This window comes from Polypterus senegalus, chromosome 1 (assembly GCF_016835505.1).
Source record: "Polypterus senegalus isolate Bchr_013 chromosome 1, ASM1683550v1, whole genome shotgun sequence".
In the NCBI taxonomy this organism is placed as follows: domain Eukaryota; kingdom Metazoa; phylum Chordata; class Cladistia; order Polypteriformes; family Polypteridae; genus Polypterus; species Polypterus senegalus.
Genome location: NC_053154.1, coordinates 192,389,431 through 192,461,519, shown reverse-complemented (window position 1 = coordinate 192,461,519; position 72,089 = coordinate 192,389,431). Strand labels below are relative to the sequence as shown.

Genomic DNA, 72,089 nt, shown 5'->3' with positions numbered 1-72,089 from the left:
TGTGGGACTGCAACTGTGCATTCATCCATTTTCTCATTTGCTTATTCCAGAATGGAGCTGGGGGTGTAGGTGCCTTTTGTGGGCAGCACTGGTTACAAGACACTAACTAACCCTGGACAGCAGGGCCCACTTAGATGCTTCTTCACACTCATTTACATCAATTCAGTGGCTCCATTTATCCATTACCTGCACATCTCTAGGATGCAGGAAGAAAACTGGAGGCACTGGAGTAACACACAAACATGCACATACACACGCACACACACCCACACAGTATCAAAGATTCAAGTCAAAGCTGCCTAAATTGTGTGGCAGCCTCACTAAGCACTGCACCACCATGCTGCCAGGGTTTTGTAAAAATGTCAAGAATTGCTAGGCAGCACAACAGAGCTAACGTCAAACTGTCAGGTAGAGAAGAGTCAGTTATAAAAATAAAACATGCAGACATCAAGAGAGGAAAGGAAGGTAGGAGGTAGGAGTTTATTTGGATCATCTTACACTGAAAACAGCATTGCCTTGTTTCTATGACAAAGCAAATTACAGATAGTAGCCTGATGTTACAGTGCAGGATGACAGTGGGAATGAAATTCTAGCAGAGTTATCTATACCTGGATTCTCCATCAGAGTCAAGACAGCCATCTTTGACTAAATGGACATTAATCTAGAGCTTATGGTGTCCGTGCCCATTTGGACCCTCAATAACACTTAAAAGGCTGAGTCTTTCATTATTATTTTTGAAAACAGTAGGTTACTGCTCATCTAGGTGGGCACAATTATTAATAAACTCTTGAAAGCTCTCCATATTGGAACTGCACCGCTTTATTTGTTCAAAGGGTAGTTTTTTTACCTTCAGCCAATTAGGTTTAAATTATTCTTTGACGTCATAAAGATGTAGAAACATAAAAGCCATGCAAAATGAAGTAAATGAAAAAAAAAAAACCCTTCATTTGTCATTCAAGAAATTGTGTTCAAAATCCTCTGAAGTTAGAGAAAAAAAATCAGCCATCATTTAAATTCCAAAGCCGATTTTTTTTTAAACCAAGAGTCTTCATGTATACAGTCCTTGCTTTATGACGTCAGAGACTCATTTTAAAGCTGATTAGTTGAAAATGAATGTCCTGTACCAATAATATCTGATTGACCTGCTCGCCACCATGACCTAATTCTCTCTTGAGAGATCAGGCAACATTGACAAGTGCTACGTTACTGGCATGTTATTGGCAGCAATACATCACCCACTCTGGATGTGCCCACTGGTCCACAGCATCTTGGGGAAACTGCAAGAGCACCATACATCCTCTCATTTGCGGGTTTACTTCTTGAAACCACTCATAGCAACTATCCCATGGTGTTAGTTTAGATAGGCCAACTGCTTGAGGCTGTTCTCCCATAGTCTGCTCAGACTGGAGCGTGCCCACTGAATGCTTTTTTGTTTTTGGAGAGTTATGTGTTCATGGCCTGCCACCTCCCTACCTTGTTGGTTTTTGTCTTTCCCCGTACAGTAACTCAAGGGCCTTGGAATGACATTAGCCTTTGATACTATTTATTTTTGAAAGACAATAGACAATACATTTCACTTCTGACTGATTTTTTTTCTAGGTGTTGCTTGACTTCTTCTATGTGAGGAAGCGCTTCCTGTTTTCTATCATGGACTTTATTGGGGCATGGGCTAATCTGATTGTAATCAAACACTTCCTTTTAAAAGCCTTTCGTGGAAATCACAATCTTAAATACATGCATTTTATTGTTTACTAAGAAATTTGTAACTAAACAGACAAAGTTCAGAAAATGAGAGGTGTAGGTAGCACATAGGCACAGGAGAGACAGATGACAAATGTGCAGTAACTTTTTACTGGAGTCTTGTTCTGTTTTCTTCTAGAAACTGGGTAACCATTCAGAGCTGTCTATAGGTGTGCTTGTGTGCCCTTACGAGCAGGGCCCCTGCCACCATTAAGACAAATTAGGCATTCGTCTTGGGCACAGATCAAAAGGTGGGGTTGGACTCAGCCACATGGTTTAGCTACTGAGCAGTTGGTTGGCTCACTGAATCTCTCAAAAGCTTGGTCTAGGGCACAAGATAACTTACAAGATCTACATTCCATCCACTGCACTTTACAGTGTTGAATTCATTGCCTACTAAGATTACACTATTTAAAAATTTAATTTGAATTAAATATAGCACACAAAGTGTAAATGATTTGCTCAGGGATATACAGTGAGCAGGTAAGTACAAAACCTGCTGTCCTTTGGTTTAAAGTACATCATCTCATCCGCTGGTCGGATTTACTGAAATTAAAGAGGCAAGAATTGCCTTAAAATGTCTGAGAAGTTTAATGAACATTACTTCTATGTAAAGAGACTAAGTCACAGTTATAGCTTTTCAAGCAGAATTGCATGGCCAACTCCAAATTCTGGCTGAAATGTGAATTAACAAACCGTACGTCCTCACTCTATTAGTAAACGTTAGCACCTTGAAAACTGAAATCTGTTAGGAGTCTTCTTAATAATTTAATTTGAAAATAAGATCACTGTTAATGGCATCTGGGTGCTGGTCCTTCATGCCCAAGGGTAACAATAGCAGGTAGGGTAAGATGGAAGTTCTCTAAGAAGTGATATGAAGGGTACGCCATGAGTCTCTTCTTCCCTCCGTAGTGTGACAAGTTCCTAAATGACATGTTTAAGGAAATTACAGTGCAGTATGTGCAGATGAACTGGCTGCATTAAGCTGGGAATTGGTGTTGCCATTAATGTCATGTAAATCTGAGGCTGGAGATATTTTCCCACCCTCAGTAAATTTTTGTCATATGTTTTGTTAACTATTTTCCATTTGTTGGATTATATAGATTTCAATTATTCGCTTACTTTTGTTTTAGATTTGCATCATAGCATAATGTGAATTAATTATTGTTTATTTTTATTATACTGTGAAGCCATCATGTTTCTGTTACAGAACAGTGCAAGGGAGTGACTGCGAGTTGCTAGATAACAGGAGCCAGAGGTCACGTTGAGTGACGTTATTGGAGTAATGAATTTTAAGCCTGCGACTCAATGCGTTCAATGTCCATGCTTGACTACTCCTGATGCTATTTGTAGTGTTTCAGGTTTCAAATTTGTCGGCCACGAATATACAAATGTTTCTCAACACTGATATCTGTCTGTGTTTAGACGTTTCTTGGGCTTGTTCTCCTGGTTTTGACAATATTAGTTTTATCTTCTGAGCCATTTTCAATTTCTCCCCTTGGTCTGCCATTTTTCAACTCTTAGCGGAATACAATGTGAACTTAGGGCAAGAAAATTGTAACTAAACAACTGTCACTTTACAATTAAATCAGGCAAAGATTTGAAGGAAGGAGCCAGGAATTATGTGGAACAGGAGAATTTTGAATCCAGAAATGCTATTTTAGGCTGGTTTGCTTTGGTAAGTGGAACTGTTCTTCAGTTATGGACAATCAGATAAGTTAGTTTTATCATTTTCTTGAGCATTTTGATATTTATTTCCTTCTCCTACCTTCATCAAAAGCTTTGCTTACCCAAGCTCAACAAAAGTTCAAAAAGAGAACTTTCATGTTAACTTTAATTTCTAACAGGTTTAGTGCCTGTTCCCATGGAAGCTGTTAGAAAGGGTCTAATACATGGTGTGATCACACTCTTAATCACTTCTGAGTGCTAGAGTGTAAAAAATGTGAAACAATGCAAACATGAGAACTGATAAATGCAGAGCATTGGGCATCCTAAGCAGATAAAGTACAAAAAAAAAATCTTGTGAAAGCTGGCACAGGCTCTGTTCCATTATGCCCAAACAAGATCATGACAGCATCTCATTGGTTGTCTTCACACTCTGAGGTGGCTGAGGTCACAATAAGGCTGACTAGAATAACTCCACTAATGCGCTTTGAAAAGGTTGACAGCTCTCTGTGCCATTTTTTGACCCATCAAAACTGCTTACATCAACCTTAAGTCGAATGTCACCCTAGAATGAAGAGCTTGTCAGTCACCATTAACACTTTTGACCTTTAAAGGACTGTGGCATATAAGCAAGTCCCAATTTCACTTGGATTTGACAGGAAAGGCTAGTGATCCACATAAAGTGGCCAAAGGATTCTCTTAGTTGCATCATCAACTGTCCCCTCCATGTTCAGCCCCTTTTATATTCTAATTTTACTTTCTCAGTTGCTATCTTGAGAGATGAAAGGTGAGTCACTCTGACCTCTGAATTTATTTTAATCATGCGTACAGTGCATGTGGATGTACCAAAAATCAACAAGAACCCCCCCCCAAAATTATAAATTACTTTTTTTTTTCTTTCAGAAAGAAGAATACTTCTCTTGCAAGCTTCTGAAAAACAGATTATGCTGGCATCTAGAACATCATGCTTTAGCAGCGATTTTGAAGAATCTACATTTTGACTTTGAAACGAGTGCATTGATAAAACTGTGCTTTTCATTATCTCAGTGGTTAACAATATTGTTGTCTGGCAAACATTCATAGTATTGGCATGCAATGTAATGCATGTGTTGGAATGCAATAAAAAACTGATAGCTAGTATTAAACATTTGCTGAGCCTCTGCATGTAATGCACTTTTGCCCATTTGATGCACCCACCAAATGATTTGTGGCAAAAAAGAGGAATTCAAAAACTCCATCTCAGTTTCAGGAAAAGAGTAAAATGACACTTCTTGTAAAAGCATAACATCTAATAGATAAAAGTCAACTGACTGTGCAACCTGTTCCTTTTTGGGCTCGCAATACACAAATACACAAGAATGTCCAGGCAAGTCCCCGATGCTGTCACTGAAAATTGTTGCTCGTGTCGTCTGCAGTGATGACCATTATACTCACCAGAACAGCTACCATTTTCAGCTTAATTCTTTCTATTAACTCTCGCCTTTCTTCTCTCTTTCCACAAATACAGTATTTGATCCAGCACATGTTCCCAACTTCATAGTTAATTGGACAAAGTGCTTGAGGTGGCACTACTGTATATCTTCTCCCGGGGCAATCTCTAATGGAATTTCAACAACTACATCCAGTTCAGGAATCTCCCTTGAGAGTCCTGAATGCCCTGTACAACCTGGAGCTCAAGTGCAGACATAAATACCCAAAAGCCCTTGGTGTCTTTAACATCGCCTGTCATTCTCAGTAAGAATCAAGTTTATTTTTTATTTAATCTTTTTGACATTTTTAAACAGAATTTTTCATAATATGTTATTAATTGTCAGCAGTCATACCATCTCCACTTCACTTCAGAACATGTGATCCACTTGAAGTTAAACATGTTTTGGCCCAGCCAGTACTTAGATTGGGGGCCATCTAGGAAAAGCTTGTATTGCTGCTGGAAGAGGTGCTGGTGAGGCCATCAGGAGGTGCTTGCCCTAAGGTCTGTGTGTGGATCCCAATGTCACATTGCAATGATGGGGACATTGTGCTGTAAAAATTGGGACTGTCCTTCGGATGAGAGATAAAATTGAGGTAATGACTCTCTGTGATCATAAAAGCTCCCTGGACATCTTTAATATGGATTTGGGCATTTCCTGATGTCCTGGCTAAATTGCTCACCAAGGTCTGATCATTCTCCAACTCCTTCACCAACTAATAGCTACCCAGCAAACATGCACATAGTGGCCTCCTATGGAAAGACCATGGGCAGTATGGGTTGGGAAAACCCAGTTAAATACTGGCCTAATATGGGGGCTGCTTCAAGGGGCCCCTTAATAAAGTATTGGGTGAATTCTTGACAGTAGAGTTCAGTAAGTCCTTCATTGGCCTAATGATGTTTTGGTAACTTTGGCCAATGTAGTCACTACACCACAGCTTCTGACTCTTTAATGTTGTCACAGAGTAAATAATGCAATGAATTAGTATTTTTGGTGGGTTTAGATTTTGATTGCCGAAGTATAAATAACAATTTGAGTGGCTTCAAAAACTATTGTTGTTATATTAGCTAAAATGGCACAATTTGTTATATATTATTAGTAATGTTTTCATGCTCAAGGTTGTAACACTGCACTCAAAAAAATGCTTGACTAGTACCAATAAATGCAAAGCAATTTTTTGTTTTGTAAGAATAAATATTTTAAAGTCACATTAGTGTTGTCTATTTTTATTTCTTTACTTATTAATTAATAACTTATACTGTAAATTCTCACAATTATATATAATACTAGCAGAATACCCGCGCTTCGCTGCGGAGAAGTAGTGTGTTAAAGAAGTTATGAAAAAGAAAAGGAAAAATATTAAAAATAATGTAACATGATTGTCAATGTAATTGTTTTGTCATTGATATGATTGTTGTTCTCATATCTATATATATCTATATATCTATCTATATATATATATATATATATATATATATCAATATCTATATATATACAGTATATATATATATAGCAAAATACCAGCTTGCAGCGAGAAGTAAAAAGAAAAGGAAACATTTTAATAATAACGTAACATGATTGACAATGTAATTGTTTTGTCATTGTCATGAGTGTTGCTGGCATATATATATATATATATATATATATATATATATATATATATATACATACATGTGTACATATATACACACACACATATACTATGGGGTGCCAAACAGGCAAATACATTGATTTTGTAAATATATAAAGTCGGCGTCAGAATATATATAAAGTCAAAACTTGAATATATAAAGTCAGCGTCGGTATACATAAAGTCAAAACTTTTTTCTGAATGTATAAAGTCATCGCTGGAATATATAAAGTGAAAACTTGAATATATAAAGTCAGCGTCAGAATATATAAAGCGCTGACTTTATATATACCGACGCTGACTTTATATATTTAAGTTTTGACTTTATATATTCCAGCGCTTACTTTATATATTCAGAAATATTCCAACGCCGTCTTTATATACTCAGGTTTTGACTTTATATATTTGGGAATGACTTTATATATTCAAGTTTTGACTTTATATATACCGACGCTGACTTTATATATTCAAGTTTTGACTTTATTTATTCCGAGACTGATTTTATATAATCAAGGTTTGACTTTATATATTCGGGAATGACTTTATATATAAAAGTTTTGATTTTATATAGTTAAATTTAGTCATCATTGCATAACTTTTTCTTTACCATAGAAATTTAAAGACTAAATTCAACTTCCATTCCTAACAAAGATATTTCTGGCGACTAAATAGAAGCTACTTATATCCAAATTCGAGCTATTGAGCTGTCACCTGCCTGCCTGAATAAGTCACCCTCGCTTCGCTCTTACTTTTTTACCGTTCATTTAATCATGGCTAGTGGCGGAAAAATGATAAAATGGAAGGATGATTACACTGAGTATGGCTTTACCAAAACAATTATTGATGGCGAATCGATTATTCATAAAGCTTGAATTGGTGATCTGTTTTTCTGTGTTAACCTCATATTTTTTCATACTTCTTCTCAAACCAATGGGGTGCGAGGGTAAAATGAATCGGGATGCACTGATCAAAGTAATCGGTGTACCAGGAAATCATTCATTGACAGAAGTTCCCCTTTGCTTGTAATGCAAAGTGTGATTAAATGCATTATTTTTTAACGCGTTATGGAGCACATGCATCAAAGCTTCTCAGCTGTGCTTGTGCTAAGAAAAGGAAACATTTTAAAAATAACGTAACACGATTGTCAATGTAACCTTTTGTAAGTAGTGCCTGGAGGATTCAGTATGGAGAAACTGTAGAGACAGCGTGTGTATTAACTTGTGTATTTTTCTGTGAGTATTTGGTGGCAGCGTCACAAAGTCGCTTCGGTAACACTGCGTTTGCATTAGCTGCGGAGCTCACCTCAAAGCGAAATAAGGTGAATGTGAGGGGAGATGATGACGTGACTCCACCACCCGCCTTAACTGTCAATCCCCCACAAACACAGTCTCTCGGAATTTGCATAAGCACAGCCCTTCACGTGCAATTTTAACTTAGTTACAAAGTGATCAAAACTCTCGTTTATATCCTGCGTCCTCTCATTAAACTTGTATCCCGCATTACCCGTGGGCATGACAAACGCCAGCGGCAGCCTGTCTATGAACTTAATTTAAACTTTAGGTTTACACCTTGCTTTATTTCCGAAGTAACAGCACTCATGAATATGGTTGTATATGTTACTCGCTCGCTTCTTATTGTTTCGCTGCCTTCTCAATTATATAATGCATGTTTTCTTCAGCGCTTTTTGGAGGTCTTCCTGGTTTTCTACGCACTACGTTGACAGTCAGTTCACGTGATTACGTGGGAGGCGTGATGATGTCACATGAAACTCCGCCCCCCCACGGCTTTCGAGCTCATCTCCATTACAGTAAATGGAGAAAAACAGCTTCCAGTTTTGACCATTACGCATAGAATTTCGAAATGAAACCTGCCCAACTTTTGTAAGGAAGCTGTAAGGAATGAGCCTGCCAAATTTCAGCCTTCTACCTACACGGGAACTTGGAGAGTTAATGATGAGTCAGTGAGTGAGTGAGTGAGTGAGTCAGTCAGTCAGTCAGTAAAGGGGTTTGCCTTTTATTAGTATAGATAAGTGATAAATAAGCAACTAAACATTTTCAAGAAACTGACAGTAAGGAGTGGTGCAATGGTAGCACTTCTGCCTCACAGTAAAGAGACCAGGGTTCACATCCTGTATGCTCCTTGTGTGGAGCTTGCTTGTTTTCCCTATGTCCATGTTGGTTTCCTCCCACAGTCCAAAATCACTCAGGTTAGGTGGCCTGTTGGTGCTAAATTGGCCCGTGTGTGTTTTCACCCTGTGACAGGCTGGTGTCCTATCCAAGAGAGGTTCCTGCCTGTGCTCACTGCTTGCTTGAATAGGCTCCAGGAGCCTCAACACCCTAGAATACTGGGTATAGAAAATGGATGGATGGACGAGTTAAGTATAGACATGACTATAGGCTCATGACCAAATCTGTGCTCCCTGTCTGTTTGGCCACACTGGGTCAGTGTTTTGGGGCCAGTGTGCGTGGATGTGCAAATTCCAATTGGGCTATTATTGGATACCCACACACCCCCTGCCTCCTATATGTGGAGCCCAGAGAGGCGGGGCCCCCTCTCAATATAGATAGGGTGGGCTGCCTCAGTTGTGTAAAAAGACAAGCACAAGTCTGGATTTTTCAGTGTTGGTATTTTTGTTTATGTGGCTTGCTTGGCTTCTCCTGCTTTCACTTTTAGTTACTGTTTTTTTGTAGCATTTTGGATTTGTTTGCTTTAAAGACAAAATCTATTTTGCCATTTGTTCCTGCTTTACCTTTTCAAACCTGTTTTGAATCTTTATAATAAATATTAAAGGACCTTTGCATTATCTTTGGGTCAAAGATTTTAACACTATTTCCACTGTTCATTTTGTATGTTTGTGGCTTTAAAAGCCTTTTACCATTCTGGGCCAGACCAAAACCTGCCATTTGGGAAGGGTTTAGGCTGCCTGGGGTGAAACCAAATCCAGCACTCTGAGATGAATAAAGGGCAGGTCAGGCCTTTTCTATAGCTTTTAGTGTGGATTTGAGGCTGCTTCCCTTTTTGCACTTTGTTTTGGCAGGAAATAATAACAATACCCTTGTCCCGCAATCTTTTGTTTGAATAAGTACTTCTGAATAACTACTTCTTGGTCACTTCAAACCTCAGTAAAATATTAAAATACAGGTTGCCTATAAGTACATCTCCATGAGTCACTTACATCATGTAACAAAACTTTAACAATGGCTTGGTTTAACTTACTAAGCAGTTAGTAACCAAAAGGTATGCTGAAGGTTACCCGTAAAGTCCTATTTCTACAGAGCAGTATTTATTGCTTGTGAACATATATGTGATGGATTATCACTTGACTGTGTAATAAATTTAATGCCAAGCGCAAATTCTGTAGTGAGTGTTGTACCACCTTCTTTTTAGCATACTGTTTTGATATACTGTTTAGTGCGGTAATAAGCGATATGAGATATAGTCTACAAACAATATATTGTAGTTGATGTGAAACAGGGAGTTTTTGTTTCTGCTCTACTTAAATATAATAAATATTTCTGCCCACAACACCAGCACCCCTTTCACAACCTGTGAAATAATCAAACTGATATGTATGACGGCCTCAACAGGTTGCTAGCATGAATGGACAGAGTGGCAAGTAGGTAAGGAGCTGTGAGTGCATTAGTGCGTGTCGGGTGATAACGACTGTGACACACAGCTTTAAAAGGGTATAGAAGGAAGTGCAGTGTTAAGTATTTTTTATGATTTTCCTTTTTCCATTGTCAGCGTCAAGCATGTGCCTCACCTGTGGGCAAAATGAGACCAGCATGTAATGTAAAGGCTGTACCCTGGCCAAACACAAGTCCAGACAGGTGGGAGACCAGGAATACAGGCACAGGGGGAGATTGTTATTGGTTAATTCAATTTTTATCCATTCATCCATCTTTTTCTGCTTATCTGAGATCAGACTCCCTCTCCTCAGCTACTGCTTCCAGCTCTTCCGGGGAAAATTCCGGCATTCCCAGGCCAGCCAGGAGACATAATCCCTCCAGTGTGTCCTGGGTCTTCCCCGGGGCCTCCTCCTGGTTGGACGTGCCTGAAACACCTCACCAGGGAGGCGTCCAGGAGGCATCCTGATCAGATACCTGAGCCACCTTATCTGACTCCTCTCGATGCAAAGGAACAGCAGCTCTACTCTGAGCCCCTCCCGGATGACTGAGCTTCTCACCTTATCTTTAAGGGAAAGCCCAGACACCCTACGGAGGAAACTCATTTCAGCCGCTTGTATTCGCGATCTCGTTCTTTCGGTCATTACCCATAGCTCATGACCATAGGTGAGGGTAGGAACGTAGATGAGCACAGAAGTCCAATAACAAAACACCACTCAGGTTCAGATCGGGGGGGCCATTCCTCCCAATCATGCCCTTCCAGGTCTCACTGTCATTGCCCACATGAGCATTGAAGTCTCCCAGCAGAACGAGGGAGTCCCCAGAAGGTATGCCCTCTAGCACCGCCTACAGGGACTCCAAAAAGGGTGGGTATTCCAGACTGCTGTTTAGCGCATACGCACAAACAACAGTTGAGACCCGTCCACCCTCCTGAAGGCGGAGGGAGGCTACCCTCTTGTCCACCGGGGTAAACCCCAATGAACAGGCTCCAAGTCGGGGGGCAATAAGTATGCCCACACCTGCTCGGCGCCTCTCACCGGGGGCAACTCCAGAGAGGTAGAGAGTCCAGTCCCTCTCAAGGAGATTGGTTCCAGAGTCCAAGCTGTGTATCGAGGTGAGCCCAACTATATCTAGCCAGAACCTCTCGACTTCGCGCACTAGCTCAGGCTCCTTCCCCTTCAGAGACATGACATTCCACATCCCAAGAGCCAGCTTCTGTAGCTGAAGATCGGACCTCCAAGGTCCCCACCTTCGTCCACCACCCAACTCACACTGCACCTGACCTCCTTGGCCCCTCCCACAGGTGGTGAGCCCATGGGAAGGGGGACCCACATTGCCTCTTCGGCCTGTGCCCAGCTGAGCCCCATGGGTGCAGGCCCGGCCATCAGGCGCTCGCCAGGCCTGGCTCCAGAGAGGGGCCCCGGTGACCCATGTCGGGCGAGGGAAAACGCCATCCAAAATTTTTATTCTTCATAGGAGGTCTGATGATTCAATTTCTAGTTCATTTTAAAATATTTAGTTTGACTTACCAGAGTTTGGGGTCAGTTAGTTGTAAAACAGTTCAGTTCTGCTAGTGTTTTCTTTTTCTTTGTTAACTGAGGTTGTGTTTTGTGGTGTTTAGTTTGAGTGGAGTCACTCCAATGGTGATGGAAGATTAGTACTTGCTAAAGGTATTGGTGCTCCACCCGATCAAAAGCGTTCTCCTGATCCAAGGAAATTATACCACTGTGTAATCCAAACGGTTTGCAGATTTCACATGTATCCCCAATAAAAAAGATGTTGTCATATATGGACCTATTTGGTACACAGTAACTCTGATCAGTGTGAATGACATGCCCCAACACCTCCGTCATTCTCATAGCCAACACTTTAGAAAAAAATTTATAGTCAGTACAAAGCAAGGCTACTGGCCTCCAGTTCTTAATATTACAGAGATCACCTTTTTTTGGAATGAGGGCAACAACAGCTCTTCTACAGCTCAAGGTGAGGAGACCTTTATCTAAGCACTCTTGAAGAATCACAAGTAGGTCTGGTCTGATGAACTCCCAAAACAATCTGTAGTATTCTACAGTAAGTTTATCAATACCTGGAGCTTTCCCGGTGTTTAAAGTTACCATTGCCCGTGAGAGTTCTTCAAGGATAAGCCCTCCCTGTAAAGCTGGGAACTTCTCCTCTGGCACCTGCAGCAGCCCATTAGTAAAACCGAACAAGCAGTGTCCTGTTCCATCAGCTCAGATGAGAAAAGTTTACAATAGAAATCAATGGCAAATGCCCTATTTTGAGAAAAGCTTCTCATCTCACTTCCAGAGGGGTCACGCAAGCAATGAATTATTCTGCTTTCCAGCCCAAAAAAGTACTTGGTTGGAGCATCACACTCACAATCACTCTGCTTGAAAATGCACTCTAACCAAAGCACCTTGGACTTTATAATCAGTCAGTTGTGCGAGGGTAGCCTTTCTCACTTTCAACATGTCCAGGTTCTCACTGCCCTTAGAGGAGTCAAAGTCCTGCTGGAGTGCTGTTATCACTTCCTCCAGTGCTTTCATAGAATCATTCAAAATCTGTGTAACATTCAGAGTATACTGCTGACAGAACTGGTGAATCTGCACTTTACCAACAACCCACCACTAACCCAGAGAAGAGAACTGATATATCATTTCATGCCACTGTGTCCAAAAGTACCTAAAAAATTTTTTTAAATGGGAGTCCTGACATAAAAGCTCATTAAAATGCCAATGAGAGCTTTTTGATTTTAAAGATGACATAAGAACATTGCAGGTAACTATTGCATGATCAGAAAGGCACAATGACATATGAATTTAAATGGTTAAGATGATGGTTAAAAGTATAAAACCGATCAAGCCTGGCAAGTGAAAGAGTGCCACCTCACACTTGTGCCCACGTATACTGCCTGTCGCCCCCATTCAGAACCCTCCACACATTCATATCGCTCAATGAGCACTTTCAGCTCTCTGGCAGATTGTGGGTGGGGCGCTGCATGATTTCTGTCCAGTGCATCATTAAGGGTGCAGTTAAAATCCCCACCTAAAAACACACATTCATCCGGGTCACGCTGAAGACATTTGAAAAAACTGACTCTTTCTCTGCCAATTGTTGGAGCATAAATGTTAATTAAAAACTACCCGGGTATTTTCCAAGTCAACCTTTACTTTAAGCATCCACCCTCTTATCACTTCGTAGGCAGACACTGATGTCGGACACACTTGTTTGGATATACCAATGGCAACAGCAGAGCTGTGTGTTGACCAGTGACTAAAAAAAACTAATTTCTGCCACTCATTTTCTAGAGCATTTTCTCTGTGCGTCTCCTGCAGGTAAGCCACTGTCAAATGCTTCCCCCTCAGGAAGTTGTATTCTTTTGCTATCTTAAGAGGGGTCTTACAACAGGCAACATTAAGACTCCCAATTTTAAAATGCACATTGGTAAAATTGATAATGGAACCAAAAAAATGCTATAATTCCATTAAGTAATATAAAAAGTGCAGAATTTTGAGCCATTATTAACAAGTTGTTAAATTAGCAGAGGTACATAAATTTCTTAAAATACTTCTTAACCTCCACACCTCCATGTCCGAAGAAACCTCAGTGCCGATATTTGATTCATTAACTGTTTAATGGAGGAAATAAATAATTTAACAAGACTCCCAATTTTAAAATTGCACATTGGTAAAATTGATAATGGAACCAAAAAAATGCTATAATACCATTAAGTAATATAAAAAGTGCAGAATTTTGAGCCATTATAACAAGTTGCTAAATTAGCTGAGGTACGTAACTTCCTTAAAATACTTCTAAACCTCCACACCTCCATGTCCGAAAAAACCTCAGTGCCCGATCTTTGCTTCATTAACCGTTTAATGGAGGAAATAAATAATTTAACATCTGGAAAAAAGTTCTGTACATCCATTTTTTTCCTCTTTGTTTCAATCAAAAATTACCTAATTCTGTAGAATCCATGTCCTGACTACTTTCTGACACAACAGAGGAATCTGAAACCGAAGACGTTTCCTGTCAACTGCAGCTGCGGTCTCTTCAAAAAATCTTTTTTTAAAAGCAACTTGCTCATCTGCCCCACAGTGTCTTTTAACAGCCTTTGGAGTTTTGAAATTACTGTCGGAGCCAACACACTCCATGTCCATATCACACCATATGCTTGGGACCACCGATTCTTTAGCAGAGTCCGAAACCTTCAAGACTCCCGACTCATTAGCAGTAATTCCTGACTCTGATACAGGGGGTCCTGATTTCCATTATCCCAATTCAGTTTGGGATCGGCATTAAGCGAATCGCTGATCAATTGGACCAATGCAGTCTGATCACTAGCAGCGTGTTCGTTCTGAGCAACAGTGATCCCGCCGCTACTTCCTGCTGTGTTATTAAATGCAGATGCCTTCTCTGCCGCATCTGTCTGATCCCCAGGGCAGTCAGGGGGTCACATCTGGGGTCAGTTGTTTGCCTGATTCTGCAGCCTTAACAACATCTTTGCAATCTCTAAGCTACATGACCAGCTTTGCCACATTAAAAGCATTTCATCGGTTCCGAGGTGACAAAGATAACATATTCGTAACCTTCCACTCTGAACCTCAACGCTACGTTTAGCTCATCCGCTGTATTTTTTAAACTCATTAAAACTTGCTTTTGAAAAGACTTCACATGTTTCAACTGGGGTGCTTTACACCCTAAAGGTCGTTTAATCTACGAGATTAACTGTCCATAGTGAGATAGCTCTCTTTCAAGGGTCTCGTTAGATAGAAAAGAAGGTACATTAGATAGGGTAATCATTTTGCTGGAGTTGAAAGAGGCATTACGCGAGTTAAAGTGTCCCTTAAAACAACTCCATTTTCTACCAGTCTATGAACAACATCTATTGTAGAAACAAACACAACCATCACACTGCTCATTCTTGAGGCTGAACGAACATTGTCACAGTCTATTACATTTCCTACAGCCAATCCACATTCTTCCAGAGATCAGGTCGCTTCTGGCATTAGCTTCACTCCATGTTGTCGGGTAAGTTTTTCGAAATCACCTTTCCGAAAACAGACCCATCTTGAAGAGGCCATTCTGGCCTTCCTCAGAATAAACTACTCCAACAACAAGATAAACAGTTAGAGACAGAATATCAATTAACAACCTAAAAGCAGGAGAAACAAAAAATAAAATCACAAACCTTCAAACTCTCCCAATCTCACTTTCTCACAGAGCTCCGCCCACTCACCACTCTCACAAGAGGAAGAAAGAAAGAAAGAAAGAGAGGTAGGTGAATCTGGCATAGAAGAGCTCATGAGTTTTGTGCTGGCTGCATAATCTGAATGTATTGAAGACCCCTTTAGCCAGTTTTTGCTACTGAAAATGTATTGTGGAGCAACATCTTTCTGTGTGAGGGTTGATTTGGAGCCCAGAGTTTTTTTTATTTTTAAGGCAGCTGTATACCAATGGACTGAGCTGAAATCCAGGGAAGAGCATGAGACTTTTAATTTATTTTTTCCTCTTTTATTGAAAGAATACTATTGCTTTTTGTATGTGTTGATTTTTTACTGTAAAACATTTTGCATCCTGAACTGTGATTTAATTTTAAAGGGGTTGTATGGAATACAATTTACCTTTCTTCCACCCACCTGCTCTCTTTATTGCCTGTCATTACAACCCCTGGTCCCAAACTTGGACCTGAACTACTGGAAGGACAACTGATCCTGCAGGTGGCTTATGGTGTAACAGATAGAGGGCGCTATCGTCTTCTTGAACCCTCGGACAATACGTCAGACACCAGGTAAAAGTCCAATAGTTGACTTTATTAATAAACAACAGTGCACAAAGCACCCTTCTCTCCTCAATACTCATTAACCAATACAAATAAACAATAATTAATAATCCTCCTCTCCCAGACGCATTGCCACCCTTCCACCCAGCTCAAATCAACGCTCTAGTGTTTTTCCCAGTCTTTTATAGTCCCTGACCCGGAAGTGTTTCCCATTCTTCAGTCCATGTGACTCTTTATCACTTCCGGGTCAGATAAAAAGTCTTCTTCTTCATCCCGGAAGTACATCATCTCCTCTGTCGCTGTGACTAAGATGCACTTCCAGGTTATAGGGCACAAATGACTCTCTGGGCCTCCCTGCAGTGTCCTCTATTGGCCCCTGTGGTATCCAGCAGGGCTGTAAAGGAAAATTCCATCATCCATGATTCCTTGCTGGTATCCAGGGCATTTCCATGCTGCAGGGAGAGCTCCATCTAGTGGCCTGGGGCTACTGGCCGGGATGACAAGCCGGCCATAAACCACAATGGCAATATGATATTATTTTGTGATTATGTTTTTTGTGACATTGAATATCAACAAAGAAACAGAAATAATGGACAATTATAAACAGAAGTGGGAGAGATACATAAGAAAGTACAAGAAAGTAGGTTGAAGTGGTATGGACATGTAATGAGGAGAGACAATGAATACATGGGCAATAATAGGAATGGAAGAACAGGAGAAGAGCAAGCGAAAGTGGCTGGTGTCATGCATACAGTGCATCCGGAAAGTATTCACAGCTCATCACTTTTTCCACATTTTGTTATATTACAGCCTTATTCCAAAATGGATTCAATTCATTTTTTTCTCTCAGAATTCTGCACACAACACCCCATAATGACAATGTGAAAAAAGTTTACTTGAGGTTTTTGCAAATTTATTAATAATAAAAAAACTGAAAAATCACATGTACATACGTATTCACAGCCTTTGCTCAATACTTTGTCGATGCACCTTTGGCAGCAATTACAGCCTCAAGTCTTTTTGAATATGATGCCACGAGCTTGGCACACCTATCCTTGTATCCTTGGCCAGTTTCGCCCATTCCTCTTTGCAGCACCTCTCAAGCTCCATCAGGTTGGATGGGAAGCATTGGTGCAAAGCCATTTTACGATCTCTCCAGAAATGTTCAATCAGATTCAAGTCTAGGCTCTGGCTGGGCCACTCAAGTACATTCACAGAGTTGTCCTGAAGCCACTCCTTTGATATCTTGGCTGTGTGCTTAGGGTCGTTGTCCTGCTGAAAGATGAACCGTCGCCCTTGTCTGAGGTCAAGAGCGCTCTGGAGCAGGTTTTCATCCAGGATGTCTCTGTACATTGCTGCAGTCATCTTTCCCTTTATCCTGACTAGTCTTCCAGTTCCTGTTGCTGGAAAACATCCCCACAGCATGATGCTGCCACCATCATGCTTTACTGTAGGGATGGTATTGGCCTGGTGATGAGCGGTGCCTGGTTTCCTCCAAACGTGACACCTGGCATTCACACCAAAGAGTTCAATCTTTGTCTCATCAGACCAGAGAATTTTGTTTCTCATGGTCTGAAAGTCCTTCAGGTGCCTTTTGGCAAACTCCAGGCGGGCTGCCATGTGCCTTTTACTAAGGAGTGGCTTCCGTCTGGCCACTCTACCATACAGGCCTGATTGGTGGATTGCTGCAGAGATGGTTGTCCTTCTGGAAGGTTCTCCCCTCTCCACAGAGGACCTCTGGAGCTCTGACAGAGTGACTTTCGTGTTCTTGGTCACCTCCCTGACTAAGGCCCTTCTCCCCTGATCGCTCAGTTCAAATGGCCGGCCAGCTCTAGGAAAAGTCCTGGTGGTTTCGAATTTCTAGTTAACGGATGATGGAGGCCACTGTGCTCATTGGGACCTTCAAAGCAGCAGAATTTTTTCTGTAACCTTCCCCAGATTTGTGCCTCGCAACAATCCTGTCTCGAAAGGTCTACAGACAATTCCTTTGACTTCATGCTTGGTTTGTGCTCTGACATGAACTGTCAACTGTGGGACCTTATATAGACAGGTGTGTGCCTTTCCAAATCATGTCCAATCAACTGAATTTACCACAGGTGGACTCCAATTAAGCTGCAGAAACATCTCAAGGATGATCAGGGGAAACAGGATGCACCAGAGCTCAATTTTGAGCTTCATGGCAAAGGCTGTCAATACTTATGTATATGTGCTTTCTTAATTTTTTTATTTTTAATAAATTTGCAAAAATCTCAACTAATCTTTTTTCACGTTGTCATTATGGGGTATTGTGTGTAGAATTCTGAGGAAAAAAAATTAATTTAATCCATTTTGGAATAAGGCTGTAACATAACAAAATGTGGAAAAAGTGATGAGCTGTGAATACTTTCCGGATGCACTGTTTGCACTTAGGGGACAGCTGAAGGGCTTTAGTGACTATAATTCTACCACCGCTCCAGGGGTTGGCTCTGTGTCCTAATGTCTTTTCTCTTCCTCCCTCTGCAAACCAGATGATTGACAGCTGTAACACCTCTGACATCACTTCTGGTGTCCATCCTCCTGGACCAGCCTCTTCCTGGCAGTAGGACTCAAAACCTGAAACTCCATGATCTTTGTTAGTTTTGTGGTGAATTCACATTTATAAAAGCATCACTGCCGTTGTTGCATGTTCTCTTTGGTTTTTCATAACCAATTATATGAGGTGACCAGGCTGGTACCCCAATTCTTTGCCACTGTCTTTTCATTCTCATACAATGGATAAAGTAAAAGAAAATCTGAAGGAAAAGGGTTTGAATGAGGAGAAGGTGCAGGGCCAAGCTGTATGGAGAAGGTAGATCAAACACATTGACCCCACACACAATTGGGAAAACATGAAGAAGAAGAAGAAGACGTGATTCTGCAATGCACCAATCTACCTAGTGGTGGCTTTCCCACACTGTGGGCTCCTCTTTGGTGATTTGGATCTTGTCAGGCCCATCTGCTTTTGCGAGCTTGTGTGAAGTCTCTACTATCTCATACATCTCCTAGCCAAGCCATCAACTTGTCACAGTAGATATATAAAAATATCATCAAGCTATTTCCTGAATAATCTTATTCTATAATTAGTCTGTTGGTATCAGGCAGTAGACAGTAACTAACCCTAGACTGAATGCCACACAATTGCAGGGCATGCTCAAGCACATACCCACATTTACCCCTTTAGAGCCATTCCAGCATCACTGACAAACCTAACATGTATGTTTTTGGGACGTGGCAATAATACAGGCTTTGATTGTAATTGAAATCTAGGTAAATGAAACAGTGACACAGCAGTGTTAACCGCAAGCTGAAGTGGAGTGGGATGAGTGACAGAATTTGAATGTGAGGGAAAGTTCTGATTTTTTTTTCTTTCTCCCTATTTAAGTTTTAAATGTGGTATGGAAAAGGCTTAGACACTGTCATAAAAATATGTTAGTTCCTGGTATTTTTGTGGATGATCTCCATTTGCCCATAATAAAGGTTTTCTATTCAGTCAGAGTTGGGTGTTTTTTGTTTTGTTTTTTTTTCTTCTTCTCAGATTGTGATAATACAGCACTGGTTATCCTGCGCACCACTAATACTTTTGAAGAACTTTAATTTTTTAATGATTATTTTTGTTTTATTTTATTCTTGTTTTATATTTACCTCTGCCAGTGGCATGGAGATCAATTTAAAAGGGTTATGGCTTTGCAGCTGCATGTCATTGCTTATTTGAACCTTTGTCGATTGCTGGCCTGTTCACATTGTTTGTTGTGCCTTGATTAGTATAGTGTAGCCTTTTCAGTTCTTTTTGTTCTCCGTTCTCACTTCCAAAAATCACACATTGCCAAACCAACAGCCCTAAAGAGAAAAAGGCTGTGCAAAAATAATGTGAAGTCTCCTGTCATGCTATGATTTCACTGCTACCAGAGCCCTGCACTTCAGAACCTTCTCTTTTCTACACTTGCCATTTTAGGATGCTGTTTACTTAGTTGGTTTTATTGAACATCCTGTATTCCACGTGAACCTGATATCTGTCCGTGCTTCTTAAAGTGTCTACGCAGTTGTGAAGAATTCGCTAATCTATCATCCTCTACAAAAACGAGCAGAGCAAAATTTCAGCCATGAAGTCACAGCTGAAGGTTCTTTTTGGCAGAGTACATACATCAAGAGCTATTTGGATAAGTCAGGCACTGAATCTTGAAATATAGAGACTGGCGATGATTTCTTCACTTTTTGCCAGCAGATCCTTTCAGAGTTAAGTGCCATTGCAAACAAAGACTCTGTTGCCTCTGCTCATTTTGCTTATCCTTAACTGTCACTGACTCAAGGAAACAAATGGCCACTAAGCTGCTTAGTAAGTTGCTAGTGGGCTTAGCATTAAATCACAGTGAGCCTGTAAGCACGGTGCTGAGAGGTGATAGTATCTGATAATGACATCACTCACACCTCCAGGAGAGACAAACTCCAGTGGCCTTTGGTTTAGAAACAAGTTTAATCTCCACCATCGACCTCTACAGTCTGACTGACTGGGTAAAGCCAATCAAATGCAAAACCAAATAAAACTGCCTTTTCCTGCCCGATAGGTCAGACTGACAAGGATGCAAATGTCAGATGGCTTTCTGGGTGAAGCAGACTGTTATTGGAGCTGTGGGAGTTGACTGTGAGTCTCTTGCTTTCTTTCTCTTTTTGGGCCTGTTGACTTTCCAGTACAAAGCCTGCCTGGTTCATGTTCTTTATCTCACCAGAGAATTGCATTTTTCTAATTTGTTGATGTTGGAAAATCCAAACGATGGTGGCCATGAAATAATATTGGTTTCCTTCAGATAGCAAATAGACACATTAGTGACATTGACCTACAAGCTCATTTAAAGAATGACACAAAGACAGGTTCATTGTACATTATTCAAACAGCTCTCTTTGAACTCCAAATCTATACACGGTGCCCTTTGACGTGACAAAAACATTACAGATGATGCATTTTTTTTTAGCCAAGCCTTGATCTCCTGGGGTTGCCTGATGTTTTTTGACAAAGCCAAAGATTGCCCAAATGAACATAAACATCACAAAGTGCTTTGAAATTTGGCAGTGTGTAAAGGAGGGAAGGCAGCTGGGCAGCAGCATTTCAGAGAACTTGGACTCTGTCTTGTGGTTAGAGGGAACAAAAAATCCATTACAATCATGCTGTAATGTCTGGAGGCAATGTGAAGAATGCTGCTATCCATTATGTGCTCATCCTAACTTTGGAAGTTAGCAAGACATGCAAATTTAAAAAAGAATTCTGTTGCACAAACTTCAGTTGAAACAATGACTTCACCTAATGCTGCACTTAAATGTTCCATCCATCCATCTGTCAATTTTCAAATCTGCAGATTCCAGATCAAATCAGTGGCAGCAGGAATCAAACCCTTGCAGCATTGGAAGCAACCCAGGATGTGCTAAGGTGATGAATATTTAAAAGGAAAGTCTGATAGCAGAAATCAGCGTAACAGTCTTGTTGAGTAAAACACAGCAGTATCTGGTTATACAGAATGGCTTTTTCCTTGCAGCAGGTTGTGTTTATTTTTTTAAATATATAATGCGTTTTCCACACACGCAAAACAAATTTATATACTTAATGGGGGTATTTTTCAATAACAGATGGTTTATCCATTATATCCACAGGCTTGTCTTCAGGCGCATGAAACTGACAAGGTCGCTATTGCTTCATTGCACCATTTGCTGTTTAAATCACCGCCATTATTTTGAGGTCCATTTTCATGAGATGTTGGATTGCGAGTGACACTGATCACAGTGAGAAGGACCAGAAAGAGAGTGCATAAGAGCAGAGCGTGAATGGCAGCAAAAAACGTGTCAGCACCAACAATTATTTTGCGATGCAAAGATTAGAGACAGAAGGGACTAGGGTGAGTGGTGAGGTGAAAAGCCTAGCTCAGTCTCAAGGGGCCAGATGTGTATTCTTGGAGACAACTCACTAAAATTGTGGTAGTGAGTATTGATGAAATCTACTACTGAAAAGGTTCTGCTCATGGGTTCTTTCTGAAAATCTGTTTTCAATTTCTTACAGTCTGTGTTCTGTAAATATTTGGGGTACAACCAAAACTACTTCTTGCTAGTTAGCAAAATTTACTGTATGTGTTTCAGTAGCATTATCCATAACATTTCAAAATGACAACGTGAAAAAAGTTTACTTGAGATTTTTGCAAATTTATTACAAATAAAAAAATTGAGAAAGCAAATGTACATAAGTATTCACAGCCTTTGCCATGAAGCTCCAAATTGAGCTCAGGTGCATCCTGTTTCCCCTGATCATCCTTGAGATGTTTCTGCAGCTTCATTGGAGTCCACCTGTGGTAAATTCAGTTGATTGGACATGATTTGGAAAGGCACACACCTGTCTATATAAGGTCCCACAGTTGACAGTTCATGTCAGAGCACAAACCAAGCATGAAGTCAAAGGAATTGTCTGTAGACCTCCGAGACAGGATTGTCTCAAGGCACAAATGTGGGGAAGGTTACGGAAAAATTTCTGTCTGCTTTGAAGGTCCCAATGAGCACAGTGGCCTCCATCATCCGTTAACTGGAAGAAGTTCAAAACCACCAGGACTTTTCCTAGAGCTGGCCGGCCATCTGAACTGAGTGATCAGGGGAGAAGGGCCTTAGTCAGGGAGATGACCAAGAACCCTAAGGTCACTCTGTCAGAGCTCCAGAGGATCTCTGTGGAGAGAGGAGAACCTTCCAGAAGGACAACCATCTCTGCAGCAATCCAGCAATCAGGCCTGTATGGTAGAGTGGCCAGAGGAAGCCACTCCTTAGTAAAAGGCACATGGCAGCCCGCCTGGAGTTTTCCAAAAGGCACCTGAAGGACTCTCAGACCATGAGAAACAAAATTCTCTGGTCTGATGAGACAAAGCTTTAACTCTTTGGTGTGAATGCCAGGCGTCACGTTGGGAGGAAACCAGGCACCGCTCATCACCAGGCCAATATCATCCCTACAGTGAAGCATGGTGGTGGCAGCTTCATGCTGTGGGGATGTTTTTCAGCAACTAGAACTGGAAGACTAGTCAGGATAAAGGGAAAGATGACTGCAGCAATGTACAGAGACATCCTGGATGAAAACCTGCTCCAGAGCGCTCTTGACCTCAGACTGGGGCGATCTTTTACCAGGACAACAATTGTAAGCAGACAGCCAAGATATCAAAGGAGTGGCTTCAGGACAACTCTGTGAATGTCTTTGAGTGGCCCAGCCAGAGCCCAGACTTGAATCCGATTGAACATCTCTGGAGAGATCTTAAAATGGCTGTGCACCGACGCTTCCCATCCAACCTGATGGAGCTTGAGAGGTGCAGCAAAGAGGAATGGGAGAAACTGGCCAAGGATAGGTGTGCCAAGCTTGTGGCATCATATTCAAAAAGACTTGAGGCTATAATTGCTGCCAAAGATGCATCGACAAAGCATTGAGCAAAGGCTGTGAATACGTATGTGCATGTGATTTTTCAGTTTTTTTATTATTAATAAATTTGCAAAAACCTCAAGTAAACTTTTTTCACGTTGTCATTACTGGGTGTTGTGTGTAGAATTCTGAGGAAAAAAATGAATTGAATCCATTTTGGAATAAGGCTGTAACATAACATAATGTGGAAAAAGTGATGCGCTGTGAATACTTTCCGGATGCACTGTATTTGTTTAGCAGTCAGAAATTGGATGCTGTTTGGTTCTGCTGGTATCAGAATCATTAGTCACATTTACAGTTTCACGGTTATTGACTACAGACATATACATCTCCTGTAGCTCTTCATTATCAGCAGTGGACTCCCTTAATGGCAGGTCTTTTCACGTCCTTTTTCTTGAAGGTGATGGCACAATGTTTAGGTTGAATGCACATTTTCACAAACGTAGCCGGCAATTCTTCCATCCTCGCATCACCTCCAATAGTATTGTCGTAACCGTCACCTACAGTAAACATATACAGCATGGTTCTCTATTACCATGACTCCAGTGATGTCATCAGATGTCAAAGTATAATGTGATTTAAGAAAAAGGCTAATCCCTTGCAACAGGTTGTGGTTATTTTTAAAATATGTAATATGTTCTCTGCATACACAACACACATTTATATGTTTTATCCATTGTAACCAAAGGCTTGCAATTGGTCAGATGACATTGAGAAGAGTGTCATCGCTCTTTTCTATTTGAACCACTACCCCTATAATGAGCGCCACCTTCCAGAAACTTTAGATTGCTTTAAAAAGTCACTGATTGAGCCTTCAAATTGTTCCCACCCACATTTAAACCAAAATCATTCACTTTTGACTCCAGATGTGTAATATACTCTATACGTTTAGCTCCATGAGACTAACCCTGGCCACATATAGTGGGCAGTGGGCACAGGATGTCTTACAGCATAACCTTGTGCTTATACGAGGAACGTTCAAAAAGTTTCCACACTTTCATATTTTTGCTGGAAATGGTGAAGGCGGGAGGAGTAGTAATTAGGCATTAAAAAGTTGGTACAACACTAGAAAACTTGCATCACAAATGAATGTGTCTATGTAATTTGTTTTTGAAATTCTTAATAAACAGAGTTTTAATAAAGTTGGTTATTAAGTTTGCTCACACAAATAAAGAAAAAATGTTTTTGGTAATGTAGTGTTTTGCTGGTGTAAAAGTTAACCCTGTTATGTTTGTTATATGTATTCCAGGTTTTATTGTTTTTGTTGTGCCCAAGTTATTATGTGTTTTATTTGTGTTTATTTTCTGTTACGTTTATAATTACATACTGTCTCTTTAAATGTGAGCATGTCCCTTGTTACTAGTTGAAACCCCAAGAGGCGGGACCATCTGCCAATCACCACTAAGAACCACCCTCTGCCCTATAAATGCAGAGGGTCTCCCACAGTTCCTGTTGGTTCATTTCAAACGTGCCTGGGAGTGGTAATATTTACTTGTGTTTAGTGTGAATTCTGTTAATTATTAAACCTCTGACATTTTAACTTTCTGCTTTGACCTTGCCTTTGGAGACTTATTTGATTTGCATTGCCTTCATATTTCAGGCAATTCCATTTTTACCTTTGTGCTCCATGGATTCGAATACTTTTTGTGAAGAATAAATCTTTTGTTTTATAAAGATTTAGTGCTTGCCCTTATTACTTTCCAGGGTTTGACAGTGATACCTCCCTCTAGCGGGCATTGTTGGAAGTGCTTAGAAGCTCTGTAGTGTTTGGGACTCCTAGTTCATAACAGTCTTCATGTGGAAAATCTGAAAAAAAAAAACATAGTGCATCTGCAGAGTGATGTGAAGGAGACCAAAAAATTGTATTGATTTACTGGTGCGTGACAAATTACATACTTTACAGAGCTGTGTAAAAATCAGAGATAAACATGGAGTCCTTTAAATCTCCAAAAACTCTTTTTAGTGAGTTTTGTGCTTCACAATTGTGAAATCACTAGTCAAACCAATGTTAAGTGTGAGTTTTGCAGAACGGTGTGTGAATTGAAATGCCTGTTTTGCTCATCACTACATGTGGCCTTATGGTGGCCACTTTATAAGGCTTAACCTTGTGCAGTTCAGCTTCACAACTTCAATAAAGAAATTACTTAAACCCAAGTATTTCAGTTACTTGAAAATTTTCTTTTTTGGTTTTGTAGGGTTATATTTCTTGCCTGTTTCTTGGTTACAAGCTTTTTTCTATCTCTTTGGTTTGGGTGCTTGATTTGGCTTCTGGTAACAATCTCATGCTGTTTGGCCGTTCTCTTTTGACTGTCCTTAAAGATGAAATATCTCCACCCTTCTGTGCTAAATATTCTCAGGCTGGTCCTTACACCTTGTGGAGTGATTTTAGCGGACACGTCAATGTCAGGGCCATTAAGTAGTGTGCTGAGACCCCTATTTTAATAGAAAAACAGAAACATACTTAAGTATTAGAAATATTGTGGGGCCTCTAGCCAATACCCATTGTGCCCATACGTTAAGATGGCCCTGTCTACCTGTGCTGTACATCACACATCATTGTGAGCATGAAGACAGTGATACACACTTCAACTGGTTTCACACTGTAATGTCCACTGACTTTGTAGGAGCCACATCCTGGAGCACTTCCTGGATCTTGCCAACACTATCAGAAGTATTTGAAAGACCGTCAGTCAGTCATTTTCTAACCCGCTTAGTCCAGAACAGGGTCATGGGGGATCGCTGGAGCCTATCCTAGGTAGCCTAAGGAGAAACGCAGGAACAATCCCTGAACAGGGCACAAGTCTATGGCACAGCGAACCCACAAACAGACATACACACACACTTGGGGAAATTTAGTATCGGTAATGCACCTAACCTGCACGTCTTTGAAAGTAAATGCCCTAATAAAGCTTTATTTTAAACTGGACGTCATGTTTTTGACAGGTCCAGTACCACATTTCAACACACTCAATCTTGATGTGAAAGGATAGGACAACACTGCAGTGATTCTGAATATTTTAATGTTAAATTTCTGTTGTTACTTTTTTTTCACATATTTTTTAATCATTATTCTGGCAATACCATTTTGTTCCTTATTCTAATTCGGATTGACATTGTTTTGTGCTGGGCTTTTTGAATGACAGTCATATCATTTACACTTTGTTATGTTGGTCTTCAGTCTTTTTGAGTGCGTTGTAAAGTATTAAGTGTAACACTTACAGTATAATGCACGAAATGCAGAGAATAAAATAATCCTGAAGTTTGAAATCAGGGGCCTCATGTATAACGCCGTGCGTAGAACTCGCACTATAACATGGCGTAAGCACAAAAGCCGAAATGTGCTTACGCACAGAAAAATCCAGATGCAGGAATCTGTGCGTACTCCAACTTCCACGTTCTTCTGTTACATAAATCCCGATCAGCGTGAAAACTAACGCTTGTGCACGCGCATTTTGTAACGCCCCAACTCCTCCCAGAATTACGCCTATTTGAATATGCAAATCAATATAAATTGCCCTTAAATGCAGCCTTCTGTGAAAAGACAATGGGAAAAGTACGGGGGAAATATAAGAATTTCAGCGAATACGAAGTGGAGGCAAAGGAAAAACATACTATTTGTTCAAATAAACCGTGGTATAATCAACAAAAGGAAGTTGATCGAGTGACATAGCGTGTTGGAGAAACTTGAAAGCTCACATTCACAAAATTGCACAGTGCCGGAAATAAAAAAGAAGTCACATATCAAAGTCGCCGTGAAAAGCCGAGTTGTAAACCCACTGTCTGAGTGTCATATGAAAGCTTATTAGGGTACAGAGAAAAAAGGCACACAGTGGGGAAGAAGCATGAAATGTCAACTTCAATCTCGACATTTCCACTTTAATCACGTAGTTTATTTTGTCATTAAAGTAGAACATTATAAACTTCATCTTAAAATCGTTTAATTAACCAGTTTCTCAAATCACATCGTAATTAAAGTAGCACGTTAAATGCTTTGTTTTGTATTTGATCTTCTATGTGCTCTATGTGTGTGAATCACTACTTGCTTCTTAAACCGGTTCTCCTCCTCCTACTGGAAACAGAATCCATTACATTTGTGATATTACAGCTCTCTGAATAACTAAAATACTGAAATGTATACATGATGTCATTTTCATGATGATAGGAGTTAAAGCACGTTATTAAACATGTGTTTCACTTCGATGAAATAATTTATTGCAGCAATACAATCAGGGGCGGCTGTAGGCTTGTGGTGGGCAGAGGAAGAATCGGTGGCTCCTTCGTCCGTCAATGTCAGTAAGGCAGCTTATGCACAGTGGATGGCCACGTCCGTTGCAGACACTGCATAGCAGCCTCGTGCTCATGACACAAGCATTTAACTTTTACCGAAATTTGTCACTACGTTTTTAGCTGAGTTGTTATTTTCTCTTTCTGTTTTATATTCAATATATATTGGCGTAGCCGTCACTGCAGTCAGTGCTTTTCTTTCCCCAAGTAACCGATCGCCATACAATCAGCTCTGTAATAGACGTTAAGCCATCTGTAAGCTTAGCGCCGATTCTTCAAAACGTTTAAAGAACATTGAAATATCTTCGTAGTACATGTTTAATTATTCTATCCTTAAAGACACTCCCAGTGAAGAATATAGATTATTTAAATGAAGTTAAAGTTTTATCTGTATAATTTAACAAACATATTTTGCTGCATTTCACCTTAAAAATGATATTGTCATCATATGTAAATACGCGCTTTATAAAGTGGCCCAGGTTGTGAGATATTATAACTGTAGTGCAAGTTTACAGTGGAGTGATTGTACTTATAAGTACAAACAGTTCTACAAGGAGCAATTGATTGAGTGCATTTAAAGTTCTTGGGATTAAACTGTTTCTGAACCACGAGGTCCGTACAGGAAAGGCTTTAAAATGTTTTGCAGTGGCTGAAGCAGCGTGTCCTTGAAGCTGTATACCGATAATTCTCTTTCCGATCAACTGCTGCTGTGATTCACACTCAGATACAGTGATATAAATACTCCGAGTGCTGCAGTGAGAGTAATATGGAAAAAGATGATCCGCTGTGGCAACTCCTAACGGGAGGAGCTGAAAGAAGAAGAAGAAAAATAAGAAGAAGAGGAAGGTGCAGTGAGAGTAACAACGCTAAATCAGTTATGGTATTTGGAATACTATGGCTATTCCCTGGACCATTATATTGTTACAAGTTAATTACAATCAGATGCGTTACACTAATAAACAATATGCAGTTAGTTTTGGTGTATTTATAAAGCCGCGTCATGAAAATAAGGTGTAATCACACAGGAACAGTAGCACTGCTTTGACGCTGGGTGCCGCCAGTCTGCAAAACCGAGCGGAGAACTTGCGTACGACAAGGTATGAGGTACCATGGAAAAGTGCGTGGCTTTACGCCAAGTGTAGGTTTTATACATCGCGATTTGAACGTGGAAAAGTTCTTACGCAACATTTCTGTGCGTACGCACTGTTTATACATGAGGCCCCAGGACTCTAAGTACCTAAGGCAAAAGCTGAACTAAAGAATACAAATACATACTGGGAACCAAATAAAGGATTATTGCCATCTGATATGAGAGACTCAAATAGACTAAAAGTGGAATCTAAACTAGTGTCCAGGGGACCTCTGTGGATGCTGCTTTTGGTCCAGTCAGTTTTACAATCAGTAAATAATTGAACCTCAAATTGATGTCACTGTCTAATTAGCTCACCTCATTTTCCTTCTTTAAATCTGAAGCCACAAAAGTGCAGCAGTGTGAAATTTACATTCAAAAGAAATTAAGAAATATGTGTTTATTTCACAATAGCTTTTAGCTGTTAACTCTCTTTTGTCATATTCATATTAATTAACCTTTTCTTCTGTGGAGCATGCTCCTTTAATTTTATCTTAATAATGACAGTTAATAAAGAAAAAATGAGATACCTGAGCAAATGATACTGAAGGATAAAGGGCATGAAAATTGGGTGTGCTAAATTTTATTGGAATGTATATTTACGTGTTTTGTTTGGGGATAATGTAGTGTTTTTTTATTTTGGTATTAATTTTATTGACAACATTATCATTATCATCATGGGCTCCATTCCCTTGTTACAAGTATTCTGGTTATTTAAGCTGTTAATTAGTAATGATCTGGCATAACGCTGAAGGAACTGCAGCTTGTTTGTCACTTGCTTCATGTTAGATCTGCTTGTCCTTAATTGTCATTATTAGCATGCAATCAAGGGAATAAAAGCCACAGAAATGTTAAATCATATGAGAACATCATAAGGTACTTTTCAAACTATAACTAAAATACAAAATAATTCTACATTTCTTATGAAGGTACATCTCATATTTCTTCTCTTTTCTAAATGTAGAGAAGGATAAAACGAGCAGCTAGTTAAGCAGTTAGGGTGTCCCTGAGGACTAGGATTGGAAACTTCTGGACTTATAGCTTTAGGAGGTTTATGGATGTGGTGAGAGAGGACATGCAGGTGTTGGGTGTAAAAGAACAAGTTGACGAGGACAGGAATGTAGGGAAAAAGATGACACGCTGTGGCAACCTCTAATGGGAGCAGACGAAAGAAGAAGACGACGAAGAAGTTCCTAATGCTAGGTTCTTAAACTGTTCCATCATATTCCCTACTCCCAGCAATCACTTAGCAGACACTGCAGTAGACCAATATCTGATCTGCGTTAGGTAGAATGCCCAGAGGGGACTGGGCAGTCTCATGGTCTGGAATCCCTACAGATTTTATTTTTTCTCCAGCCGTCTGGAGTTTTTTTGTTTTTTCTGTCCCCCCTGGCCATTGGACTTTACTCTTATTCTATGTTAATTAATGTTGACTTATTTTGTTTTCTTATTGTGTCTTTTATTTTTCTATTCTTCATTATGTAAAGCACTTTGTGCTACTGTTTGTATGAAAATGTGCTATATAAATAAATGTTGTTGTTATTGATAAGCAATGAACATGCAAGTTTTAAATAATTCTAAATGTTTAAAAACTTGTGCACTTGTTAGTGTATTGGCAAAAGTTGACTTTCTGCTTGTTAACCATTTTCATGAGCACTGAAGCAGAACATACATTTTCAAGACAGGTCGACATTGTCTACGACCCTCCATGTGCCATTTTCTGCATGCTTAAGCACATTCCGCATGCAAATATTTGCCATCATACAGTTCTGTCTACTGTTTGGCCTTTTCATGATATTGTGTGGTGAGATGTTTTCTGGAGATAATATGAAAATATTAATATCTTCACAGACTGGATGGTAGTTGACAAAAATGAATTGTTCACACAGTGCGAGTGCACACAGAGTGGGTGACACAATACAGGCGTGTCCTCTAATGAGCTCAATCCACCCCTGGCTTTCTAGTGGACTCTCTCCTAAAATGGTGTATCCATGATTTGAAAAGTCATGCTCCGCTCACGCGTTTGGCAGAAAGGACATTTAGTCTTGCTGTTTCTTAACAAGATTGGCAGATGGACAAATATAGACTTTTCAAGAACTTGAAACTTCCCTGACACTGGAGTTACTGACAGCAGCATGTAGAAAAGCAGAAATGAGTACAGTGGGATGTGACTCTGTTAGCTGACCAATTACTGCCTGGATGAGGGTGGTCTGCAAAAAGTGAGGCACTTAATTAAGTATGTAGTACTAAGCAAAAGTCTTAGACCACCAAGGAAGAGAGTTACCTGGGCAGTAAGAGTTTTAGTCAATGTTTATTTCTATTTATTCTAATGTTGTGTAATGTTTTCATGAGGAAATAAACACTTTCCAGATAGCTGGCCTGAGACTTTTGCACAATGCTATAGTGTTTACCAGGCCACAGCTGTCATACTTTTGGAGATTTTGACTATGGAGAATTCAGTTCTTCCCGTCTTACTATTCTGTGCTTTGATGTTAATGTGTTCATGGCTTATGAACGCTTTGAAATTCTTTCAGTTTTTCTTTTTTGCCTCTCCCTGAAATCACTGGAATAAGAAAACCCCCAAACATGATATATTGTTCGATGCATCTTCACGTCTAGTTATGCAAGATGTCAAGCCTCCTATTTTTGGCCCTCTAAACCTGAAAGCCTTCATTTTTAGGCCATGTTTGGGCCATATCGTGTACAGGAAATTACACTCTTGTGATAAAGTGTAAACCAATAGGTGTCCTCAGCAAAAATGATCAAAAGGGCTTGAAGTTGTGCATGCCATATCAACCGACCCCAGTAGCTCCACCCTAATTGTTATACAAGGGGTCAAAGTTACTTGGGTAACTATATATATAGGGGAGTCAAAATATGGGGGGAATCTCAAAAAGCTCAATGTCTTACATAATAAAACATCAAGATAAGTCGAGCGGTATGTTATATGTGGGGCCTTTCTCACATATATACAGTTCAGGCCAAAAGTTTGGACACACCTTCTCATTCAATGTGTTTTCTTTATTTTCATGACCATTTACATTGGTAGATTCTCACTGAAGGCATCAAAACTATGAATGAACACATGTGGAGTTATGTACTTAACAAAAAAAGGTGAAATAACTGAAAACATGTTTTATATTGTAGTTTCTTCAAAATAGCCACCCTTTGCTCTGATTACTGCTTTGCACACTCTTGGCATTCTTTCGATGAGCTTCAACAGGTAGTCACCTGAAATGGTTTTCACTTCACAGGTGTGCCTTATCAGGGTTATTTAGTGGAATTTCTTGCTTTATCAATGGGGTTGAGACCAGCAGTTGTGTTGTGCAGAAGTCAGGTTAGTTGGACGATCATTTATTTTTCAACAGGACAATGACCCCAAACACACCTCCAGGCTGTGTAAGGGCTATTTGACCAAGAAGGAGAGTGATGGAGTGCTGTAAATGGTCATGAGAATAAAGAAAACACATTGAATGAGGAGGTGTGTCCAAACTTTTGGCCTGTACTGTATATCAGAAGGGGCTGGACAAAACTTTGAAAATGTGGTGATCGGTAATATAGGCTTATGGAGTGTCATTTTATGGCATTTCATGGTTGCTGATCATGGACATGATAATATTTTTATATTTGATTCATTGCTGGTGGTCCCAACTCTCTAAGAGCCACTCCTAGAAGGTTAAAAGTGACACATTTCAAACATAGGCATGTGGGATATCATTTTAGACTATTTCAAAGTCAGTAATTACAAATCTGATGTTATTTTTGATTTTTTCTATTACAATTGAGAATATTTAAACTTTAAACATTTAAACTGAAGCATATATTTTAATATTTCAAATATTTCACACTGCTATTCTAGTTTATTATATAATTTCCCATTTCTTATGAACACCCTGGATTAGGGTGGCTTACATTGACCTTTTTTTATTGACATAGTTTATTGTTCCACAGTTGCTATGACATGATAACTAGAAGTGCAATGCATATCTTCATTGCGTCTGTTTTATTTAAGATGCAGTGTCCATGTTTCCGGATTCTTTAAACAAATTTTGTGGTGTGTTTAGTAATTAACTTCAATTTCATGAGTCAGCACTTCTGTGTATTTTCTTAATTTAAAATTAGTCTTTTTGGAATGGGCTATGCTTTCTCGGGTTCTTGATCTTTTTAACCTTTGCCAATTTCTGGCAAGGAGCTTTTCTTGTCATCTCCTGGTCTTGGTGTGTAATGTTCCTTATATCTGATTTTTTGTTTTTTGCACAACTCTTCTTCTCTATATTGTGTAAGAGTGTCTACTCTTTGCTTGATTTTTTAAATTCCCTTCCTCAGCAATAGAAGCTGTTTCTGTGTATATATTCTACCTTTTTATATTTTTACAGGGCGTAGTGTAGCTAAACCCTATTCTGGCAACAATTTGGACAGTTTAGAAGTCATCCCTGAAAGAGATCCGTCCTGGGTATTACGTTAATCTGCCTCCAGCCCTGCATGTAGACCCTCTAACCTACAGGCAAAAACCTGGGGGTTGTTGGCAGAACTGGCACTCCAGCCACCATAAAAAACCTCACGCTGTTCCATTCCATCTGAGCTACTGTGGTGCTGAGGTGTCACCCATTGTATGGCTGCACTTGGGTCCTAATCTGGGATCCTGAGTTGGTTTGTCATGTGGTGGGTGCGGCAATGCGCTGTATCAGTGTGTGCTGCTAACCTCTCTCTCTCCTGAAAGAGATGCCAGTGCTTTACAAGTGGTATTTACTACAAGAACAGCAAAGCACATCCACAGAATTTAAAGTTGAGTAAACCAACATCTGTGGAGAAAAGATTTGTGAATGTGAGAAGACCAAGCTAATAAGGTATTTGTAAGTGGAGTAAGGCAGAAGCACATTCTGTGCCACCTTATGTAAGCAACATAATATAACATTCTGAAAACTGTTTAATGCTGGCAGCATTTAGTGTATTTTGGAACCCAACCCTGAATAAACTTACAAGTAGCTGAATCTGTTAGGACAATAGGATATATGAAATAGAAATCATGCAAATTAATTCTCTGTCACCCTCATTAGGAAAAGTGAAATGAAACTGTTTGGATGACTTTCACTTTGCCTGTTGAGGTTTAATGGGACACACACCAGCAGCACCCCTCCTTTGTAGATTTCTATAGGTGCTGCAGATTACACGTCAGAGGATACACTGAATGCTGAAATTCCAAAGGGTTTATAAAAGTACATTTTTTCTTCGAGTTCTCTTTAACACTTGGGACAATTGGCAAGACAAACTTGAAAAATTGTGTAAGTGAAGTCAAGTCAGGTCATACCGAAAGCTTTTGCCTTCAGAGAAAAGGTCGACTGCAAATCTTTGCTGCCCTTATGCTCTTGAGCATCTCTCTGCTGCCATGACAACTCTTCACATTGATGCATTTGACTGAGATGTGCTACATCGCCGGCTCTCCTAAATATAAACGCTGATCCTCCTGCTGGCCAGATATCTCCTGACACAATTCCATGGCTGTGTTGCAGACAGTTTTTCTGAACATGCAAATGTCTGTTCTGATGATGTGGTTTGATTTCAGTGGCCCAGCAACAGAATAAATCTTAACATCTTTAACTCTGCCGCTTCCAGCTCTGTTTCCTGTCTTTTTAATGTTAAAATTTGAAATGCATGTGATGAGGATGAACAGAATTAGAAACAAATACTTTAGAGGGTCATCTCAAGTTGGACGGTTTGGAGACAAAGTCAGAGAGGCGAGATTGTGATGGTTTGGGCATGGGCAGTAGAGAGATGCTGGATATATTGGGAAAGGGACGTTAAGGATAGAGCTGCCAGGTAAAAAAAAAAGGAAGGCCTAAGAGGAGGATGGATGGAGAGGTCTAAGAGGTCTACGGATGTGGTTAGAGAGGACATGCAGATGGTGGGTCTGAGGACAGGAAAACATGGAAACAGATGATCTGCTGTGTCAAACCCTAATGGGAGCATCTAAAAGAAGAAGAAGAAGAACAACAGAATAAATATTCAAAGTTCTCAATTTTGAGCCATTTCTCATTCTAAATTAATTACAGTAGAAAACATGAGATCAGGGACTAATCAGTATATGTCTCTATGTGTCCAATGTCCCATTATAGAAGTGGACAAGTCTGTTATTACATTGAAATATTCATAAGCTAACAAATGAAGATCTCTTGGACATTCTTCCAGGACATTTTGAACCAATCTTACACAGTTAGTGTACTACAGCAACCTACAAGGAGTTATAAACCCTACTATTTAAGTAAAGTTTCACTGGGGCCTGCGATAGAAGGACTGATGTGTGGGTTTCTTGGATTAACCATTGGGTGTTTGCAGACCTCCATAATTCAGACAATTGCATTGCACTTTTTTTGTTACTTGTGTTACTTAATTTGGGTCAGCTAACTCCTCCCATAACCCTAATCTTAACAATAGTGTAGCTGGGCGTATTGTGAAATATCGCTGAAGTATAATGTAAAGTGACAACCTCCTCAACAAAGCATAGCTTTGGAGGTCTACAGTTAGACTCCACTGGGGTTATTGCTGTTTCATGAATCATCAAATTAAAGTTGTTGACAGTCACCTGCTATTGTAATTTTCCATTAATGAGCAGAGAGATGGCTTTAAGTCAACACCAAAAAAGAAAAAAAAATGAAACCATGCTGCACTTGCAGGTGTGTTTAGAAATCTAAATGTGTCCAACTTTCAGTATGCTAGCTAATGCTACATCAATTACCACAACACCAAAACTTGAGTAACTGAGTAGCGTTATGTGTAATAGTTTTGATATTGAGTGTTTAACAGATATTATCTGTTGTTACAGTACATAGCTGACACATTGTTTTGGGTTATTTATCACCGCTATACAGACCTCAGGACCTCTGCATGTTGTTAAAGGCTAATGTTATTCAACATATGAAATGCTCTGTGTGTTGTTCCACTGTGGACGCGTTTGTAAATTTCACAAACACACAGCCAGGTCTTTTGCTAGCTGAATTGTGGAAAACCATGATGCAAGCAACTTTGACATAGAAATATTTTTATATACAGTATATATATCTCTTTATATATATAAACAGTATATATGCATTTATATAGTATGCACAGGGTGTGCCAAAAATATATACACACTTTGACTGATTATAAATACAATATTTATTAAGACAACATTGCAGCTATTGCTGTTTATTTGAACTTGCTGTATGATGGATTTCTGTATATTCGTGCATATTTTCGAATGTCAAAAGTCAAGCAATATGTCGATACTTGGAAACACTCAGAATTTAATGTGTTACTTTAGTTATGATTAACAATGAAGTTTGTGATGCTTGCGGGAAACTCAACCCAGTGCTTTGGGAACATGAAAGGCACTTATGAGTCAAAATCACCATAAAATCCCATGGAATCAGTTAAATATATCCTAACAACAAGTTAAAAGAACAGGTAAATAGAAGAAACAGGGCATTTCGACATGGAACATTAACTAAACAGAGGTAGAGAAGGGGGTGAAATGTGAAATAAAGCAAACAAAGCTTGGACCTCAAGAATATAAGTGAACTTCTGCTTCACTCCTGTCCAGAGCCACTCTCTCCAATATTTCACTTTATATTTGAGACATCTCTGGATTTACAGTAGTTGCCCAGACTCTTGTAGCTGGAAAATGATACTCCAATAGTAAAAACTACATATCCAAAAGCATTATGTGACTTCACACTGGTGATATTTCATAGTGATACTTGTGAATACTTGACTTTTGGACAGACCAAAAAACCATGCAAGATGGCTGTTTATAGATTTCTCATTCAAAAGAATGCAGGACTCACAGAAGATCAGACATATCCTGAAAGTTGCAATGACTCATGTCTTGCCTGAAGAAGGTGCCTCAGTTGCCTCAAATGCTTGCATATTGTAATCAGTTCAGTTAGCCAATAAAAGATGTCACATTACTTGACTTCTCATTACATTCATAATGGCTAACACAGTGCAACACCCCTAGTAGTACAGCATAAGGAGGACAGCCATGAACCTGCTGTTGATGAGTTTATCCAGTGGTGTGATTGTTCCTTTTTACAACTAAATATCTCTAAGACAAAGAATATGGCTGTAGACTTCAGGTGATCCACTACTCCCACTCTATCAGCACCAAAATAAAAGGGCAGAATATAGACATGGTGGTGCAATACAAATATCATTCTTAACAGGCTAACGTTTAATCTCAAAAGAGAATATATTTTTAAGATGGAGCACAATTCTTTCTTTAGAAATTCAACTGTTTCATAGTGGAAACAAACATAATGATGCTTTTTTATGAGTTCTTTTATAAGTAATTCTTAATAATGAGTTATTACATTTGCTTGTATATGTCAGTTTGGCAATTTCAGCACTGTAAAAATTAGCAGTAAAATAATTGTTAGACCTCTATCACTGAATTGTATCACAAACAGATTAGAAAGAAGGCCGACTCAGTCCTGTCAGAGAGTAGCCATCCTCTTTTACCTCAGTCTTTGCAATCAGGCTGCTGATTTAGATTCCCAAGGAAAAAAAGAAACTGTTTTATTATGAACTCTTTTATTCTCAGAACTATAAGAATTTTGAACTCAAGATTTCTGGATTATTATTTTGTGTACTGATAAAGGTAATTATTCTACTTTGTAGTAATCTTCAGTGTGTATACTTAAGATAACACTAGTCCTCAGATGTTGTATCTTTGCTTATTTTCTTGTATTTGTGCAACAATGCCCTACTTTTGTATTTTCCTGCTACAATCAAATTTCCTTCTGAGATAATAAAGTCTACCTAACCTAACCTAATATTTGGCTTCAATGCCTTTGACCTTAAGATCTTTTGTAGACCAATCCTACTATGTTGACAAAGGACGAAAGAAGAGTGAAGATGGATTGAAGTGGCCTCCTTGATGTGTTAAAGAGACCAGTAACTGTATTTAGTAAATCTCTTCCAAAGTCATCTCATCGAAGCTACATGAATGAAACAATAGGCGCAATGAAATATGAAATTCTGAGAGAGAGAGAGAGAGAGAGAGAGAGAGAACATGTGATATACATTGAATATAAAGCCAAAAAAAGAATAAAAGAGAATGGAAATGGCTTACAACATAATAAAATCTTGCTAGATTGAGGCTTCAAATTGTATAATGCAGAAAGCATGATGGATAATTATTTGATGCACTTGCTTATAAAAAATTGAAAAATAGTTTGTTAAACCCATCCACAACCAATATGTGAAAGTGAGGCACACATGTCCCAGAATCATTTTGAGCCATCTCTAGAATATTAAAAATTGATCATTTAAATTGTAAAACTTCCAAATATGTTTGCATTCAAAAATAAAAAAAAATACAATCCAGCATTTTTTCTGTCATATATTTCATGGTAGACTACATTTATGTCAGGGTATCATATGCATGCATCACCCATTAAGGCAATTGTCAGAAACAGTTTCTTAAGACTTTTATATGAAAAGCAAACACACTGCTCAAGCCTAAATATGATGGCCTTCCCCTTGTTAGAACCAACCTGGTGGAGCAATCACATGTCAGGAGATCACAATAATTAAAATGTGGTTTAGTGTTTGATTAAAGGAAAATAGAAACACATTGGTAGAAACTTATTCTGTTGTAAGGAAACAGAGGATGGATGAGTTTTTATCTGAATGATTTTCTTAGACCTGGCGATAACCAGCACACAATAAATCATTACCAATGTTTTCTGATTCCCATTTCTTGCTTTGAAATGCCTTGAATTTCTTACTTGAATTGTCTAGGTCTGACTTTACTTAGATATTCTGATTATGGATCATTAAGATTGCAAAAGGCGGTAGATAACTTCTAGAAAGAGATACTTTGACTGTACTGAGTATGCAGAAGGGCAGGCATTCCAAGAGTTCTTATGGGTGACAGGCATGTTTAACAGGGGTTAGGATTCAGGGTTTCTTTGGAAAGCATTTGTCAAGGGTAAAGTAAATATTATGTATGCTGGCCAGAGGCTAACCAATAAAATGTTGAGGGGTGACAAGAAGGTGTGTGCCACAGAAGAATAAAGCATCTAATACCCACCAATCTGATGGCTTGAGTACATTTTTAGCACTGTGTTTCTGAATTTATCCATAAACAGCACTGGCATTGCACACTTGCTTTTATACTCTGAAGATAATGAGACTAACAGTTATTTTCTTCAAAATTTGTATTACTTTGGAATTTTCAATTTTCCTCCTCTTTGATGTTAGATGGCAATTAGTCTTTTGACTTAACATTTTCATTCAATTTTTAATTAGTATTTCAATGGATATCAGGTTACCAGAAGGAAAATAGTGGCCAGGGGCAGGATGACTACACTGCAAGATGGCCACAGACAATTTTTGAGAACAGAATCTGGCTACTATAATAATAGTAATAATAATTCTGTAGGGTGGCGCAAGTGGTAGCGCTGCTGCCGTGCAGTTAGGAGACCTGGGTTCGCTTCCCGGGTCCACCCTGTGTGGAGTTTGCATGTTCTCCCTGTGTCTGCATGGGTTTCCTCTGGGCGCTTCAGTTTCCTCCCACAGTCCAAAGACATGCAGGCTAGGTGGATTGGCGATTCTAAATTGGCCCTAGTGTGTGCTTGGTGTGTGTTTGTGTGTGTCCTGCGGTGGGTTGGCACCCTGCCTGGGATTGGTTCCTGCCCTGTGTTGGCTGGGATTGGCTCCAGCAGATCCCTGTGACCCTGTGTTCGGATTCATCGGGTTGGAAAATGGATGGATGGATAATTCTGTACATTTATATAGCACTTTTCTCATTAGTCAAAGCACTTTACTGACTAAGAAACACAATCTGTACAGTGTCCAGGGACCATAATGTCTCTTTTTTTAGTGGATTGCTAAAAGAAGATTGTCTGAAGATTAAGAAGACTCTGTATATTCTAAAAATTCAAGCAGGGGATAACTGAACTCACATGTACTGTACAAGCAGAAAAGTACTTAGAGAAGGGTGTGTGGTGATTGGCCATTATTACAGAACAGACCTCAAGGAAAGCACACTACTAAGGAGGCCTGAACACTTCATAGTGATAGAGTCTGATCAAACTATGTTTCAGAGGAGTAAGAAGTCCTATTTGGAGGAAGGGATTCTGCAAAGTATCAAAGCAGTACTGGCAACTGTCAACTAACAAGGTCTAAACCTGAATAAACTCAAAACTTCCATAACATGTTTGCCACTGGTTTAATCTGTAGGCCTCCACATTTCCATAACATGCTTTGTCTGCCTAAGAAATGTAAAATGAAGGCACTTTTTAAATGTACATGTCTTCAGAAGCTAGTTCATTCATGTGTATCTAGCAGAGCAGACTAGAAGGAGCTTAATTGTGAGACTGTTTCATCTTCACTTAACTCTCTGCCGAGATTCTGCAGTCAAAAAATAAATAAAACAACAGCATGACAGACACCCCAAGTCATTAGGTCTTTTTTGATTAGCCAGGGTTTCATCCTTGGCTCAGATGTCTTTCCTTTTTATTTATTTATTTATTGTTTTTTGTCACTTTATGCTGAAATTATGTTTTCTTTATGTTGTTTCATGTATGATTTGTTGTTTTCTTTATTGTTTCTTTCATACTACTGCACTTTGTGTTTATTAGTGTGTTTTGTTACTACTTGCTACTGGTCACCATAATGAGTAATCAAGCCCACCATTAGGCCCTCCAAGGGCTCAGATGAGGCCTGGGGTTACTTCACATTGTTAGGATCTCCTTATTAATTGGAAAGATGGGTGTGAAAATGTAGTTGTAAAGAATGGAATGAACTGTATACTTTGATTTTTAATTTGCAGAATGCCCAGCAGATTAGTTTTATTTAGCTTTAGCAATAGACACTTTGACACACGTGTTGTGTGTTTGTGGTGATATCCAGCCATACTGACACCCAGACGTCAACACAGAGATTTGAAATATAGAAGCAACGTGTTCAAATGCTAAAAAAATGAATTAAAAACACATTTGAAATATGGTAAACCCTGAAACTATGCATTTATCGTTAGAGCAGGTTAAATACACATGAGCTTCAGTTTGGAGGCTATGGTTGAATCTTATGATTCATTATTGTACAGTGCAGTGGGTGTTTGCACCATAGTCTGTTCCTTTATTGTTAAAAATGTCTTAAAATGTATAACTAATGTTTCTTCATTTTAGTAATGATTATACTGTCGTAAAATGTTAATCATTTTATTATATAATGCACTTATTGTCAAAAACATTTCTCATTTAATTAAAGGTTATTTAGATTTTTATCAGAATTTTGGTGACATCATCTCTTGTCAATTTGTGTATTTGTTTTTCATGGGTGCCGACATTTTGTAAATTTAATTTAATCGGTGCGGCCATTTTGGACCTTCTGGTCATGAGTAATAATGAGCAAAATCATTCCGTGAAACAAATTGTGCTTTACCAGAGGCAAAATCCTTAGTATTAGCACATTTACTTTCACTTTCTCTGCAACTTTTTTCTCCATATGTAAAATCATGACACAGCTTATGATGGTGCACATAATGGAAGAAGTGGGGAAGCAGGGTTTTAAGCACTTTGTCGTTGTTAAAATCCATTGGCTTGGGCATTTGGCCATTGGTGATTAGCTGCCTCTAAATCAGTGGTGGAAGATGGAACTGGTGGTGTGAATTTGCAGGCAGAAAATGAAATGCTGTTGTATGGAGACACAAGAATGGAACTGTGTAACGTAGGGGTGGTACTGCAGGCAGCAGAGGAAAGTGGTTTCAGCTGTGGAATAACCGAAGGGAGATATACTTCTTACTTTTCACCACAAAAACTTGACACCCGATGAAGTCTTGTTTTAGAAAATCCCACATTTTACAATTGCAAAATTGTAAAGTGAATTTAGGGGCAATTGTGTGAAACTGCATGCGAAGCTCTACTGTTTTGTCATCACTAGTCATTATGATGCTGTGTATGGCTAGTCACATAATGTGTGTGCTATTTAGTTAGTTTTAAAATGCAGTCGGGAATAATTTTGATTGGCAGAGAGAGAAGTATTGCAGTTTTGGAGGCTAAGTCAAAGAGGTATTTGATAGGCAAGAATTCTTTTAATAAATTTTTAATATCTAATTATTACTATTTATTTAGGCGACTTAAAAGGCAAGTTAAATACTGTACAAACACTCAGTACTGTACAGAACAAAGGTGTAAGCATCAAAAGCAACAGAGAACAAGATAAAAAGCGAGCAAAAGGGATTACAATAACAAGAATAACAACAAATGTCAGAATCCTAACTTATTCTCAATCACCAGACACTGCACAAACTTCACTTTAATGTTGCCAGAGTCAAAACCTAAACTAATCCATTATCAACTCAATCTAATTTCCTTTTCTTTTTCTTGCTTAGTTTAGAGTGGGCTATCATGGTTCTTTCTTTCTTTCTTTCAATTTTATTTTCAAAAACTACATTACAATGGTATGTTACTCAATCAAACAAATAATAACTACTTAACAAATACAATCATTTACTTCAAACTAAATACAAAGGAGAAAACCAAAAATATCTCAATATATATAAAATTTAACATTTGTCTGTCTGTCTGTATGTGTGTTCGCTTTTCACAAGGGACCTACTTAATAGATTTAGATTGGGTTTTATGCTTGAACATTCCAGTTGATTTTGCAACCTCTCTCATCATCCTAAATATCATAGTTTACTTGCGGTACCGATTATTTGCACACATCCGAGAGGGATGCAGTGAGACAGGGCCCTCCTCACTCATACACCCGCATCAGGGTGTGTACCTTACCTCCGCTTAGCTAGCGAACGAGAAAACTACTTAACAGATTTAGATCAGGTTTTTTTCTAGAATTTGCTTGAACATTCTGGTTGATTTTGCAACTTCTCTCATCACGCTAAGAATCATAGTTCGCTGCAGGAATGATATATTCGTGCTGGTCCGAGACAGAAGCTGCAGGGCGAGGGGAGGGGGAAGCATGACATCATGAGTAGGGAGTCAGGCAGGGCCCTCCTCGTTGTCCTGTTTCACATGTACATGGGCGGAGCCACGAGGAACAGCTAGTATAAAATAAAACAAAATTTGATGATTCAAAATTCAGATGTATCTATATGTGCCACTTCCTTTTATAGCTGTGGGCCAAAGTTTTCACAAGCAGTACCGTTGTCCTGCACATGAATCTAGTAAATAGCAGTTGTTAGCACCAATAACATGAATGGTTCACGTGAATGTAATGGTCAATGGTCAGGCTTCTCATGAGAAAACCCTAAACAGAATGGCACTTTGGTGACATCACAGAAATAACAACCAAAATAGTGATAGTAATAATTGCAAAAATGAACTAAAACAGATTAGGTTGCTCACAAGGTGGGATACTGACAAACAGCAAAAGACAAACAAAGCAGAATAGCCTCTAATGAGACACAGGCATTTTGACTGGCTAATATGTTAGATGTCTGTTAATTGGTTAAGGGTTCAGTTTTTGAGTGTTGATGCTGTTTTCTGATTCTTTGCTAAATTCCACACTACAACACATCTTCAAAAAGGTAACCAAAAACATATCACACATAGCACAGTAGGCTTTGTGGTGTTAATTTGGTAAGTAAAGAAGAAGAAGAAGAAAAAACTTTATTTGTCTCAATTGGGAAATTTGGCTTTTTACAGAAGCATTCTTACACTTCAGGGTCATACAAATGTTGCACAAAACAGAGAGGTTCTGTCCCAGCAGCACCTTCTGGCAGCACCCATAGACCCCAACAGGGCCACACTTCTGTATTACAAGTCCCAAGCAATCCTGGGGGTGTCAAAACAGGGACAGAGCCAGAGGAACACCATCATCTCTTGTATTAGGGAATATATTGTCCTTGATGCACTTTCTCCTCCAATCCATACTTTAACTGTCCACCTTGGCTGGGACAAGAATTGAAAACTGTCACAGCCAGGTTGCACCTCCATCCCATTGGAACTTTCATTGTGGTCTACCTGGTTGGGCAAGTAATGAGCCTCTATTCCAGTTAGGATATCGCTCCATCTGTTATGAAATTCATAATATTTAGCAGTATTTTCATTATCGTTTTATTTCTTTACATGATCACTTTCTTGTCCTAGGATGATGCAGTGTGAAGTTTATATGTTCTCCCCAAGTCTGCATAGGTTTCCTCCAGTTGCTTTGCTCAAAGACATGCATGTTAGGGGAACTGGCAATACTAAACTTGACCTGGCATGAGTGGTTGCCCTGTGATGGCCTGGTGTCTTGCCCAGGATTTGCTCCTACCTTGTGCTGTATGCTAGCCCCAGCACCCCACTGACTCTGATCTGGATTACCGGTAAGCAGGTTAGGAAATGACATGAGTTTTTTCCCTTAATAGTTAAGACTGTATTTATAAGAAAATAGTATTAGACAGAGTGGAAATATTCAGCAGAGATCATTTTAACTGCTGCACATACCTGCACCTGGCTGTTGACTATCTCTCTAAAATTCTAGAAGTTTTAAAATGTAGTACAGCATGATGTCTACTTTGTAAATTGCAGTCTTAATTATATCATTTGGCTTCTTCAGTTCTAATCAGCATCTGTGCTTGTAGAAGGGTGTTATGATACAGTATACTATTTTAGTCTCTGATGCTGTTTCAACAAATAGCAAAATCATCAAAGTTAGATGAAACATCATAAGAGAGTATTTTAGATTTACTTATGTGGCCAACACTTTCATCCAAAGCAACTTACAACATTTGAAATACAATTGGTTACATTTCTTTTTCCAGTTGGAGTACAGGTGGGTGAAGCGACTCGCTTGAGGTCACACAGTGTCAGTGGCAGGACTTGAACCCACAATCTGAGGGATTGAAGGCCAAAGCCTTAAGCACTGCACAACGCTGCCCACTCGGTTGCTTTTTGTCAAATTTACTTGCTAGGTATAACGTAGTTTTAGCAATAGGTTGGCTCTGAGTGTTGTCCAGGTGGCTATGCGGCTGCAAACTTGAGTAATTATCCATCTATCCATTATTTTATAATCCATATTTCATATCCATTTGAGGGTTGTGGGTGGTGTGACTTTTCCTGAGAGCATTGGGCTCAAGGCTGGAACTCACATAAAAACTGACATAGGGCCAATTCAAAATTTCCTATCAATTAAACTTGCTCCTCTTTGTACAAGGAAAAGTGTACCTGAAAAAAAACTAGAAAACTTTACACAGGCAAAGCAAGAACATGTCAACTCCACGTAGGCAGTTTCAAATCGAGGACTCTAGAGCTGAAATGCAGTTTCATGCTACTACCCAAAGAGAAATCAGTGTGCTCTAGATATACAAACATGCACAGGCTGCTAGGTAAGAGAGCAGCAGAAAATTAAAACCTCAAGTTGACGTGAGTATGATAAAAATAGCCACCAGGGAAAAAGTAATATTTGTAATTTAAAACTCTTGAGCCACTTAAGAGAACAATGGCCCAGCCTTTATTGTTTTGTCAGGGATTATTAAAATGAAGATTTGGGCTCACATGATGCAGACCTGCATGCGGAAATGTTCCAGTTAATATCAGGGTTATTCAGTCACATTGTACAAAAGGGAATGTTCCAGCTACCTGCAGTCACATGCTAACAAAAGAATAATCAAATGCGTCACATGAAAGAGAAGGAACACCTGGACGAATGCCAGTCTTTCAAGAGATGAGGCAACTCCCGAGTTCACTCAGAATTAAATATGTCGTAATATTAAGGTTTTTATTGACTCAGGCAATATCGCGATTAACTCTAAAATAGAAGAAATGAGACTAGATGTGCAGATATGAACATAATAATGTGAGAAAATCCAAACTAAATAGCCATGTGGTGTATAAAAAAAATAAGAGTGCATCCTAATGGTTGTGGCACTTCCCTATCACTTTTAGAACCTCTACCCCGAACGTCCACTTAAGGGTTAATGAAATAGATGGAAATGTAATGCAATCTCGTGTTTTCTTATAATATTTTTACAGTTTTCCATATATTATTTTTTTTAATTCCTTGTAGCGTTTTACTAATCAGATCTATCTTTATGGGAATTAAAGTGGTGGAGTTGGGCACCATGCAGTAGGTGTTTTATTGTTCTTAAAGTATCACATTGTAATATTCTTCATAATTTCAGCTTGCAATCTTAAATTAAAAAATTTGATGTTCATCTCTTTTTTTCTTTTAAACATTACTCCTGCTTCATGTTGTGATTCATTCAAACTTGAAAAGAACCTGCTGTCTGCAGAATTCAACAGAGAGTGGCTGAACCATCCATCTAATTCCATACCAGTTACTAATACCAAAGTCATGAAGAGCACATGTTGTGAGAGTAGCATTGGGCATAAGGAGAGAACTAGCATTCATAATCTAAATTGATCATCCATCCCTTTGTCCATCCATTTCTCTATTCAACCCTTACAGCGTCATTGAGAGCAAGAACATCTCCTAACAATATCAAGAACAAGACACCCCTCACACTGCTCCAACTCAGAGTGACCCATTAACCCAATTTGCACTTTTTTGAAATGTAAAAGTAAACCCAATTCCAGAAAACCCACATGAACATTTCAGATGGATTCATGAAAGTGAGAGGTGAGGTTGCTGAGCTAGGCACTTACCTCACCATGATGCCCCACCATAAATTCTAGACTATCTTATAAAAAAAATGGAGCTGGACTATGAAACAACTCAAAAGATACAATACAGGGAAGTGCAAATCAGCACTAAATTTGGATTAGCCTAATAACAGGGAAACGTCTCAAATGAACGGCATAGTCTGTAGACACCTAATCATGAAAGACAATTCTGCATAAACAATATATCACACAACAACTCAAAAACATTCAGACCAAAACCAAGATGTCATGGGAAGTGAAAGTTTTAACCTCAGATGTGCAGATTGACCATTCTAAACAAAGATGGAGGATGTGTATGTCAAACCTGTAGTGTGAAATTCACTCTCTTCAAACAAATACCTTTCCACTCCCTGGTGTAATCAATAACAAGGCTCTCCCACAAACTGACATATTCATTTAGAGAACAGATAAAGAGTTCTCAGTGAAATGAGGTTAGTTGTTTGGTGCCTGTGTAGACGTAGGCGCTTTGCACATATGGTTGACCACATCCCTCCTGATAGCAGAATGGCTCTTGTTGAGACTGAGTACATCTGTTTGTAGGTTTTGAGCCCCGTTCTAAAGAGTCTTCCCACTAACCACTACTTAAGAAATAAATTAATGATTTGCATGACAGTATGACCCAATTTTTGCTGCCAATCACACTTCTGAGCTCAATACAGTTCAACAACTCAATAAGTGCTCTTTTGTGAAGCCGAGAGCAGCGTGCAGGCAAACCACTACATTTGTTTAGTATTTCAGACAAACTTGCACTGAAGGCTGACAAAGTTAACAACTCCATCTCACTAATAAGAAAATCCATGAGAGAGCTGAAAAGGTTAAAACGCTTAACATTCTCTAAACACCATTGGCCTCGAAGTTGGGTCACTTCTGTGCATAATGCTAGCCATTGACTTTTAGAGTCAATGATGGCTTCCTTCATTTTCTCCTATTATAAGACTCTAAAATGAAAAGAATAAGCACATGTGACCCCAGTCATATCCATTCTGAAGGTGATAGGCTGCCAGAAATGGGGTGTGGTTACCAGCCACCACATTTATTATAGATTTCTGCACTGGCCAAAACGGGTAACTTACTGCTCAAGCCAAAAGCCATTATGACCTTCTGTAAGCTACTACAGGCCAGAAGGAGGTGTGGGCAGCAGCTGCTCTGACTTTAATCAGACCACCATAAAAATGACAGTGTCAAGCAGTCATTGCAACATTACAGGGCTGCAGTTTCTGATTTTACCTTCAACTTTCAAAGTCTTAATTGTTAATTAATTGAGAAAAAAAAAAACACATGTATTATTACATATAATATGATGGAGTGATGTTATGACTCCAGTCTCAGACCCGATTCTTACAGTCTCCTGGAACTAACACCACTCCTGTCAGGCTCCAGTGTTGCCAATAATAAAATGCTCAGATAATATGAGCTGTTTATTTCCATGTGGGCTGTGTGCGGCTGCCGGGAATCGCTGTGTAGTTAATCCAATGTCAGTTTACTGGTCTTTGACCTTTTCAGGGGCTCCTGAGTAATCCTGTGTGGGAATCCATGTAGCTCTCACTTATACATCTCCAGACAAATAGACAGATATCTGCTCATCCCAAACCCACCACTTCAGTCCTTTACTAATGTGCAGAATTCTGAAGTCATTGTAAAGTTACTTGGGTAAAAAATATGCTTTTGGGTTACCTGCATGCTGCATGCAGGAAAAAGGTTCTTTTGAATTAGAAAGGTAATAATCATTTTGTGAGTTCATATTACTCTGTTATGTGAAATAGTTTATATTACTATCATGAACTGAGTCCTTTAGTGAATAAATAAAAGAGAAAATGTTAAAAGGTGCACTGATAGCAAGAAATTCTGAAGTGAAATAATCAATAAAAAGTCACCCAGCTATTCTGCCCGTTGATGATAAACACAGGAGGCATGTCCTGTTCAAGGTGTTAAGAGTGCTGGCCACATCCTACATAGAGCAGCTGTGTTTTATGTAAACAGACAAATCAATTTTCAAAACAGTATGAACGTTTACCATGGAGGCTTACTAAAATGAGTAACCCATTCCACAATATCAAACATCTGGCCCGTAAAGATGGTGATCCATTTCTAAATGACTGTTAAGTTTGCATTTAGAGCCCCTATAGGGGACGCGCACTTCATTCCCTCGAGTCTGTTTTTAAATGATGTTAATTTGTCAAAGGCTGGTCCAAGTGAGTACAGTATTTGTATGTGACGCCATTACAGAGATTTCTAACATTATGGTTATAAACAAACAACTTCTATAACACTAAAAGCAGTCCTGAAAATCTGGAAAGCTTTAACAAAGCCAGCAGAGGGCCTCTGCTGGCTTCTACTGTATAAACCTATGGATTTAGCAGAGATGATAATAAAAACACGGCAGTGTGGACAGCAGTATAGTCTAGAAGCAAAATCATTGGGCTTTAAACTTCTTATCTGAGTTACATCCCTCTCTGATGTTCCAAGAAAATATGTGCTACATCACTTTTAAAGTGCTTTATGGTAATACTCATTATAAAAAGCAATATATAAAATGAACAATGTCTGTCTTTTTGATACATATGCTAATTGCAAACAACAAAAGAAACATTTATGGCAGTTGTGTTTATTGGAAACGAAAAGCTTGCTGTAAACAACAACAGGAAATCTCAGTCTGCCAATCTAAAAAAACATTTTGGAATTAACATTACATGGAAAGCTTTGTGTGTCCATGGGCTACTGAAATCTTTTTAGAAAAACAACTGTAAATCATCATATGTATATTTGGTTATTGGAGACAACACAACATATTTTTGCCTATCATAAATGGAATACCTATTGGAAACAATAACAGGAAGCGTAATGTTGTCAACCTAAATGATATAAATGAATGGCCTGTTCTCATCAAAGTTGGTCTATTGCTCTAAAGACAATAAGGATGACTTTTGGAGACAAGAGAAAATTTTGGTCTGCCTCCCAAGAGGATTTTTTTGCAGACAGCAGCAATAAAAACTGTATGTGTCCATTTGCAGCTAAAAAGATTGTTTTAAATAATAACTTGAAACCTTTGCATGAGACAAAAAAGAACTTGATAGAAATAATAACATCCTATGTGATCATCTGACGGTTTTTGGAAGCCAAACAACACACATTTGTCTGTCTGTCTGGAATAAAGTACCTATTGGTGGGGTTGCCACAGTGGATCATCTAGTTCCATATCTTCCTGTCCTCTGCCTCTTGTTCTGTTACACCCATCACCTGCATGTCTTCTCTCACCACTTCCATAAACCTCCTCTTTGGTCTTCCTCTTTTCCTTTTACCTTGCAGCTCTATCTTTAACATCCTTTTCCCAATATACCCAGCATCTCTCCTCTGCACATGTCCAAACCAATGCAATCTCGCCTCTCTGACTTTGTCTCCCAACTGTCCAACCTGAGCCGACCCTCTTATTTACTCATTTCTAATTCTATTCATCCTTGTCACACCATGTGAAAATATTAGCATCTTTAACTCTGCTACCTCCAGCTCTGTCTCCTGGTCAGTGCCACCGTCTCCAACCCATATAACATAGCTGGTCTCACTACCATCCTGTAGACCTTCCCTTTCAACTCTTGCTGATACCCGTCTGTCACAAATTACTCCTGACACTCTTCTCCAGCTTTTCCACCCTGCCTGCACTCACTTTTTCACTTTTCTTCCACAGTCCCCGTTACTCTGTACTTTTAATCTCTAGTATTTAAACTCATCCACCTTCGACAACTCTACTCCCTGTATCCTCACCATTCCACTGACCTCCCTCTCATTTACCCACATGTATTCTGTCTTGTTCCTACTGACCTGCATTCCTCTCCTCTCTAGAGCATATCTCCACATCTCCAGGGTCTCTTCAACCTGCTCCCTACTATTGCTACAGATCACAGTGTCATCAGCAAACATCATAGTCCACGGGGACTCCTGTCTAATCTCATCTGTTAACCTGTCCATCATTTTTGCAAATAAGAAAGGGCTCAGAGGCAATCCCTGATGTAATCCCACTTTGAATGTATCCATCACTCCTACCGCAAACATTACCACTGTCACACTTCCCTCGTATATATCCTGTACAACTCTTACGTAATTCTCTGCCACTCCCAACTTCTTCATACAATACTACAGCTCTGCTCAAGGACCTGAACCTGCAAAATATGTTAGAAAAGTAGAAGGAAGTCCTCAACGGCCTATCCAATACTAAAAATGTACAGAAAGGACAAGCAGAAAATGAGAAGCTTGTTGAAATCCATTGCTAGAAATGCTTGTCCAGCTGTAACAACAGGTTGTTATAAGTAACCACAGGACACTTCTATCTGTCCCTCTGGTCACTGCAATGGGTCTTGGAGACATTAGGACACATCATTGTCCAGTTAAAAGTTCACATATGTTGGAAACAGTAGCAGGAAATGCATGATTGTCATTCTAAACCCATTGTAAATACATTTTGCAGCCAACAATATGAAGTTTCATCCTGTTCTTCTGAAACTAATACCTTACAAGACACAATAATGGAAGTGTCTACCTGCCAATTTGGCACAGAAAAATTAGAAGCTAAATGTTCATTGAAACATTTGTCCATCTAAAACAACTGCAACTTCTGTAAAAATTATTAGAGAAAAAAAACAAAACAGGAAATCTTTTCTGATTATCCGAAATTAAAAAAATGTATTGGAAATGACAGGGAGTCTTTGCCTGTCTGAAAATTCTGTATATTGTTGTGGATAATAATGATAAATCTTTGCCTATCTGAAGTTAAACGCCTGCAGGAAGCAACAACAGGAAATAATAAAGCTTTGTTTAAATGTTAATATTAAGAGGCTGAGTTTACACCCGCATTATCGGCAACACGTGCTATTACAGGAAACTCTTTTTCAGATAGAAAAGTACCATATCTGATTTAAAACTATTGTAATTGTGAAAATATATAGCACTGATATGATACCTTTTGTAACTGAAAAGAATATAACCTAATTTGTTTTGGAATTTTTATGGTCGTTTTTGATGACTGCTTTTGTTGATTATTGAATTACTGTCACCTTTTGTCTTAATGTAAAAAATAAAAACGATCACAATCATTCTGTCTTGGACAAGGCCATCTCCAGCTCAGTGGCTGTCCTAATAATCTTTCCTCCTTCTCTGTTTGTCAGCTTCTGGGTCCTACTCAACAGTTCCTGTGAAAGTAGACGGTGTTTGATACTCCTTCTATCCTGATATACTATACTTTTTCTCAAAGGAAAGGATTCTGGGATCCATATACCATCTGTTCATTTTCTATCCAATGCAAGATCATTGGAGCCTGAGTTCGTAATGGCAAGAGGGTGGAAACTCAACCAGATCTCAGTCCTTTTCATTTTCACATATTTGTTTCCTCTTAAATAAAATTGAGCTTTTAATAGAACAATATATTAATATGTTCTTGTTTCATTAAAGAGTAGTGATGTGCTGTATGTTAGTATGGCATGCAAGTAATAATTTCACAGTACTCTGTACATGTGACATTTCTACTACACTTGTTACTTCTACTTTGAGAATTGCAATAATCATTTAAGTCACAGATCAGCTCTGCTCCTGTGATATCAGAATTTCCACCTTATTGTACCTAATTCTTCCTTTTTAAATTTATTGTAAACAGATGTAATCTTGCAACTGAGTAAAAAGAAAATATGCATGTTTATAGCACATATTGCAAAAAAGACTTGCAAAACTTGCATTTAGTTACCACCTCCATACAGACATATCCAAAGTGTTGGCCAAATATGGATTTTGTCTTGTAGAATGGCACTGGTTTTGTTCTTTTATCACTAGTTATGTGTCATAGATTTCCAAAGATGTCAGTTTAATGTAGGTCTTCATATCATACACCAATAAAAATGGAAACAAAAGGAGTTGGGAAGAAATTAAATTGAATGTGATGTATCCAAATCCAAGAAATAGTAAGCCAAATCGTAACTGATTTTCACAATGTATCTGTCTGTTTAAAACTACTGTAAATGATTATCAGTATGACAGACTAAAAATAAAGCTTTTTAGAAACAATAACAGGAAATCTCTATATGAAGCAAAAAAAGCTTGATGGAGATAAAGCTAGATATATTTATCATCTTGAAATCATTTTGTTTGCAGGCATCAATCCATTTTCCGAACCTGTTATTTCCATGATAGGTTCACAGGAGCCTTTTCTCTCAAGAGGCAGTAAGGCAGGAACCACTGTGCATACATTTGACCAGTCCATCAAAGAACACTCATATGAACATGTCCACATTTACTCATACTGGGCCAGTTGTAGAGTCAACCAACAGATGATCTACTGTGGAGGACCTCAAGGGGTGCAGAGAATGTGCAAACTGCTCACAGGCATGGAACTTGGCCCGAGGTCCCTAAGGTGTATGTTAGGAATGTGTCGTTGTAATCATTTTGGATTGGCTGGCAAAGCAGTGACTCAACTGTGGAATGGCCAATAAGGGGAGGCAGCATGATGGCCGAGGTCTCCAGGACTCTGAACAAATCCAAATTGTATTATGTGATATCATCTACTGTTGATTCCCGCTCTGTACTTGTACTCTTTGTATTGCACTATTATATTGTATTGAGGATTACATGTGTTCTGTTCTTTGTATTGTATTGTATTTATCCCCTTTTTTGACACCCACCACACGCCCTACCAACCTGGAAACCTGCGTCTCTCTTTGAACTGCCTTTCCCAAGGTTTCTTCCATGTTTTTTTCCTACAAGGGTTTTTTGGGAGCTTTTCCTTGTCTTCTTAGAGAGTCAACGCCGGGGGCTGTGAAATGGCAGGGCCTGTTAGCCCATTGTGTCACTTCTTGTGTGATTTTGGGCTATATAAAAATAAATTGTATTGTATTGTATTTTCCCCATTATTTATGTATACGTTTATTTTAATCTTTTCCAGTTCTGCCCATGTCTCTATCCTCATTTGTTTGCCATTAGGCCCTTTGGATGTAACCTAAAGAACTCAAAACATCCCTCTTGTCTGCCTCAGGTATATGCTGTGGCTTTAGTTTTCTCTCAGCTTTTTTGCTTGTCTCCTCTGTTGTACATTTTTCTTTTCTCATTTTGTGTGTTTGTTGTTCTCTGACCATTTTTGCTTTGATCTTTTGTTTTTCTGAATTTGGATGTTTTCTGGCTTTTAGTCTTTGGATTTAGCATTTGGATTTGTCTTTATCTTGTTTTTTGTGTTTTAATCCTTTTTAAATGTTTTTGAATTGTGTGCCTTTTTTGTAATTTTTGTATTTATTTTCAATAGTTTGGAATTTTAATAAGTTTTTGCCTTTGCATTTCTCTTTATTCTAGAATCAACTCTCAGCAGCGAACCAGCGGGGCAACAGTGCGGAGCATGCATACGGGCGCCGTTCTCATCCCTACCACCTTCGCCGTCACTTCCCCTACCTCTTCATATCTTAAATCATTCTTAAGTGCCAGCTTAAGTGAAAAATTAAGGAAAAGTAATTAAAACTGACTTAATCAGTTTTAACGCGAAAAAGATGCCGAAAAAAAAAGAGAAGAAGCGGGCCACTAGGGTGGAGAAAAGAAGAGCTGCTCAGGAAGTAGCAAGGGCATCAACCTCTGAGCAAACGAGTGCTAAACGTACAGAGAAAAAAGTATGAAAACTAGGAATGCTCAAGTCAAGTGTATTTACTGCACGTTATCATGCAGTGTGCCGTTACTGGTATTAAATAAATCACTTATTTAAACCAGATCTTGTGTTCATGTGGTGGTGTTTGAGATTTGGATTGTGGCAGCCTCCTCCTGCAGTCTGCTTTATACAATACTTTTGTTTGATTTTTAATTTTTAACTCTGTACTGTTTTGCACTGCACACATTTTGGACAGTTTTTGTAAGATCTGCCTATATGACTTTCCAAGTTGCGTTGAATTCTGTGTTGCAGTAAATTTTTGATAGACTCTGTTCTGAATAAAAAAACAAATATTGCACAAAACAGGATTAGGATTTCAGGCTCTACAAGTGTTTGATTTTTCTTTTCTGCATTCTTTTTATCTGTTCTAATTGCGGGTGATTTCAGGTGTCCGGGATAGGTGTAAATGTTGTGCTATCCCAAGTTTAATGTCATCTTTAGTGGTCACACAGTAGACATGTGACACCTGGCACTTGACTAAATGGTCCCAAGGTTGTTATATAAGCAGATGTGGCAGGATGGTCGTCATTAATTTTTCTGGAGAAACCTAATGGTTCACTTGATTATCAGTTTCTATACAATTTGAAAAAACATATTCTGTGTGATCTTATTCACTTTACTTGGTTAAGGATGTTGCTTTTTGAATATTTTTAGTGCTTTGGTATTTTAATGACCATTTATGATCTACTTTAATTAGACATTTGAGCACACTTACTGTACAGACTCAGTGGATGAAACAAGCTGATGTACTTCTGCTATTTAACCTCCTCTGCGATAGTGTCTGTAATTGGAATTTTGTCTTACTGTCACTGATATAATATATGAGTGCACTATGATAGGTGATGAATACCTTTCTCCTTTTCTTTTTTTATATGCACTCTTGCTCACAGTTGAAAGTTTCGGTGAGGGCTTCTCATTGGCATGATGGAAAACATTATGCCTCATGCAGCCTTCCCAGGTCGGCACAGGTCCCACGCAGAGTAAGAACTAACCAAGCTGTGTTATTTCAAAGATGGTTCCAGAAACCTTTAGAAAAAAATGTAATGGAGAAACCTGGCCTAGCATGGATCTGCCTGGTTTCTACACTTTGAACCGCTGAATTACAGGGTTGCTCTCAGCATAAGTCACATGCGCTCTCAAGCTGACTAGTGTTCTTTAGCATCCAGGATGAATCTATTTTGACTTCCTCTAGTGTGTCCTGGGTGGCGCAGTGGTAGCGCTGCTGCCTCGCAGTTAGGAGACCTGGGTTCATTTCCTGGGTCCTCCCTGTGTGGAGTTTCCATGTTCTCCCCGTGTCTGCGTGGGTTAGCTCCAGTTTCCTCCCACAGTCCAAAGACATGCAGGTTAGGCCCTGCTGTGTGTGTGGGCTGGCACCCTGCCTGGGATTGGTCCCTGTGTTGGCTGGGATTGGCTCCAGCAGACCCCTGTGTTCAGATTCAGCGGCTTGGAAAATGTATGGATAGTGTGTCCTGTTAATCTCTACACTTAGCTGCCCTTTTAAGGTTTTGCATTTAGAGCATCACTCTCAGGTGGACAAATTCACTGCATTTATTGGTTGTTGAGATTATTTTGCTTTCTAACCTCATGAAATCTTCTTTAGTACTATCTGCTGCTCTTAAGCACCAAGGTTGCACTCATGCACCTGGTAATCATTTTTAGCATGGAAATCTCCCACAACAAAAACAAGATTATTTTATGTACATAAAACTAAAAGTGAGTTAAAGACAAAACAAAATAAATCTGCATTTGAGGCATCAGTTCATACATTTTTTGAAAGAACTGCAAGAAACTTGAAGCCTGAATATCTTTTTTTATGATATGAATGACCTTGCTTGAAATCTAATTGTTATTCGAAATTACACCAACTAATGTTTTTCTGTCTTAAAACTAGGAAGTTACTGTCAAGAGATATGTCTGAAGTTATGAACATTGTAAAGACTAGGGGGCGCCACAGATCCCCAAACCCCAGGCACGAACACACAAACACAGTCCCAGGTTCAAATAAAAGGGGTTTTATTACACAAATACCTTATCTAACATTTAAACACTGTTTCTTCTTCCCTCTCTCTCTCTCCCTCTCCACCACACTGCTACTCCTTCAGTCAAGTGTTGCCTGTCTCTGCTCCCAGCTCTGACTCGCCTGAACAAGGTAGTGCAGTTTCTTCCAGTGACGTTACATAGCCAGTTGGAAGCACTTCTGGGTAATGAGAAAGCCAGGAAGATCTTACCCAAGCAGTGCTTGCTACCATCCACCAGGAACTCCTACAGGGCTGCTCCTCCGGACTCCAGCTCCCATGCAGCCATGCAGATGTTCAAACTGGGACTCTATATGTGGGATACTGCCACCTATTAAACTGGGAGATTAACTACTCCCTGCTGTACTCTCCTGCCAATCCTTGTAATCTTTGGGCATCCCACCCAGTCCACCCTCCCATTATGGCATCCTGGCTGGGTAAGGATTCCACCTCCATCCTCAGCGCGATCCCAACTATCCTCTGGGGCATCTACAACATGCCTAACACAGGTAAGGTGCTGATATCAATTAATGAACAGTAATAATATGGCATGCCTATCCAGTGTTAGGACATGGAGTTTCTTTTCACATACCGGATCAGTATGCTCCTCCTGCACACTGCTGTTTGTGGCTGCTTTACACTTAGCTTTGATAAATAACAAGTGCCCACGTTTCAGAATTCAATTCAGACTCCCTAGGTGAACTTTGTGCTAATTTGCTCTTATTCCCCCTGCATTTCTTTAGTGCAGCCCACTCATCCACTGCGATAGGATCACGCTCAGAATGCTCACAAAAATGTTGTTGTTCTTTTTTCTAAATGCATGATGGAACAGATATGCATTTGGCTCTCAATAAATGAATAACTAAAACAGATTAAATATAAAATGAATATCTAAGATAATGTAACAGTCTGATACTTTGGTTTTATTTACATTAAAAAAGTGGTAAGACATTTATTAAAATAAATAACAGAAGAAATAGGGAGTGAAGTGTACCATTTAAGGCAAGGGAAATACTGTATATAGTGTTGTAAAAGTATACATACATACAGTGCATCCAGAAAGTATTCACAGCACATCACTTTTTCCACATTTTGTTATATTACAGCCTCAATTCAGTTTTTTCCTCAGAATTCTACACACAACATCCCATAATGACAACGTGAAAAAAGTTTACTTTTGTTATTTTTTTTTTGTTTTTGTTTTGTTTTTTTTGTTATTGAGAAAGCACATGTACATAAGTATTTGTTGTCATTAGGGGGTGTTGTGTGCAGAATTCTGAGGAAAAAAAATGAATTGAATCCATTTTGGAATAAGTCTGTTACATAACAAAATGTGGAAAAAGTGATGTGCTGTGAATACTTTCCAGATGCACTGTATACTATATATATATATATATATATATATATATATATATATATATATATATATATATATATATATATATATATATATATTATTTATTGTCATGGATGGGACCTTGCCCAGCCAGGATGACTCTGCCTTGGAAGGACCGGGGAAGTGAGTGTAGACAGCGCATCACCTCCCCTAGGGCTTCATGGGCGATGGAGTTGGATACAACCTTGTTGGGATCCAGGGGTACCACCAGGGTGCACTGCAGCTATTCCTGAGTCCGTGTGGGCAGTTCTTTCACCCCACCCGGAAGTGTAACTGGAAGTGTGGCAATGAGTACCTGGAGCACTTCTGGGTGACTTATATAAGGGGCCAAAAGAGACTACTTGGGAAGCCGGAGTCGGAAGGAGGGAGACAAAGCTTGCAGAGGAAGAGTGGAGGTGAAAGAGTGGGCTTGTGGGAACGGGGAAAATGTTCTCCATGAGTGAAGAAAAATAAAAAGCTTGTGTTTTTCTAAGTGTTCCTCCTGCATCTGTCTATGTCGGGTTGAGTGGCTGCTACTCTCTGTACACCTGTCACACTTGTCACTAAATATATATACAGTATATGTGTATGTTTATATACAGAAATGTGCATGTGTATAGGTATGTATATTTCCCATAATCATCTCAATTCAGGGTTATACCCGGCAGCACTGGTGCAAGGCGAGGAAACAACTCTGGACAGGACGCCACTCCTACGTGAACATGAACAACTTTGCGTAGTTCAGCATGTATGCCATATGTACAGTGAGTCAAGGTAGCAATAAATTGTTGTGTGGCATGGCGACACAGCGGGTAGTGCTTCTGGCTACTGGGTCCAGCATTCTGGGTTTGAATCCTGTGCTTGGAGTCTCAAAATCTTCTTGTGTCCGCTTGTACTTTGGTTTTAATACCACATCCTAGAGATTTATGTATGTATATGTGTGTCAGGATGATTCACAATTGTAAACTGGCCCAGTGTGAGAGTGTCTGCATAGCTAACCCCTACATTAAGCTGGCACTCCATCCAAATCATATATAAAAAATATATAACTGCATCTGTAATCCTTGCCTTGAGTGATTGTTTAGGTGCAGGAGACTAAATGTTTCCAAACAGGGGAGCACTTAGTGCCAAACAGTAGAACTTCGCAATGCTAGGGGATGTGATATTGAAACTTGCCACAATTATAACTGACAGACAGGAGCACAACTGAAATGTGATTCTAGGGTTGGGCATCATAAAATGTCCAGCGTATGTACTGCAAAATCCAGATTTTTGGACAGAAATCCTTAAATGAACCATATTTTTGTGTTTTATTAAGTTAATATTGGTGTAAACAAATATTTTCCTTTAAAAATCTGGAGTGTTGTGCTCACTGCACTTCTACCATTTGCAGCTCCTTTATTACAATAACAGAGTAACTGAAATGTATTTTTTGGTTATGTAATTGAGGTGCAATAATGCCAAAACCCCTCAGTGCATAAGGAGTTAAGCAGGTTTGACAATCTGCAAAATTCAGATTATAAACACATTTAACAACTTTTAAATTAGTTTATTCTCAGGATTATGTTTTAAATTCATGAGAAAATGTCAAAGGTAAGATCTCAGGCCAAAGTCAAATGATAAGATAACTTCAGTCTGGGTTTCCTTCCTGGGTTGCCTCATCCAGTAGGCCCAAATGCCACAGAAGAGGTGAATTTGACAGACCTTAAGTGTCAATGTGGAGCAATTCACATGAGGCACAAAAACACACTTATTTCCTATTTAAAGCTCCTTATTATTAGCAATCTTTAATTAAACTATACTAAGCCTGGATTCAATGAATTTGGAGATTTGACATTTAATAACTATATATATATTTAGTAACAGTTGCTACATAGATTTAACAAATTTGGAAATGATGGGCAGCACAGTATATATCGATAACCTAATATCTTTTGCCAGTTTATTATACAGATAATATACAATTAAAAGTAACAATTCATTTTAAAAAAACATAACATCTATCGCTCTGTCCATGTTTGGAATTTGTTTAACCTAATTTAGGATTTTTAGAAGCCAGCCTTTGAAAGCCTCCAAAACTTTAGATTTTTTGCCAAAAAAATGTCCCTCAGGCTTGACTCAAAGCTTGAGCGTCTTCATCAGTCTCAGATTGAAAACTTCAGAAGGAGTTGAAAAGGGGAAATCTGAGTGGCTGCTCTCACTTGTTTGCCACTATGACACTTTTTACGATAAACAGCTTGCAGATAATAAAAGGCCTTTCCTAACTACGTATGCTCCAACAGCATGTGATAATTAATTTGAACATTTGTACCTTTACAGAACAACTATAATAAGCTATGAACCCTTATGTGTACTGGTTATTTCTTTATTATGCAAAGTGCTGGGTGGCACCTGAAAAACTAGCTCACAAATTATGGTGACATATACTTTGTGATACACCCATCTGTTATGATAGTTATTCAGTTGACTCATGAGAGCTTCTTTTCATATGTATGATCCACAACATCAGTGCCAAACTCTAGGGTATGGATATGGAGAGGGTTTCTTGCTTTTTTGCATTACTCACATAACTAGTAGTACTGTTGCTGAATTATGCAGTTGCACTCCCAACAGGGTAATGTTCTATGAATCCTTCACATATCAGCTTAAAAGATCCTGTGTGACCATATAGCTCCATAACTGAAAAGCTTTTCCAATGAATATCTCCATCAATCAGATAACAGAACTAACAAAATAAAACAAAATATGTTCAGTGTAAGAAAAAAAGGCACAAACATTAATGAAAAGTTGGGGCACTAATGGTAAACACTGTATAATCGAAAAAGGTTTTAGAAAAATACAGCAGTGGTCCCCAGCCTTTTTGACACCAAGGACCAAGGACGGGTTCGTAGGGCAGACATTACATTTCTATTACTATTAAGTTATAATAGTGTAATAGAAATTATACAGCTTACCATAATGCAGAATCAGTGGGAGCCCTGAACTTGTTTTCCTGCAACCAGAAGATCCCATCTGGGAATGATAGAAGACAGTGAAACGCGAAGTGTGTTCCTTATGTTCAGTCTACTCCGTAATCTTGTTTTGGTTGTTGTCACTGCAGAAAATGCTGCCTCACAAAGATAGGATATTGGAAATGGAAGCAGCTTCAATAGTTTCTTTTGTGTTAATTTTAATCTCCTCCTGCCTACAAGTTATGTTGACGAGAATTTTTCTCAGCATTTCCTTGCGATAATACACTTTCAGGGTGCGAATGAAACCCAAATCCATTGGCTGAAGCACTGCTGTGCAATTGGGTGGGAGGAATTCAACATGAACATTATCTGAATGTGGAAGTATGTTGTGGGCAGCACAGTTACCAATCAGAAGCTGAATAATTCTCTTCTTCATATTGTGAGGTTTCTGAACTATTTTGGAATCCCCCCACCCAACGGGAACGTCACACTGAAGTACATCCTGAACTGCGATTGCAGCATCTATGTAAGATTGTTTATCCATTGCCGGGGCAGGGAAACAGCAGGCTCACAACATGTTGTCCCGTTGACGGAGGTCCGAAGAGAGTTTAAAAACCACACATTTTCTTAAATGAGTGCCACATTAATATGAATGTTTCTTGAAGGAGCATCACTGAACCAAATACTGTAAAAATAGCTTTTTTGCCATCTTCAAATGCAGCAGTTCGCATATGTTTGCAACCCGAGATTTATCTTCTTTTTTTTTGTATATAACAAAGACATATGCATTGCATTTGTCATTCTAACAGATTGCACATTACAAACATTAACACTGTTATCGTTTCTTCGTGTCTGCCATTTCTATAGAAGGGTGACAATGAGTTAAATTCCGATGGATGTTTTTCAAATGTTGACGAACAATAAGCAAAAGGTATCACTGAAAATCACAGGAAACAAAAACAGCAAAAAAACAGTATGAGGAAAGTTCGAAGAAAGAACATTTTTTTACAATGCTTCTGTTTGGGGATCGCTTTGCAAATGTGCACAACTGAGCTGCAACCACAGAACTAACTGCTCTGTGGATGATTCATTCAAGCATTTCAAGGTCACTTTGTTGTAATGAAAGTATCTGCTGCTGAATGTACTTCGTAGTAACGAGATTTCTATAGACTCGTGTCATGTGGGGAAACTGTCAGAAACATAAAAATACTTTGTTGTAATACTCTCTCACCTCAGTCTCTCTCAGCCGCTGCAAAGCCCCGTCCACCAAGCATTCTGAAAAGTGTCCTCAGTGAAGGGGGCAGCCTTTTTGCTGTAGTGAGTCTCACGGCCCGGTAGTGGGCCGCGGACTGGGGATTGGGGACCCCTGAAATACAGCAACAGCTGCCATCTTTCCAGATGGGAGTCTGTTGTGAGACTAGCTGCCATCTTGGTGGTGGCTCATATAAGGTTACTGGCAGGAAGAGGCAGCTTCAGGTTGCCAGAAGTGACGTCAGTAATTTTCATTCTTTGGGTATGGAAGTAAAAGTAAAGGAGGAACATTAGGTGACAGCGCCAGCCCTTGACTTGGGGTAGTATTTCCTTTAGACCATCTCTGAAGTTGTCTCCCAAGTGCACGCTTCTAACAGAGACATCCTGCTTGATATTCTGTTACTCTTCTCAGAATTCTTATTGGTGTCACCGCTTTACTGCCAAGTTGTTTGCCTGCCTATGGAAGAATCATCTCTGATAAAGGAGTGCTGGAATCATCATGTAGAAGTTTCCTTTCATCAGATGGGTCAGCTCAGCAGTGACTCAGCTGTGGAATGGTCAGCAATGGGGAGGGAACTAGTTGGCTGAGGTCTCAGGACTCTGACTGTGTCTAGCTTGTCTGACTCTTTTTCTACAATCTGGCAATGGTTGTACAATTAGATGATTTTTTTTTATATACAGTATTTGCATTTTGCCTTGAGAGTTGTTATGGCGCTCTGGGCCTGAATGTGGTGAAGAGTGCTATTCAAGAACAAAGTAGTCTATAATATTGTATTGGATTGTGTTCCTGAGGTGGCAGTGGTAGATTGGTCTTCTAGATCTGGGAAGAGGATTACTTGAGTTCTGTTTTGTGTGTTGTATTTACCCCATTTTTTGATACCCATTGCACACCCAACCTACCTGGAAGGGAGTCTCTCCCTAAATTGCCTTTCCCAAGATTTCATACAAGAGTTTTTTTTGGAAGTTGTTTCTTGTCTTCTCACAGAGTCAAGGCTTGGGGGATGTCAAAAAAAGGCCCTGTTAAAACCCATTGCGGCACGCCCTGTGTGATTTTGGGCTATGCAAGAACTAAATCATTGTTGTTGTGGACTCATCTGACTATGCTTGTTGCTGCTAAAACCAAGACAGGCTTCCTTACTGTGCCCAGAGAAAAACATAAAAATGATCCACCCTTAACAAGGAACTCAAATGAGGTAAGTTCCATATCTCACTTGTTTGCTCCATTGACCCGTCAAAATCACACAACTCATATCATATCATTTACAAGCCCAGATCACAAGAAACAAAATGCAACTGGCATTTTTGAGCACATTGACAACTGTACAAACATGAGGTGTTTCTCATCGCCAGTTATGTTGAGTGAATAGTTAGTTTAGCCAATATGATTTTCCAAATATTGTAAAAGGGTGTGTATTTTTTTCAACATGTATTCAAACCTTTGTATTCTTCTTCTTAGTTGAAGAGAATATGAGTATCAATGAAACTGAGCGAATATGGAGCAATTCACACGAGTCATAAAAACACACTGTGCACATGAAAGAAATAAAGAAGCACATAACTTCTCCTTTATGTATCCTCCATCCCGAAGCAAATTATACACTCTTAATGAAAACTCAGCCTGGTTAAAGCAGATATTTATTGTTAAGCCCATTCAGACCACCTATTTCATCACAAAAGACAAGATTGACAACTTAATAAGAAGAACATACTGTATGTGTTGATTTTCCACTGTGTAACTGAAGAAAAAGTATGCACTTGAAATTCATTGATTGCTGAACTGGAACGTAACTGAGCCGGTATTGTGATGGAATGCCCCAGGCAGCCTCTCCTTGTTTTCTGCCAAAGCTTTTTGCATATACAGTACATGCGCAGGCGGTTTGCCAGATGGCATTTCTCCAGATTTGCCACATGAGTTTGGTCTCTTGAAATCTAAGCGCGGTTTTTCCACTGCACAGTTTTAAATCCACGCCTGCTGTTTCTATGGAGCTGGAGGACAGAATGATAAATACTTACTGTTGATATAAGAGAACAGCACGCAAATGGCATAAAGGTGACAGTGACCTGCCTCAGTGTCCCCAATCAAAAGAAACATCATTGGATTCCAGTATGCAAACTAAACATGAAATTTGTTTAAAGAACATAAAAGTATTCTCTTTGAGAAATAGATGTGTCACTAGCCTGTATGTCCAAGTGGACAGAATAGTATGAATTTCAAGCTTGAGTTGTGACACAGAGACAAAACAAGACCAAATGTGTTAAAATTTTGAAAAAGAAAAAAAAAATGAGTTCATTACCAGTTAAGGCCAATTCATAAACTATGGGGTTTGGCTGTGAATTCTCATTTTCTATTATTTTTCCTCTTTTGACTCTTTTGTCTGCATTTTTACACAAATGCTAGGAAGACCTTATGAAAACACATTATAACTGGTGCCACCAGCTCTAGTGGTCACTCATTTTATTAGGAGTTGGTTGTAGTATTTGGTGAGTGAATCAGGCAGTATAGCCTGCACTTAGTGTGAATTCTCGACTGCTTGACTTCAACAATTAATAATAATAATAATGATACATTATATTTATATAGCATTACTTCATTGTAGTGTTTCATCAAAGTATTAGGAGATTCTTTCATGAGCAATAATTGACCCAGTCATTGTAAAAACCTAAAATCTGGCAATATGTGGTTTCAGATCTTGGTAGAACTGATATTTATGGTGATTGGGCTAAGGAGGTAATTATATTTCCCTACCAAAAACATGATAATCAAAGTTTAAACATTGATTTAGGCCAATTTCCTCCAAAAAACTATGCAGAAGTAATAAATGTTGATAAAAGTCTCAACCATTTCACTGATAAAAAATAAGGAAACAAAAATGCAACTAAAAAACTTTGAAGCCTCAGTGAGGACAGCATAATGTGGATTGTTTTTGGTTTTTCCAATGTCTATATCATATTTACATGGTTTCTACTCTCTCTTCAGATTATAATTCTGAAGTTAGTTATTTTGTACTTAATTTATTTTAAGTACTTAAATTAAACTTGCATCTTTTCCAGCACCATTTTGCTTGTTCATGGGTGCCACCATATGGATTTGTTTCCATAATATGGCAACCCATTACTAGGAGGTCCCAACCTGTGACTCACTGAAGCAATGGCTTGAAGGTTGATGCAGTTCATTTCCTAATGTTCGTGATTAGGGATAACTACTTTCAAAACTTTTTGATTATTTTTGGTGAGGATTTCCTGATACATACATTTTAGCTTCTTCTTTTGACTTTGGAAATTTTTATTTTGCCTTGATTGTAATGCATTTGACTTTCTGGTTTTGACCCTCTCCTGTTTGTATTGACTATGTATCAGCTTCTGGCCCTTTCCCATTTAAAAGCTTTCTATCTCCATCTATAGCAATATAGCCACTCCAGCTTCTGAAGACAAGGCAGAGGATACAGTGGCTGGCACCTTTGTTAGTCTTTACTTACACTGCAGAAAAAAATTAGGCTGCCATACCACTCTAGTGGTCAGTTTGACTTGTAAGTGATCTTTTAGCCCACAACTTCACAGCAGCATGTTCAAGAGAAGAAAAAAGGAGTAAAGTTGTCTTTAAAAAATAAAAAGGTAATATTTAGGCCTTGATGGACTTTTACAAAGCATTTGTAAAGCAGATCATCATTCCATTTTTTATAATAAATTCCACTAGACATACATTACTAATCCACAGTGCCACAGTTAATAACTATTTGAGCTGACTTCTCCCTCAACATCACAGACATTAGCAACTAAGGTTATGTCCATGCTAATACATGTTCATTAAAAAATGTTTTTAAATGAAAGTAATCTCTGTCCCCACTTGCCTTTTCACATCATTTACAAAAGTATTTTTGTCTATACTTAAATGTCTGAAAACACGTATGACATAATTGTCCTGCTACACTGTGCATGCGTACAGATTAGACATCTTTAACCAGGCATAAGCCATGTGATGTTGGAGTGATCTTAAGCCTGATTTGTAGTCAGTGACTGATTTTCTGCGTTGGCCTGAATTTCAGCTTCATTGGCTGTTGTTTCACATGCAGAATGAGAGTTGTTCCAATTCCTGATTGACTATCCTGATTGGGCTATCGCACGATCAGAAGAATTTCTGTCATGTCAGAAACTTCAGTTGGCTGTCTTGTAGTGTGAACAGTCCTAAGAGACAATTTTCTGATACTGCCATCAAAATTCCTGAAATTTGTTGTGCAGTAACTGCAGTGAGTGTGCTTTGTACATATATAGTCCAAGAATCCATGTTGTGGCATAACAAATAGATTGAACTTGCTTGTGCAGTTTGAACACATATATGGCTGGCAACTAATGTGCAGTGTGAGTAGTTACTTGACCATGATTTGTAAAAATCGCACATGATGCAACTTAGATGCTATAAATAAGTTGAAAAAACAAAAATAAAGAGTTGAGAATTTACCTCATATATTGCTGACAGAGTACTCAAAAAAGACTGAAACAGGTCTAGCAAGCTGTAAAACAACAAAAAGGCAACTGATAAATGGCAATACAGAGATTGGGGCAGAAGTGAGGTCATCTGGAATGGAGGAAAGTGAATTAATCCTTTGTGCTTCTCTGGAAAATGAAAGAGAGAAGGCAGTAATACTCTTTTCCAACCCTTTTCCCTGAATTGGACCCTTTTGCTGTCCTCTAATCGCGCATGTGTGACAATGCATACAGGTAAGCAACATCACAAACAAGTCTTCTATGCTCACTATGTCAGAGTAATTTATTCTTCTGTGAAGGGTGGCCAATCAGGACATGAGACATTGTAATCAGAAGATTCTAATCAATCAAGAGCTATGTAATAAGCACAAACGAACTAGAGCATGATGGGCTTTCAGAAATCTTCATTTTCAATCGCCAACACTTGAACTAGTGTTTTTAAGTATCCAGCTCTAGAGAGTGTGCTCAGAAGTATTCATTTTCGTAGGTTGAAAAATGGATGTAGTGACAATGGATGGCAAAAATGAAGACAAACATTTGAGTTTTTAAATGAAAACGTAGCATTATGGATGGGCCTAAATCTATCAGAAAGTGAAATGCTCAAAAATTGTAAGTAACAATTAAAAAACTGACTTTTCCAAAGTTTGAACTTTCAAATAGAAACCTTTGCCTAATGTTCTGTGAATGCTGACACAGAATTAGTTTAAATACATTTCAAAATGAGTTTTGGTATCTAGTAAAATGTTTAGTTAAGGAATTAGCCATACGTTTTCTGATCGGTGTTTTCTGTGTTTTAGTTTTCTGTGGCACTTACATAACCAAATGTGGATATTGGGCGTGAAAAGACTAACTTTTCTCCAAAAATCATAACAAAAATGTTATCTTTCTGACAGGAGGAGGTTATTCATCCTTTCTGCAATACAAACACTGCATGCTTAATGTTGTGATAATATAACTGGGCATGTATAGGTTACAACCAAAATTCAAGATTTCAAGGTGCTGTGCAAAATATAGCTTTTGAAATTGGCTTGAAAAAACACTCAGATATAAAGGGAAAAGATAAAGTATATTTTATATTTGAAAAAAAAAAGCAACAAATGCCTTGTTTTTCTGCTTATTTCATAATCATTAATTGGAGTGCCACTATGAAACAGCACTCAGAAGTATGAAACACAAAGACCAGTCCAGGGTTTCAGATATAAAACGTGCTTATGCTCATAAACATTTACAAGCAGTTTCTTATGCAAAAGTCAAGACTTATAAAATATGATTTTTGTATGGAAAATGTCCTAAAGTTATGGATAATTTCAACCCTCCAGAGCCCTAAACAAACTTTTTTGGTGTTGGCATTTTAGTGGTTCCAGGCAGCATGACCCTGAAGTGAACAGAAAATCTTCTCGTGTTGTGCATTTCAATAATGTGTCAGTCACAATCTGATGTCCATCCGTCCATTTTCAAAACCCTGGTTGCTATAAATCTGTAATAGAACAGAGATTGTGTAATTTTTACATGATGATCTCTGCATTTTAAGCTCAATTTCAGCACACAACTCCAAGAGGGTGGTTCCAAGATGTCCAAATCAGCTTAAAAAGTCAATCATCGTCAGCAAAATAGGGCACAAATTACATTAACAAAATTTAAATGACATAAAATGTTGTGTTTTTAAGTTTGTTTGTCTATGAATTTAAATTGTGGCAAAATAAGAAATTTCTTACTTTAAGAAGTTAGAAAATGTATACATAGCAACATTTCATTTAAGCCTTGTTTAGGTGAAACATAGTTAACTGATTTGAAAGTTGGAGTGCTTTCTGTTATTTATTTGCTTCACCAAAGAGATAGATATCACATTTTTATTTTTAAAATATTTTGCAATAGGGGTGTGTGCATACTGTACTGTTTGTACTAACAGGCATAAGCCATGACCACACGCACTGAATTTTAATCACTCTTTGCTGACTGCTGATGATCGGTTTGCCAACAGGAGAATCCATCAGGTGTGTAAAAGAGGAAGATACTGATTAGAAAAAATTCCATTTGAAATAACCTCTCTGAGGCTAAAGCTGAAACTGTTAACTAACCTACAGTTGAAATTGGTGATGTGCAAGCAGAAGTTGCTTTGGGCAGGACAGATTATAGCATTTGTTGATCCATTCATCGTCAGTCTAAACCCAGTTATACAGGCCAGGCAGCAGCTGGAGCCTATCTCAGCAAGCAATGGGCACAGGCTGGAATAATCTCTGGAGAGGACGTCAGTCCATAGCAGAGTGAACACACACACGCCAATTAGCATCACCAATTTACTGCTCCATTTCTTTGGACAGTGGGAGAAAATGAGACAGCACTACTCATCATGGTGTTATTGTGTACCTAATTCATTCATTAGTAACTTACTTAAACTAACTGTGTCCCTAATAAAATTGAGAGACAAAGAAAAAAAAAACACTTTGAGCTTTATTTTAGGAACACAGTGAATCCAGGGGGATCGATTTAGGGGGGTTGAGCATTGCAGGCCCCCTGGCCATTCCTTAAACTCAGCCAGATGTCAGCAATATCTTCAGTTCACATTCACTGTTTTCTTTTCTGCCATCTCCCATGGTTTGAAAGTAAAGATTGCACTCTGGAACACAGACAAATGTATATGGTGATTAGGTTAGGAATATTCAAAAAGGGTGTTTTTTTTAAGCCATATCTGGTTATAGTATGGAGTTGATGGGAGTGGCTAAAAGCATGCGCATGTCTGACATCATCATTCAAGCATTCACAGGCTATCAAGGGAAAGACTGCTATTGCTATGCCAAATACAATATAACTACCCCAAAATGGCAGCTATAAACATTTATGAATATCATAAAATAAGTTGCATCATTGCATTCCTTTTGACAGAATACCACAATAAATTAGTTTCTATGTATATGATCTCAGGCAGGAGACAGACAAAAAATTTATAAAATGTGACCTTATAACAGAGATCCCTATCTAAGGCTTCATCTCCAGTCACACTGATTGGCTGATATGGAAACAGACAGGCATTCTGGAGTGTGGACATTACTGGAACATACCTACAAACAATTTTTAGGAGCATATTCCTTCCAATGTGCTAAGTGTTCCACTTTATTACTTCAGTTATGCGAATTCTAAACAGATTGAATCCAATCCATCTACAGAGATCGGATATGGGAGAAGTTTGAAGAGATAATAATGACTATGCCTGACTGCTTTCAGCAGGGAGAAAGTAAATTTGGAGTGAATTTTAAAATGTGTTGGTAAAACCATGCTATACGATAGGGGTCCCACCTGTCCCCTAACCACATGGGGACCAATATACCAGTTTGTGGGATGGAACCCATAGGTAAATATCGCATGTGTCAAGCCACACTTTTTGCCCTATTTTAAAAATTGGAGCAGATCTTCTCTTGCAATCTGCATATCGTTAGTCACCCTCCATCTTAAGGTTATCCAAAACTACCTGCCAAATAGATAGATAGATAGATAGATAGATAGATAGATAGATAGATAGATAGATAGATAGATAGATAGATAGATAGATAGATAGATAGATAGATAGATAGATAGATAGGAAGGTTACTATATTAGAAAGATAGATAGATAGATAGATAGATAGATAGATAGATAGATAGATAGATAGATAGATAGATAGATAGATAGATAGATAGATAGATAGATACTTTATTAATCCCAAGGGGAAATTCACATAATCCAGCAGCAGTATACTGATACAAAAAACAATATTAAATTAAAGAGTAATAAAAATGCATGTAAAAGCTGACAATAACTTTGAGTAATGTTAGCATTTACTCCCCCAGGTGGAATTGAAGAGTCGCATAGTGTGTGGGAGGAACGATCTCCTCAGTCAGTCAGTGGAGAGTGTATTTCAATGAGAGATTCAGTAAAGCAATACACTAAAGAGGATAGTGAAAGAAAATCCAAGAAATGAGGTTGAAACCAGTTTAAAAACTAAAAAAGAGACATTTTTAGTGCTGAATAATATAGAAATTGTATGGGGAATTCTGCCAATGGCAGCAAGCCACTCCATTGGCTTTGATTTGAATTAAGATGACAATAAAAGTTCTTCTATTGCACAGTTCACTCTCTCTGTTTGCCAGTTGGCCTCTGATGATAAATTAATTGTGTATCCTAGATATTTACAAAAGATTCTCCAGAAGTGAGAGATAAACTGCAGTCCATGATCAGAAATAATTTTACTAAGAAAACTGTGCAAACAAACAATATTTTTAAGGAATATGTCTGCCAGTCCTTTTGCTGATAATAAAGTGAGTGTATTTAGAGAAATGGTCCAACATAGCAAAGGTAATAATATATCTATTGGAAGGAGGTAACAAAATCAATAGGAACTGCCTTTCAGGAACATGAAGAACATGTAATGGGTTGTACTGTAATAACCCAATTGGTAACTCTTGATAAGATTTATCTCACTCTCACATGCAGAAGCATGATTATTAGCTTCTCATTGCATTTGATCTTATTTAAAATATATTTTCAAATTAAACAGCATCTGAAAAACTCCTATTGACCATACATCTTCTTTCATATCTTCTGTCCTCTGCATCTTGTTCTGTTACACCCATCACCTGCATGTTCTTTCTCACCACACGCATAAACCTTTGCTTAGGCCTTCCACTTTTCCTCTTCCCTGGCAGCTCTATCTTTAACATCCTTCTCCCAATATACCCAGCATCTGTCCTCTGCACATGTACAAACCACCACAATCTTGCCTCTCTGACTTTGTCTCCCAACTGTCCACTGCTAAATGCTCAATTTAAAACTTCACCTGAGGGTGATTTAAAGAGGGGGTTGTTAATGACTGAGCACATGAATTTGGCCTTGAAATAATGGAGAAAGTGAGAGGACAGTGGCTCCCAAAAACGTATCAGAGGGAATGATGAGGGCTCTTCTGGTTCAAAAAAAATTGTGATTAAGCTTCAGCTTTACCATATTTTTTTACCGGAGGAATAAGAAATAATAAAGTTAATCAGCCATAAGCCAAGTGACCATCTTGTTTGCTAAGCATTCAGTCTTTTTGCTAATTTCATTTGAGTCAAGTTCTTATGATTCGTATACATTATAAATGGACTATTTTGGCCTTTCTAAATAGTGTCACCATTCTACCAGAACTAGTTTAATGACTAAGAGTTCCTGATTACCTATATCTCCATTTTTCTTCTACTGACAAAACAGTTTTTTCAAGCAGAAGGTACATGAATGGACCAAATCATGATCAAAATATTTTGTTGACAGCACAGCACCTACCCCAATACTAGATACATCAACATCCAGTATAAACTGGTAAGGTGGGTCAGAATATCTCAAAATAAGAGCACTTGTAAACATTGCTTTTAATTTTTCAAAGGCTTTCTGGACCTCAGGTGTCAAAAAAAAAAACAACTTTTAGCTTTCTTTTTTAATGATGTAATAATAGTTATTACTGAGCTAAAGCTTCTGATAAACCGCCTACAGTAGTTTGCACTAGAAAGCACTGCATCTGTTCAGCACTCTCTGGCGTTTTCCAATTCAGGAGTACTGCCACTTTGGACTTTTGTGTAACCTCTGAACCCAAAAACAAACCTCTAATGTCACAAAACTCTCATTTTTCTAATTTAATGGATAAATGGTTACCTTATAAGTGCCTCAGAACTTCTTTAATATGTGAAAAATGTGTTTCCACATCTTTAGAGAAAATCATAATATTGTCTATATAGACTAACATGACAATGGTTAAAATCTTAAACTATATCATTAACAAAAGAGTGAAATACTGCTACTGCGTTTGCTGATCCATTTGGCATTACTAGTATTCATTGTGCTCTGAGGTGGTATTGAAAGCAATTTTCCTCTCATTTCCCCGACATATTCTAAATCAGGTTGTAAGCACTCTGGATCTCTAGTTTAGTAAAAACAGTTGTCCTCATAACTTGATTGAGGAAATAAG

The 72,089-nt window shown here is 38.7% G+C and overlaps 1 long non-coding RNA gene across 1 annotated transcript; it reads left to right on the top strand.

Moving 5' to 3' along the window:
- The first annotated feature begins 20,523 nt into the window (after positions 1 to 20,523).
- On the top strand, positions 20,524 to 53,804 carry LOC120537132. Its single transcript, XR_005635267.1, has 3 exons — positions 20,524 to 20,569; positions 53,304 to 53,393; positions 53,705 to 53,804. It is a non-coding gene; the product is annotated as an uncharacterized LOC120537132 (long non-coding RNA).
- Positions 53,805 to 72,089: the final 18,285 nt, after the last annotated feature.